Raw genomic sequence first — 72,089 nt, 5'->3', positions numbered from 1 at the left:
GTGGCTGTTACTGTGTATAATATTCTTCTGGTTCTGTTCACTTCACTCAGCATCAGTTCATATAAGTTTTTCCAGGTATTTCTAAAGTCTACTTATTTGTCATTTCTTATACCACAATAATATTCCATTACATTCATATACCACAACTTGTACAGCCATTTCCCAATTGATGAGCATCCCCTTGATTTCCAGTTCCATCCTCTAAGACTAAACTGCAAGAACTACTAATCTTCACAGGTAGAGGGAATTTTTTCTTGGGGATGTCCTTTCATGAATAAAATCCCAAGTATAGATTTTAAAAAATTCTATCATGCTGATTTATCTATAAGCTTCTTTCTTAGTAAGTAACATTACTAGTGTGGTTGGCATCAGTCTGTTCTCAAAATCCTGACAACCCTTGCATCCTCAAATAAAAATAAAGATTCTGACCTTGTGAAGTTGAGGACCAGACATTGCATTCATGATAACCCACTCAAATTCAGAACTCAATGAGATAAGGCCCGATTTGAAAGAGACTATTCATCTAAGCTGCAACAATCTCATAGTTTAGTATTGTTCTCTAGAATTGATTCAAAGGCAGACATTTTTAGTAATTAATATAATGGAAAGATCACCTGTGGACTGAGTCTGTTCTGAGGAGGGTGGAATATGGACTAGAGCAGAGGTATCAACCTCCTATGAATCAGGTTAAAATGTAATTGAAAAATGTTTAGCAAAATAAAAAAAAACCAATACAACAAAGATAATGTGGTTTTCTAAGTCAATACAAGAATTTTTCTATTTGAATTTGACACCACTATACAAATGCTTTTCCTATGGAGTTGGGCGTGAGCCTTGTGACAGTTGTGCTCTGACTCTGCTAAACGTTATGCACAATCAAAGACTCCTTGTTTATATCCCCTGCATATGGTACAATGTGAAGATTACTCCTTTTCTCCCCCAAGCATTATGGAAGATTGGGATCATGCTTTGGGAACCTTTCTTCCACTGCTCAATTTTGGCTTTGAGGAGGGTGGGCACTAAAAGATTACAGCAGCAAAGATCTAGAGCAGAGGTTCTTAGCTTAATTGTGTGTCTTGGACACCTTTGGCAATCTGGTGAAGCCTATGCAACCCTTCTCAGAAAAATGTTTTAAATAATTGGAAGGAATAAAAAAAATTGCTTAGAGATTATAAAGGTGAGGTTTTTTTTTTCCCCATCAAGTTCATGGATTCCTTGAAATCCATCCATGGACTCCTTGGTGTTTGTGGACCCCAAGTTAAGAACCATTGATTGAAAGGTAGAGAAGACCTCATTTTACAGATCTAAGGAGGTTAAGTAACTTGAAAGTCATATAGGTAGAAAGTGTCAGGTGGAATGAGAATATTGGTCCTCAGATTCCAGGGACATTGCACCTTCCACAGTAACGTCCTTCTTCCATATGGATAGCGTCATATTCTATATTCAAATAATACCTGTTCAGGCAAGGAAAGGGATTTTTCTTTTTCTCCAAAAAATTCCCAGCAAGCCTTCTTCTCAATGTAATGTGGGGAAAGGGATTGGTCAACGAGGCCAAAAGGGATAGGTCAAGTCCTTAGAATATATTTGATTTTCTCATTACCTCATGGGTTAACAGAATATGTACAGATATTCTGCCTGGTCCCAGTCTAATATGTGTAACTTTAGAAGCTATGTGTGACTACAGGAGTTAGCAGTATGATGACAATTGACTCTAGAGACAGAACAAATGATTCACCAGACCTCAAATAGAAACAAAGGGACAAACTGAATCTCACTCTCCTTTTCTTACTAGCAGAAAGTGAGGGGAAACCTGCTGTGAGTTTCCAGGTGGGAGAGAACTTCCTATCTCCCACCTGGCTATTAGGTATCCACAAACACTTGGCACTTTTTCTTTGTGTTTATTATTTCTTAATCTCAAGTGAATGAGTGTTCTGAGAATACTCCATCCATATTGTTGGATGAATTCAAGAGATCCATTAGAGCCACCCAGAGGCCTATTAGCAATCAGAGTTAGTAACAGTCCATCAGAGGCTAAGTAGTAGTGGCTACCAGAGTGATAGTGGGCAACACCTGAGATGGGCCTGCAGATAGAAGTGAGAAGAGCTGAGGATCCTGGTGATTTCAGGGTGGTGACATAGAGAAGTTCCAGATGTAAATCATGTAAAAGCACAGATCCTCAGAGCACAGCAGATAAAATGAGAAAAGGACTTCCAGGTCTAAGAGCCAGGAGAGATCCCTTGGCCACATGTTATCTACATAGATGCTTCATTCTCATTGTGGTTTTAGCTTGAACTCACTCTCCCTAAGAATCATGTGTGTGCAAGAAGAGAGTGCTTCACTTGAAATGGAGAAGATTGTTCTTATAATTCCTGTTCCCGCTATACTTTCTTAATAGATCCTTTTGGTAAAAGCTAATGGATTTTAAGTGGTTGGTTGATAACAGGAAAGACACTAATGGAGACTCAGGAGCTATGGTACTTCAGGGTGAATCCCTTCAGGGCTACTCCTAGAAGCCTAAGTGAAGAAGTAGTCAGCTGCCCCACTGGGGATCCCAAACTTGGCCTGTGTGAGTCCAGAGGGTAAAGGAAAAACCTTTCCAAAGTCAGAGAGGTGCTTACTTGCCATGAAAAATAAACTTGGAAATCCTGAAAATGATGCAAGCAACATCCTCAAAAGGCAGTGTTGTGGCAGAAACTTCAGGATCAGAAGACCTGGCTTCTAGTCCTGTCTCTACCATGCATGAGCCATGTGAACTTGGACAATCTTTCTCTGAGCCTCAGTTTCCTCATCTATAAAATGGGCATAGCACCACCTGCTAGCCTGGATCACATGGCTGTTATGAAGATTAAATGAAGAAAGAAAATGTGAAATGACTTTGTAAAATATAAAATGCAGATGTAAGACATTATTAGCCCCACTAAGGTTGCTGTCAGCACTTAGCTAGCTGAGTCAGTGTCAGCAGTTTTCCTTTGGCAAGAGCCAGTATGTCCCTTTTGGCCCTGTCATATTGTCTTGCTGGCTACTGGCTGACCTTCTTACCACGATATTCCAGAGCTTCAGCAAGAAGTCAGGACCTTTTGTCTCAGTGGGACTAGCTTCCCCGCTGATTAATGCCATCTCAACAACAGCTTTGTCAGAGGCAGGGGGAGAAGCAAAAATTCAGAAGCTGTTTTCAGAAAGGCTCATTTATTACTGGAAGACCTAGTCTTCTCCCTTTCAGAACCTTTGTTGTCTTTATTCATATTTGGTTATAAAAGAAAAAAATCCATATTTCTCAAATTATCTAGACTAGAGGCTTTGTGTTAGCAAAATAGAGTAGACCAAGACTGTTAATATGTGGAGCCTAGACAGCTCATCTTCCCTAGTCCCCTTTCTTCCTACCTTTTCAATGCTTTCTCCTTGTCCTCCTCCCCCCAGGCACACACTCTGGTATTGTCATGCATGCTTCTCTTTCATCACAGATTTTTCTGTCAACGTAAGTATAACTGTCTACTCTGGCCCCACCTTCCTGAAGACAAGGTGGGTTACATTTTTCACTCTTCCCCTAGGATTCTCCAGTATCCTTAAGGGAATCTGGGGGTCCATCTAGGTCCCATGATGGTATTCCCTCAATTTTAAGAATCATTCCTTGCATCCGCGTTCCATTTAGCCACTTAGAATCAGGTTAGGTTTTACACAGAAATATTTATTTCAAAAGGTATAATCACAAATATACAAATTTACTCCCCTAACACATGGGAGGTATAATCCCTCTACCCTTTTGCACAGCTTCCGGGTAGGAGGAAGGGATTGAGTTCATAGAGCGGTTCCCAGAGAGCAGAGTCCCAGTTCCAAGTCCAAAACTCACCTTGAAGTCCCAAGCACCCTGGCATTTCAGGGTTTCCATGCCAGGCTGGCTGGCTGCTGTTCCACCTTACCAGTAATCCTGGCTCCAAGCTCTCCATGGTTTAAACTCCAGCTATAACTGAGGAGAATAAATAACACAAAACAGAAAGAGTTCCATTTCTCAGAGATGAAGTAAAAGAGAGGGAGCAGGGGAAGGAAAGTAGTTCACCAGTTCAGTTCATGGCATCCTCACTGTGGATGAATTTGGGTCTTCACCTTCCAGATTCAGCTGACAAGAAAGCTATAGAAAAAAAAGAAGCATAGTGGATAGAGCACTGGGCCTGGAGTCAGGAAAACCTGAGTTCAAATCTGGCCTCTGAGACTAGCTGTGTGACCCTGGGAAAGTCACCTAACTCTGTTTGCCTCTGCCTCCTGATCTGTACGACAAGCTAGAGAAGGAAATGGCAAACCACTCCAGTATCTTTGCCAAGAAAACCCCAGATGAGGTCACAAAGAGTAGGAGATGACTGAGATAATTGAACAAAATCCAATCTAATCTCATTCCAAAAGCTCCTCAAGGGCACCTCCATGTTAGGTGAACTGGGCTTACCCAGACATGCCTGGGTTATATTGGTGGAATTAAATGAGTAACCTCAGGAGGCAATATACTCTACGTCACTGGAAATCTTCCAAACAATCTTCAGTTCTGAAATTCTGCGATGATATCATTGAAGCCTATTCATATTGAGCTGTGACGGAGAGATCCAAGGGTTAGTTTCTCTGATTTCCTTTCCCAATAAAAACAAATTTTCATTGTAATGTCAAGGTGATGTGTTCTGAACCATGCTGTAGGAATACTAGCTTAGTAATCATACAGATGGTTGTTGTTGTGGTTGTGTTCATCCTTTGTTTTTGAAGAAGACCATGACGTCAAAGAAAAGATGCACTTGACTTCGTTTTGCATAAAGGAGGACTTTGCACAGTCACCAGCCTCACTTTCTCCTCCTGAGCCATCTGGATCCAGTGACCAGATATTCATGAAGATGACTGGAGATGGCCCAGGATACAATGGGAGATCTTGACCTTTTAGGCTAAGGCCTTTTCAAGGTACTCACTTAGAGGGAGGTAATGCCCATTCAATGAATAGGCCTCTTTAAGAAGTAGTCAGGGAATGGCCCTTTTAATGAGCAAAGGGAAAAAGAACTAAATCAAGCTGGAAGGGAAAGGGAAACAGATTGATAATCACTCTAAACCAGGAGGGTCCAGAAAACAGTCATTAAGTGGGGCTTGGGCAGGGACCTATTGTTGTCCAGTCTATGGGCTCCAGAGTGCCCTAGGTTTAAAGTTTTGGGAAAGATGAAAGAAAGAAAAAGAAAGGAAGAAAGAAAGGAAGAAAGAAAGGAAGAAAGAAAGAAAGGAAGAAAGAAAGAAAGAAAGAAAGAAAGAAAGAAAGAAAGAAAGAAAGAAAGAAAGAAAGAAGGAAGGAAGGAAGGAAGGAAGGAAGGAAGGAAGGAAGGAAGGAAGGAAGGAAGGAAGGAAGGAAGGAAAAAAAGAAAGAAGAAAGGGAGGGAGGGAGGCAGGGAGAGAGGGAGGGAGGGAGGAAAGGAAAGGACAGAAGGAAGGGAAGGAAGGAAGAAAAGGAAGGAAGAAAAAAGGAAGAGAGAGAGAGATGATGGATTAGAGAGGGGAAAGATGAGGCAAAGAGATTATTGCAATAGTCCACTAAAGACAGAATGTGGGCCTCAAATACAGAGGTCGTATGATATAAATAAAGAGAAGGGGACAAATTTGAGAGTTATGGAGGTAGACTTGACCTTTGCTGGCAACTGAATGAATATGTATGAATATTAAGAGATGGGTATTAAGTAAGGTAAAGTAGAGATTCTAAAGCAAGAAGGCAAACTTCATTTCATAGAGATCACTGATACTCAGTGAGATAAGGACCATGATGAGATAAGGATACCATTATGAGAATATGGTTCCAGAATAATTTCCTTGATTCAAAAGAAACAGTAGAGGTAAAGAGGATGAATGGGCAAGTAGTAAATTAAAAAGATAATGCTGCTTTTCCCCCCAAGATAGTGCCAAAGTCAAAGAAGGGAAGTGTTGACCTTGGAAGACAGAAGCCAAGTCAAAAGCCTTGGGAAAAGGCTTGGGAAAAAGAAGGCATCATTGAAGGGTACGCAAAGAAGACAATCCAACTTCCTCCACCTTCTGGTGACCCAAGACACTTCAGCTTTGGAGATATCCCAAATATCCTCAGAAAAGGTCCCTTAGGAGAAACAAGCTTGAACACTATGCTATTGTTAAGTTTTCCTTGACTGATGAGTCTGCTGTGAAAAAAAGAGAAAACAACCACATGCTTGGTATCCATAGTGGATGTCAAAACCCAACAAACATCAGATCAAGCAGGCTGTAAGAAGCTGTTAGGACATCAGTGTGATCATGGTCAACACACTGATCTGACAGAGAGAAAAAGGCCTATGTCCATTTTGCCCCAGACTACGATGCTTTGGATTTGCCACCTACATCTAAGTAACCTGTTCAACCTATGATAAAAAGTTTTCCAGGAAAAAAAAGATATGCTCATGGGAGGAAATCCAGGACCCAGAGAGGAAAATCATAGTGGAGAGCATTCAGCTGAAGTTCATGAGAAGCAGAGTAGAAGTGATATTGTTACTGGATTATGTTATTGATCACCTAGATAGAAAGAAACAATAGAAGAGGAGCTCAGAAAACAGCTCCCAAGCATGGATGGAAGTGCTAATCAATTATTGGGACATTTTAATGAATGTCTCTCTCTCTCTCTCTCTCTCTCTCTCTCTCTCTCTCTCTCTCTCTCTCTCTCTCTCTCTCTCTCTCTCCCTTTCTCTCTCTCTTTCTGTCTCTTCCCTCCCCCCCTACTATAAGCAGAGGAACTAATACATTCTTAGACTTGTTTTAATTACAATTTAATTTCACAAAAGATGGAAAACCCAAGATAGAAACCATCACTCTGAATAATATTCGCAAAAAAGTTATTCCAAATATGATCCTCAAGGAAGAACTGGCTGTTGAAGTAGAAATGATAAGAATTTTGGAGGGAAGTGATCATTCCATCTTACAGATGGTGATAAAGGAGAGGAAACCTGAACACAATGTAATATACACCATAGATTTTATAAGAGTAGGATTGAAAAGGTTGAAAGGATAAATAGGATCTTATACCCCAAAATTCCATGGGAAATTGGCTTAGGAAGGATTGGAATCTCCCCTTGAAGAAAATGCTAAACACACAAAGAGAATCCATTCTGATGCAGAGGGAAAAGACATTGTCAGATCTTTGTGAACTGATCCAGAGTGAAGTGAACAGAATTAGGAGAGAGTTTATACAATGATGGTACATTATAAAGAAAGGCAGCTTTGAAAGGCAGAACTTTGATGAATGTAATGACACCCTGACTCCAGGGGACTGATGATGAAGCACACCCACCACCTCCCATCAGAGAGGTGACGGATTTAAAATGCAGAATCAGACATACATTACTGGACATGGCCAATGTGGGAATTTGTTTGGTCTGTATTATGCACATTTCTTTTGTGGGTTTTCTTTTTCAGTTTCACTCACTCAGAGGAAAAGTGGGAAGGGAAAGATAATAATTGCCTGTAAAAAATTAAATTTGAAAAAAAGGAAGTTGTCATTTCTGTCTCAGAAATTTCTGGTTTTAGCTCAAGTGCTACCATCTATATAAAACCTTTCCCTTTCTCCCTACCTAGTACTGTCTCCCCCACCTAAATCATCTTGTAATAATTTCACATAAATGTATACTTCATCCTCCTCAAAAGACTATAAGATCCTTGAGGGTGAGGTCTATTTCATTTCTGTCTTTGTATACTCAGAACCTTATGTAGTATCTGGTACACAGTAGATGTTTAATAAACACTTATTGATTGATAAATTAATCAATATAGATGCCAATAGATACAGAAAATTGTTTTAAAAATAAAATGTTTTAAATAATGTTTATAATATATGTTAATAATAATAGAAATGTTTAAAAACACACTCAGAACAAAAAAATAGAAACAAGGAACATGAGAAAATATAATACCTAATTCTTTATATAGATGGAGATTATAGGTGTAGACATATAAGGTCAGGCTTTTTTTAATATGCTGGTTTGTTCTACCAAACTATTTTATTACTTTTCGTATTCTTTGTTATAAGGGATGACTTTTTGGGAGGGAGAGAGTTAGGGTTATATTGGAAAATATAGGTGATGTGAAAACTATATATGCATATTATGAACATGCATAGATACATAAATATATATTTTTTAAAACATGCTCAGAGGGTAGATGCAAGGAAAGGTGCTACAATATAAATACAGAGGTGTGACATGGTCCTCTAAGAATACCATCAGAACAAAGTTTAGGATGAACTGGTATTGGTAAGGAACACTAAGGATATCAAAAGGAGTTGTTTTTTTTTAAGTTATAGCAGAAAAAAGAGAAGGATCAAAGAAAGGCTAGAACCGCTGCTGGGATTGGATAGAATGATAATAAAATAGAAAACTCAGAATTATTCAACTCTCATTTTGCTTCTGTTTTCTTTCCAAGCAAAATAATCTTTAGACTAGAAAAAAAAGAGAAATAATTTTTAACAGGGAATTGAAATCCAAGAAAAATACAGACATGAGAACATTTAGTTGCCTTTATTGAGTTCAGGTCATTAGACCTAAATAAATTACCAAACAGGAAAGGTTTCAAAAATTGATCTAGTGATTGACTGCTTACCTGTCAGCTGTCCAAGGACTGGTGTAACTTGAAATTCAGAGAAATTCATCAGTATGTTGCTCTTATGGTGATGACTGTTTTAGCTAGAGTGGTTCTCAAAGACCATTTTATTAAGAGATTACAAAAAGTTTTTCAAGAGTTTTTCTCAAATGACAGGGCATGAAATTTCAATCATTCATTCATTCAAGAGTCTTTAGAGTCCTTACTATGTGTTCTGAATTATACTAGGTACTGTGACAGAGACAAAATAAACAGAAGTTGCCAACTTTTCTCACTGTCCTTGAAAAGTTCTTGAATTAGTTGTCAAGCACATTATCTGACCTTGCATATTTTTCCACATATTTTCTTCTTAATTTTGATTGGAAAATTTTCTTCTTCTGAGACTACATTTCTACCTTCTTTCTCTTTTTGAAGTTTTACCCAGTGGTCAGCAGGGGCTTTCCAGGGCTATAAAAGCATGAATCCGTTTCACAGTCTGAGACAGAGAAGAGGTTAGAACAGTTTTCCTTAATTTAAAAAAAAAAATGTAACAATTCTTCCATGAGAAAACATTTTTCACTTATAAAGTTAAATGTTTCTTTTTTTTTTTTGCCAGGGCAGACAAAGAGTTAAAAGAAGAACTAGATTAGCGGCACCCAACAACTCACCACTGGCTAAGTGGAGAAAGTGAGTCATCTCTCATTCTTCTGTATCCTCCTCCCTTTTCCCCACCCCAGTAATCCTTCCAGACCAATATAACTACCTAGTCTCCCACTTCCTTCTTAGCTTTCAGTCTCACATCCCTAAGACTGATGGAAGTCACAGACTGCCATCATTGAACAGTTTGGATAGAAGTTTTTATATAGCTATGCTCAAGGATGGAGCTAACTACCAGAAGATGGAATTAGAATAGTTAGAGAAGTATTTTTTCAAATTTCCATGGATAGATAGATAGACAGAGTGAGTGAGCATTTATTAAGCACTTACGATCTGCCAGGCAACGTGCTAAGTACTGGGGCTACAAATCAAGACAATCCCTGCCTTTGTGGGGCTTATATCCTAATGGGATAAGACAATACATAAAGGCAACTGGAACTGGAAATTAGAGTGAGGGAAAGACGAGGAGATAATGAGGCCTGAGCAGTCAAGATAATGCAAAAACTTACTTATCAGAACTGGAGGAACCAGAAGCAGAGTACAAGGTTCTGATGGGAAGAAGGTCATCTGAGTAAAGAAAGCTTGGTGAGAAGATATCCAGGCAGTGGCTTGGAGGTCTGAGAACTGGCAAGATAAGGCAAAAGTCTAGCTTTACTGTTGCAACTGTTATGGAGTAGGCCTGGTTGTTCAATTCAACTCACAAGCGTTTATAAGGCACCTACATTGTTCAAGGTCCTAAGTTGGTATGGCAACCTCTGCCCTCAAGATGCTTATAGCTTCGTAAAGGGTATATTTCAGTAATAATTCCACAATTAAATATAACACAAGATAGACTTTGATAGAGACAGAAGAGAGAGAGCTGGACCAAGCTCTATGGGAAAATTTAAGAAGGAATAGATTGCTGCAGCATTCAGTGAGGCTTTGTGAAAGAGGTGGTATCTCAATGGGGCCTTGCAGAAAGAGAAGAATTTCATAAGGCAGAGTTGAAAAGGGAGAATATCCCAGGCACAGGGATTGGCCTAAGCAAATACAAAGAGGAAGGAAAATGCAGGCTGAGACAAACATTTGGGAGTCTGGTTTGACTGGAACATAGAGACATGAATAGTTGTTTTTCTTACCAATGTTGTTGTCATACAAATTGTTCTTTTGGTTCTGCTTACTTCACTCTATTTTCATTTAGACCAGTGCTGTCAAACTCAAATACAAACAAGGCCACCAATCTGTACATAAGGATCCCAATGGCCCACATATTGACTTAGTTTTAAATGTAATATTATCTATGGTATTCATTTATTTTGTTAAATATTTCCCAATTACATTTTAATCTCCTTCCTGATTGTGGGCCATGTGTTTGACTCCTCTAGTTTAGACTTACCCAAGATTCCCTGCAATTATCTCTTTGGTCATTTCTTACACAACAATAATATTCCATTACTTTAGTATAAAAATATCTTTTCAGTTATTCTCCAATTGGTGGGCACCTCCCTACATTCAGGTCTTTGCTTCTTTGCTTCTCTCTCTCTCTCTCTCTCTCTCTCTCTCTCTCTCTCTCTCTCTCTCTCTCCCCCCCCCCATCCCTTTTTCTTTTAGTCCTCCCTTCAGGATCTGGAAATTTGATCATTTGATTTACTTTCAACAATTCTCTTTCTGGGTAGCTAGGTGGTGCAGTGATAAGAGTACTGAGCCTGGAGTCAGGAAGACTTATCTTCTTGAGTTAAAATGTGGCTTCAGACACTTACTAGCTGTGTGACCCTAGGCAAGTCACTTGACCTCCTTTGCCACAGTTTCCCCATCTATAAAATGAGCTGGAGAAAGAAATGGCAAACCACTCCAGTACCTTTGCCAAGAAAATCCCAAATGGGGTCACAAAGGGTTGGACATGACTGAGAAACAACCGAACAATTGAATAAACAACCGGAGATTTCTCTTCCTAGTTTCATCCCCCTTCTTAACATCACCACCCTCCCACTCGTTTCTCTTTTGAGTTTGATACTTTTCTGTACCAAACTCTCCTTTGTCCAGTTCACACACTGATGCCCAGTCGCTCCCCACACACATTCCTCCATATTTGTATATTTTTCTCACCACAATTATGAGATGTAGAAAGTTCTGCCCACTCCTTCCCTTTTATATCAGTGTGCTCATTTTGTATGTCCTTATCTTTTCCCTGTTAAAACCATCAAAACAGAACCAATTCCCTACTCCTCACTACCATCCCTCCCCACAGCAACCACTACCTGTTTTCCTTATGTAACTCCCTCAACACCCTATGAAGCTATTCGGGGTCTGAAGGGATGAATTTCTTCTCACTCCCATTAGTATATTACCATTATCCCATAAAGCCACTTCAAATTGCTCAAATAAATTTATACCTTTCAGGTTTTTTTCTTAAGTCTTAGGTTTGCATTTCAAAGTTCCTACTTAGCTCTTGTCTTTTAATCAGAAATACTTGAAAGTCCTCTAATACATTAAAGATTTATTTTTCCTCTTGTAAGATTAAAATTAGCTTTGTGAGGTAAGTACTCAAACTCATAGCTGCTACTGTCCAGCACTTCCAAGACTTCAGAGTGGGATTCCAGTCATTAGGAGGCTCTCTTGGAAGAGTCTTCTGCTGTTATAGCTTCTACATAGAGAGCTCTGCAAGCTCTCTGTCACCATTGTCACTGATCACAGTTAGAAACTAGCCTCGTTTGCCTGTACTGGAATTATTTTTGCTGGCTGACATGTTTTGTTTGTAGGCTTTTGGATTAATTTTTGTGCATTTCTGAGATAGAAAAAGTCACTTTTTCCACTATAGTTTCTCATTGGATTTCTTGGATAATTATTCTATCTTGTGCAAATCTGAGGTTTTTTAGAGTAGGTGGTCAGGCAGGGAGCTGAGCCAACTGCCTATCATCAAAAAGCCATCTTGGCCAGAAGTAGGAGATTAATCTCAGGGAAAAGGACTTGTATCTGGAAGGATGGGGAAAGGCTTCCCAAAGAAGATGAAATTTCAGTTAAATTCTAAAGAAAATGGAATGTTGTTTTCAAGGAACAGTAAATAGACCAATATAGCTGAATCATAAAGTTTATGGAGGGGAATAAAGTGTAAGAAGACTAGAATGGCAAGAAGAATCCAGGTTAATGTATTTTTTTTGCTTAATTTGAAGATCTTTCCCATCCATTAATAGGTCCATGTGACCTTAAATCACATGGAAGTTCAAGTCACATGAGTTTGAGTCACATGAAGCCTGTGGTGGGAGGAACTTGCAGAATGGGTGGAACAGGAAGAGGCGGAGCTAAAGCAGAGCTGAGAGGAAGTTGGTCAGACTGGTCAGAGCTGGTAAGGACAGAGAAAGCAGGCAGCAACTAGTGTGAGTGTGAGAACCTGTTTATGATTTTGGTTTAAGGGAGCTGGCTTGTGGGAAGCCTCACAGAGGGAAGGCTTGGGGATGGCAGTGCCTCCTGCATTGTTGTTGTGTATGGATTTCTTTGTTTCTATGATGGATTCAGCTTTCTGGTGTTTGAATAAATGTTTGGTTCTGTCTTCCATGTGGAGAATCTGTTATATTTTGCAGTTCAGAACTGTGCCAGCATATTCATAGCTGCCATGGGCGCTGTGAATATCACGTTGGGGCTGCAGTTATAAAGAGCTATAAATGCCAAAGAGAGGATTTTATATTTGGGCCTGCAGGTAATAGGGAGTCAGTGATGTTTATTAAGTTTTTCCTTTCTTAATAGAGAGAATGGGTGGGGGGGGGGCAGTGGGTTAGAGATAGAAAAGTGAAAGGAGAAGAAGGAGAAGGAGAAGAAGAAAAAGAAGATGAAGAAGAAGGAGGAAGAGGAGAAGGAAGAGGAGAAGGAGGAGGAGGAGAAGGAGGAAGAGGAGAGAAGAAGAAAAAGAAGAAGGAGAAGGAGGAGGAAGAGGAGAAGAAAAAGAAGAAGGAGGAGGAGGAGGAAAAGGAGAAGGAGGAGAAGTTGTTAAAGAATCTTTAAATGTACAGAAGAGAACAGAAGGAAAATAAAATCACAGATAAGCAGGGCAACTTTGAAAGTTATATATTGACTGTAATATATTTATTACATTATATTTTAAAAAGAAAAGCAAGCCACACAATAGAGGTCTACAATTTCACATATTCCTCTTTCTCTGGTCTACTAAGTACCTGTTTGATTTAGCATTTGTTAAGTTGAGCATAAAAACAAAACAAACTTTAAAGAAGAGAAAACATATTCATAGGATCAGTGTCTACCATTCCTTTATTTCTGTTTAAAATGGAATGGAATAATAGAGCCAAATGATTTATAGCGAACATAGCAAATTGTCCAAAGGGTGAATTCCTATTCATTTCATAATTATTTTTGTTTAAAATAGCTAATATTTCTTCTTTTAATGATTCCCTTGTTCATAATTAAATATCGTAATAGCTTATATAATAAATTGTCATCTTATTTTACAAAAAAGAAAAGAAAAAGAATAAAAAGAAGGGAGGAGGGCAGGCTGGGGCCAAGTTGTTAATGACTTTGGAGGTAACTTGGTGATACAGTGCATAGAGTCCTAGACCTGGAGTCAAGAGAGGTCTGAGTTCAAATCTAGCCTCAGAACCATGTTAATTATATGACCTGGGACAAGAGATTTAACTGTCCCAGTTTCCTCATCTATAAAATAGGGATAATAGCACCTATGCCTCATGTTTGTTGTGAAGAGAAAATGAGGTAATATTTGTAAAGAGCTTTGTACACCTTAAAGCACTATAGAAATGTTGGCTATTATTTGATGACCATTAGACATGTTTATATTTTATCCTAATGACAAGAAGACACCCTGGAGATAACTGAGTAGGGGAGTGACCATCAGATCTATACTGAAAGCAAATCATTTTGGCAGCCACATGGAGGATATATTGGAATGGAGAGATAATTGAGGCAGGGATACCAATCAAAAGGGTAATGCAATATTCTAAGTGAGAGAAGATGCAGAAATGAACTGAGGTGATGTTTGTTAGTAGAGAAAGGGGGTCAGATATGAGATGCTATGGAGTTATAAACAGCGTCATATGGTAACTGATTAGCTATGTGAGGTACTGGAGGAAAGAGTTGAGAACAATGCCAAGGTTATGAATCTTAAACCTCAGAGGCTAGAATAACGATGGCATCCCTGATATAAACAGGACAGTAAAGAGGTATGTTTAGAGAAAAACTAATGAATTCCATTTTAGACATGTTAAGTTTTGAGTTGCCTCTAGAACATCCAATTTGAAACGTCCGATAGGCAGTTGATGAGTCTAGACTGGAGTGCAGGAGCAAAATGGGGCCTGGATACGTGGGTGTGGGAATCATTTATTTAGAGGTTTCAAGTAAGGATCTCTACTAGGTCAATGGCAGTGGGAAGACAGAAGAAGGGATGGATGAGGAATTACGACAACTCTGTGTTTTTGTTCTATGAAATTATGTTATGATGAGTGAATTTCAAAGCCAAATGGTGGTAGTGTTGGAAAAGGAAGGGAAACTGGCATTAAAAGAATGATTCAAAATCTCAGAGCTCTAGCACTGTGATAGCTGCCCCAGACAGGGAGGGTGACTAGCTTTCTTGTCTCTGAATCAGAACAGAACCTGGCACATCACTCAAACTCAGTCGGCCTCAACACATCACCCCTTGTTCTCCCTGCTAAGACAAGAGGGGGTGTGAGGACTATTGGACTTCAGACTACCATATAAACAGGTTCTACTGGAAATAATACAAACTAAGCTTAGAAGCCACACTCCTTGCCCTCAAGGAACTTAGACTCTCCAAATGCTATTAAGCAATAAATTTAACATCCTTATAAAACTGCTTGGTTTTTCCATTAAGGAAAGTCATTTGAAGGTGCCTCTATTTAGAAAACCTACTGCCCACTAATTTTAAGTGGACATGTCTCAGATAATTTATTTCCCCATTCAAGTCTACATTCTCATTTGATTACCTCAAGCCAGCTTCCTCACAGATTTATGAGTCAGATCTTCATAACCAGGCAGAATGCAGGAACTGAAACAATTAATTACCTGATAGTTCCTTGGAACCTGGGTTTTCCCTCAGTCTTCCCATAACTGGGATCACAATGAAGTGAGCTCTTTTTTAGTGAAGTTGAGCTTGAGATGTCTCCAGGATATCCAGTTTAGAAAGTCTAACAGACAACTGGTGAATCTGGATTAGAACTTAGGAGAGAAACTGAGCTATTTTAGAGATGAGTGTCATCTGGAAAGAGGCAGATGATGGAGACATGATAATGAAACCTGAGATTTTTTCCCATAACTGGAACCATGATATGATTTCCCATAAGTTAGAGTTGAGACTCAGAAAGATGAGGACCATTACTGAAGACTTTACTATTCTTCAATAAGTTCTCCCAGGGCTACAGATGTGACTCTATCTGCTCCAGACAAGCCACAGTAATGAAGAAAAGATAGCAACTACAGTTCTATAGTACTGCCATGGGTGATAAGGATCCCCAGAGGTAATGAGGACCATCTCCCACTTATAACATGAGGGTGTTGTTGTGTGGTTTGAAAGGAGGCAGAATAGATATCTCTAGTCTCTTCTCACCCCACTCTTGTCCAAAAGTAGAGTATTTCCTGCCAAATGAGGAAGCAGGACGTTGGAATCACTCTGAGAGAGAGAGAGAGAGAGGGAGAGAGGGGGAGAAACCAGGATAGAATTAGACCGATATACCTATCTGCTCCCTTAAATAGTATTAAGTGTAAGGGATGCGATTTTCAGTTTCAGATTAACTTCTGATCACTGTTTCATTATTGAGAGAAGGAGAACTCAAACTTTATATGCAAGGCTCTACTTCCTTCCTTTCAAATGCCAGTTATGAGATGAACACACATAAGAAATAGCAAAGAAACCCATTTATCTGAGTCAATAGCAAAACAGAAATCAAAGTAAGCACATAGGAAAATACATATCATGCAATACAAACTGAAAGAACTCTTCTATGATGAGCGAGACATTTCAGCTCAAACAAGAGAGTCCTAGATCTCACCCAAAGGAATGGTGTAGTCTAGTATAGTAAGCTTGGGATATAGAGATATTACGGAGCTTGCCAGCTCCTCTCATATTGACTTCTTCCCAGAGCCTTTTACTTCATCCTCAAGTGGAATTGGCATGATCCATCTTCTCTCTCAAAGCTGGAAGCCATTAGTGCCCAAAGTCCAAAGAGACTCAGCAACTCAAAGCAAAACTTGAGGAGTATTGAAAGGCTCTTCTTTCTCAACAACTACACTCTGCCCTTCACACGGGCACAGAAGAGAATCCCATAGCAATGAGCTTTGGGATTGAGCTTACACATGATATATGGAAAGAGATACTTGTTCCAAAAATAGTATCTCTTCTCCTGTGAGAAACAAGACCCAGAAAACCGGCTCTGAAATATAATGCTTTCAACACAGTCAGTGGTCCTCTGTCAACTATACACAGCCTTCAGAGGACACACCAAAGGAATGAACAGTATAAGAAGGCAACCTGTGCATGAAGAGCATGTCGTATTTCTTTTCTCTCCTCCCTATTTAGCTGTCAGTCTTTTGTCTATGTATCTACATAGGTATATCATGTAATTCAATTCATTTCAGACAGCATTAACGAGTGCCTACATATCAGGCATGTGTTAGATGCCAGGGGCACAGGAAAAAATCAATTTTTGCTCTCGAGAGCTTTCATTCTCCCAGGAATCAATAACATATGCACAGATAACCATGTTCAAAATATATTCAGAGTAAAAACAAAAGCATTTTCAATTGCGGGGAGGAGTGGAGAACTAACAAGGAAGCTATATCAAGTATATACACTCTGTATGCATGAATTGCCAGGACTAAAGAATTCACCATCTGGTCATTAACCTTCTGGTGATGAACTTACCTACACTGCACTAGTCTTCAGAGCAGATATAAATTATTCTGCTGATTTAGCTTTCAAGAACCCAAGCTTAAAAAAACCCCATTGCATGATGAGGCATTCTTGGGGGAAGATACATATTTTACATACACAAATATTCAGTAATATATGTATGCACATGTATATATGTACATGTGAATGCTTGTATGTCTCTGTATATGAATTTATGTGTTTGTACATAAATGGCAACATTTATTAAGCACTTACTACGTGCAAGGCATTGTGCTGGTAATACAGAGATGAAAAGTGACACAGTCTTTGGATTGAAAATAAAATAGCAATCTAGCAGAAGCTTGAGGGATATACAAGAACAACTATAACAGAGATTCTTAACCATTTCTATGCCATGGAGCTCTTTAGCAGTCTGGAGAAGCCTATAGACCCTTTCTTAGATTGGTGTTTGTAAACGCATAAAATAAAATACTTTGGATTACAAAGTTACCAATTATATTGAAATACAGTTGTCAAAGTATTTTTTTAGAACAAGATCATGGACCCAAGGATAAGAACCCTTGAATTAAAATGAAAGTTGGAGAATAGTTGAGTGTACACTTCAAGAAAAGTCAAAGCAAGAACATAAGAGATTCAAGGAAAGGGGAATGATGGCTGGGATAAATCAATCTGTCGGTCAGTTAGCATTTGTTGATTAAGTGCCCACTATGTGATAGGCACCATACTGAACAATAGAACACAAAGAAAGGTAAAACAAGAGTTCTTGTTCTCAAGGAGCTCACAGTCTAGTGAGAATGACAATATACAAACAGCTATGCACAAACAAAATATAAACAGGATAAATTGGGGTAGTTTCAGAGACAAGGCACTAAGATTAAGGAAACATGGAAAAGACTGATGCAGAAGGTACAACTTTATGGGAAGTTAGAGAAGCTAGGAGGCAGAGATGAGGAGGGAGAGAATTCCAGCCACCTAGGATAGCCAGTGAAAATACCTGGAGTCAGGATATGGATTGTGGTTTTGAGAAACAGCAAGCTCAGTGTCATTGGATCCTAAAGTATCAAATGGGGAGAAAATTATGGAAAAATGGAAAAGTAGGAAGGGATCAGGTAATAAGTGGATTTAAAAGCCCAAGAGGATGTTATGTTCATTCATGGAGGTAATAGCAAGCCCTTGAGGATTATTGAATGGAGGAGTTTATTGAGATGGTCAGATTTGAATTCTGAGAAGACAATTTGACTTTGACAGCTGGACTGGAGTGGGGAGGGACTTGAAGGAGGGAGACCAATCAGAAGGCTACTGCAACATGCTAGGCATGAGATGATGAAAGCCAGCACTAGGGTAGTAGCAGTGTCAGACTTTACAAAGGTAAAATCAATAAGACTTGGCAACAGATTAGTATGGAGGGGTTAGAGAGAATAAGGAATTGAGAATGACACCGAGTTGTAAGACTTGGTGACTGGGAAGATGATGGTACTTTCGACAGTAATACTGAAGTTAGGAAGAGGGAAGTGTTGCCAGTAGGGTAGGGGAAGATGATGAGTTTAGTTTTGGACACGTTTGGTTTAAGATGTCTACATGACATCTGGTTCAAAATGTCTAATAGGTAGTTGGAAATGTGGGACTGAATGTCAGCTGAGAGCTTAGGGATAGGTAACTAGTTTAGAGAATTATCTGCACAGAGATAATGATTGAAACCATGGGAGCCAAGGAAATCACCAAGTGAGAAATAATAGAAGAAGGGGGCTGAGGTACAGCCTTAGGAGACCTTTGAAGGCCAGATCAGAGAACACTTCATGGAAAAGATGATATCCAGGCTAAGCCTTGAGAGAAGAGGATTTCAAGAGGGAGGTATGTGGGTGAGATTCATTCCAGACATATAGCACACAGATGTTAGAGAGGGTCCTGAGGACAGTCCACCTTGGTTGGAGCAAAGTAATATGAAGAAAGTTTGAAAAGCTCTCTTTGTTGTTGCTGCATCCCCTATTAGACTATAATCTGAAGTGCAGAGACTCTCTTGTCTCCATCTTTGTGGCTGTCACAGTACAGTGGACATAGTAGGTACTTGATGAATATTTGTAATTTTTCTTTCTTTATATGTACGCCTTAAGACATTTTTGAAAACACCAAATCTCCCCGAGCATACAGTGAATCTTGGGTACCCTGTCTGCTGAAGGAGGGATACTTCATGGAAAAGTCCGTGGGTAGATGGCAGACAGAAGGCAGACTTGAACAGGAAAATATTATATCGGCATTTTAAGTAACCTTTGGTTTCCCTTTGTAATCCTACGGATTGTATTTTATTTATTTAAAATCATGGGCTTCACCAGAACTAATAAAGACATCCATCACACACACACGCGCACACACACACACACACACACACACACACACACCACACACACACACACCACACACACACACACACACAACACACACACACAACACACACATACACACACAACACACACAGTTAAGAACCTATAATGTTAATTATGTTAAAAGAGAGTTAAAGCTCTTTCCCACTCATTAATTGGTCTGCCCATTAAGGGAAACTTGATTAGGGGAGATTTGTAGGAAGGTCAACATCTTTTGTTAATTGCTAATGAGGGGCTGGTCCTCAAGGGTCTTGATGCCCTGTGGCTCTGAAAAGTGTATGTGTGTGTGTGTATATATATATATACTCTGAGGTTATTTTGGAGCTTACTCATTGGAAGTGTTTGTTTGGTCAGGATTAGACTGTGTGTAACCACTAAGGAGCCCCACCCCACTTTGAAAACTCAGATGTTGGTGCTTCTCTCTCTGGTAATTATGTATTGCTTGTGCTCAGACAGCTGGAAGCCCTATCCATTGTTTTTTATTTCTCTGTTTGGATTTTTTCTGAAGTTCAGGGTGCTGACTTTTTCCCTTGTACTAAGTGAATGATATATGTGCTTAATTTAAGTAGATTGCTGACCCCTCATAAGTTGCTTTCCTTTTAGGAAAGCAAATCTAAGAACCTGTACAGCAGGCCCACCTGTGAATGCCCTGTTCTTGCTGTTACAGAACCACAGCTCTTGAGACATGAAAACCAGTAAGGAAGGCATTCTGACAGCCCTGGTTAGAGGTAAGAAGATCTTGAGCCTTCAATGAGTGCCATAAGGAGATAAAACAATTTGTGATTACTTCAAAATGTTATTCAAAGACTCAAATGAGATGACTTGCATCAGAGGCAGATTTATAAAATAGGGCCCACGTTCATAACAATTCTGCAATCAGAAAGGTAGTTATGAGAAGATCCACGTTTATATCCCCGGCTAGAGAGCAAAACTCCTTAAAAATGGGCTGAGCACAGAGCTCCCAGCTCTGGTCTAGGAAAGCTCTCTTTCTCATGTGGCTTCCATTGAGCCCTCATGCTGCAAACAAACAGATGCTCAACATCATAAGGACACGGTCAACACCAAATGTTTACAAGAAACCAACAAAAGTACTCAGAATAAATTTAAGAAAAACACAAATGACAATAAGGCAAGGCAGGGTCTGCCCATGCTCCTCCCTTGGCTGGCTTGTTTCTCTCAACAACAAAGAGGAGATGTCTACAGTTACACATACCTCCCAGCTTGCCCAAAGAGGAGGTCATCTCTAATGGTCTTACAAAAGGAAACTGCAGATGTGGCAGATAGTAGGTGCTACCCCTTGGTGTGGCTGCCATAGGACAACCAATACCTCTCTCTTCTCTTCCTGAGTCCCCCAAATCTGCTGCTTGTCTCCAAGTATCCAAGTGCTTATCTCTAGTTGGTCTACTCTCCTCTCAAACTGGTAAGAGCTACAATCCCAGGGGATTTTGTGGCCAGGCAGCCCCCTTTTCAGGGGTTTTACATTTGTAAAGCCCTTGGCAAACTAGAAGGCCACATTAAAATTTCATATATCTATAATCTGAGCTCAAAGCCATTTGTATAAGACTTTTCATTGTGGACACTGATTATTAAATTCTCCATTAAAATGCAAGTTCATTGCAATTACAGTTTAAACACACACACACACACACACACACACACTTTGTCCTTGCATCCCCAGTACAGTTCCTGGTACATAGTAAATGTTTAATAAATTCTTGGGATTGATTAGGAATGTCACCTGATGAAATCATTAATTAGGAGAGACTTTCAGCAGAAAGTCAGTGACTAGCTACATTAGGGTGATGGCTGCTGGGAAGGGGCTTACTTCTAGAAGAGAGCTCCTACTAAAAATTAATCTGTGAATTCCATCAACCTAAGGACTCATCTTATGCCAATAAAATGTAAATCTTAAGCCAACCTGCCAATCAGATTGTGCTGTCATGACACAATGATTTTGTGATAATTTAGCATCTTTCCTGTTCAGATAAGAATAGGTAAGGCTTGGGAAAAGTGATGCTACAAAGTGAAATCATTGTTGCTTGGAGCTGGTTACTGCTTTTAAAGGTGCTGACCTAGTGATAGAAGTCACCTCTGCATCTTATTGGGGAAGAAGATTTTGGAACCAAAAATAGAGAGGAACCGAGTCTTCCCAGAGCCACAAAATAATTTCACAAGCAGCTCTCTTCCTCATAAATAAGGGCAGTTAATGCATCAGTTTTTCTAATTGATGCATGCTTATCCTCATTTTTAAGTAAAAGTCATATACATGATCAATGAGATCTCAAAAAATCAGAAGACTTACTGTAAATCTTATACTCACACAAAACTTCATAAATTGGTCCTAAAATCATCATTTGTGAGGAAATACACAAACCCATGTATGCTGCTCACTCCTCCTGGATCCCAACGGAGAAAACATGCAAAGTATTTGAGGTGGGAGGGAGCAGAAAGGGAGAAGAGATCCATCATATTATTTATGTAAAAATTAGTTTGGCTACCTTTTCTTTGTTCAAAGTTGTTTTAAAGAAACAGTTTTTAAACAGTTCTCATCAGTAGCCTAATTACTAACAGCTTCATAAAATCTGAACAGGTTGATAAATTCTGTGTGTGTGTGTACGTGTGTGTGTATGTATTAAAGTATCAAAATACATTATTCCTGAGCCTCCACCAGTGGGGAAAAGAATAGACAGGAGCAGAAATAAGAGAAATATGATCTCTGTAATCCCTGTTTGGATTCAGTTGTTTCATTGGCATCAGTTAAGACAATTTTTTAAAAAGTTGCTATGGTATGATTGATCACTAGATTTTTTAGTCAGGAGATCTGAGTTCAAGTCCTAGCTCTTAGGCTGTGACTGAAAGTTTTATGACCATATCTTAGGGACAATGTCTTACCTAAATTTTGTATCTCTACCAAGAATAATGCTTTGCAAAAAGCAAATATGTAATAAATGTTTGTTGAATTGAACCATCACTTAAATTTTGCTTGACCTTAAGTAACTCATTTCTCTTTTCTTAGCCTCAGTTTTCTCATCAGTAAAATAGAAATACTACCGTTTACCTGAACTACCTCATTGTTGTTATATGGACCAAATGAGAGAATATTTGTAATATTTGTTAATAAATATTTGTAAAGAACTTGAGTGAACCTTAAAGCACTATATAATCTCCCATGAAATCCCTCTTAATTAATTTTCTATTTGGGAAATTCAAACAGATGCTCTGTTTCTCCCATAGATGTGGATCAATCAACCACTCATTATTATATAAATAGCATCAGTGGAAAGAGATTAAAGTCTGTATAACATCCAGCGTCACCTAGGCAAGGTGGAGGCAGGGAGAGAAACAGCTTTATACTTTGTGACTACTGATGGTTGAAAGAAAGGTAAGCCCAACTCTTCATAACTGCATAAGGCACTTACCTAAGTTGGTTCCAGACAGATGCTCATCTGGGATATATGTGGAGAAAAGACCTCCTTGGAGGCAGTAAAGAGAGAAATACTTTTAAGTGAAAGACTGGAGTCCTCTGGGCTGCAAATGTGTAGAGGAGCTGGCTCCATCATGTCTCTTGAATTGCAGTACTTGCCAGAGACAGCTGAGAGAGGACCTCCCCTTGGATGAGATGGGTTTACTCACTATTCACTACATGTGATGTTCTTTTGTGTAACTAGCATTAGAGAGGGGCTAAGTTAGAAAGGGTAAACTTTGGGATCTAGATCAAGGGTCTAGATTTTGTTCTGAATCTCTCATATGTCTAAACCAGAAATATTTGAAGAGTTGCAGGTTGAGCTAGACCTCAAGTGATATCCAGCTTGGTAGAACCTACCAGAGCTGACAATCTGCTAGCTCTGAGTGAGAACCCAGAGGCATGATCATTTAGTATTTAGAGTTAACACACTTGAAATCAGGAGGCCTGGGACTAGATTATACCTCTGATACTTACTAGCTCCCATGACTCCCCTTCTCCCCTTCACCTTCATGTTTCACTGAAAAAAACTGAGACCATTCACCAAGAGGTCCCTCTTTTCCCTCTTCTTCATCTCATATTACCCAGAAGCCTTCTATCACCATATTTTCCTTTACCCATCTCACATGAAGAGGTGGCCCTTCTCCTTGCCAGGACATATGTACAAGAGATTCCATCCTATCATCTCCACTTTGTCACTCATCTTCAATCTCTCCCTGACTACTGGTTGCTTTTCTACAGTCTACAAACCACCCCATTTGTTCCCATTCTCAAAAAAACCCTGGAGATGGATGTGTCCATCCATCTCCTCTTGCTCTATCTCTCTCATCCCTTTTGTGGCTAAACTCTCTGAGAAAACTATAAGCAATCAGTGTCTCCACTTCCTCTCCTCTTACTCTCAGCTCTACAGTATGGCTTCCTACCTCATCTTTCAGCTTGAGAGAAATGATTATTTCTTTCACGTATTAATTAATTGAGTCAGAACTAAGATTTTTAACCTTTTCTACTTCCTCATCCAGAAATCAACCAGTGTGGGAAATCTCTCTCAAAGACTTACCCAGCCAGGACAGCTGAGATCTGATGAAAGGCAGTAAAAGAAATTCTAAGATTAAGCTAATGGGTATATTACTGCTCATTGTGCTTGTTCAGACAGGTCTGGGAAAATGTGGATCCTTTCTTTTGTCAGACAGATGATTTGGAAATTGCTAAGTCTCTTTGACTAAGACTTGGGTCGTCTAAGGCATGTACCCCAAGACCCTCATTGTAGTACAGCCCATCCTCTCACTGTAATATTCATTTCCTCATTAATTGTTAACCAGAGTTGATAGTTACCCTCAGGAATACCCGCTTTTCTAAGAGCATATATACTATAAGCCCACCACTGTGAGGAGTCTTTGGTCTAAGAGAGATGACCAAATGATTATCCTTTTATTAGTAAACATGCTGGCATTATTAACAAAAATGATTAAATTACCCAGAAACTGTGTGTCTCACACTTTTTAAATGTCACCAACTAAACCTGCTCTCTCCAATGATCTCTTGATTGCCAGATCTAATGGCTTTTTCTCAAATTCTCATCCTTCTTGACTTCTCTTCTCCTCTATACTCTCCTCTATCAAGGCTTTTGTTACACTGCTATCACTAACTGAACACTTTTCAGTCTCTGTCGCTGAATCTTCATCCAGTTCATCAACACTAACTGTAGGTGTCCCCTAAGGCTCTGTCCTTGGCCCTCCTCTAGTCTTCTTCCATACTATTTTGCCTTGATATATCATTACCTCATGTGGTTTCAATTAATCACCTCAATGTAGATGTCTCTCTGCTCTATTTATCAGCTCTAACTTATGTCCTGACCTCTAGTCTCACATCTCCAGTTGACTACTGGCCATTTCAAATTAATGTCCTATAGACATCTTAAACTTAACATGTCCAAAACTGCACTCATCATCTCACATCCAAAATCCCCTCTGTCTCCCCTATTCCTGTTGAGGGCACCACCATCTTCCCAATTACTCAGGCTCAAAATCTCAGCATCATCCTCTACTATTCTCTTTCTCTCTCATACACATCCTACCTCATATCTAATATGTTGCCAAGCCCTGTTGATTTTACTTTCATGACATTTGTCATATCTGTCCCTTCCTCTTCTCTGATTCTTCCACTACCAAGGTGCCAGCCTTTATCATCTTACATGTAGACTTATAAAATAGTCTTTTGGTTAGTCTCTCTGTCTTATTTGTCTTTGGCAGTTCACAGTTACTCAGTATCCCCCAGCAACTCTCTGAGACTACATGTCAAAATCAGGAGGAAGAACTGAGGCTGTTAAGGTAAAAGTGAATCAGTCCCTAATTTCAAGAAGCAAGCATTGTTCAATATCAGGTGTTCCCCACAGTGATACAATCACATATCCAGACCTCCACCCCACCCTCAAAAACAGATAGGAGAAAGAGCTCAGATCATATTTTTGAGGCTCAAAATGTGATAAATTATTAAGTGATCTGCTAAATTTGAAACATCATACAAATGTCACTTATTGTCATAACCCAGGCTCATCAGTGTTTGGAAGGGACATTAGAATAGGACTTTATATGAATAAAATGATAAAATGAGTCCCATGACTAGGATAATTCACTAGACATTATTTTCTTTCAGTTTGTTATTCTTTCTAACTTTATTCTCTATCCATTTAAGTGAATAAATCCAGGCTGCTGATCTGTGCTACTACTACTACTACTAAAAAAAAAAAAAAAGACTGCCATCTGGTGGTAACTGCTTCAAGTTACAGACAAATGCGCAGAGTTTCCATTGCTCCTTGGAGAGTTGGCTGGATGGCAGATGGAATTGGCCTTGACATCAGGATGTTGGGGAAGCAGGTGAGGGATTCACTACATACTGAGGGCTTGCATTACAGAAAATAAGCACATCTCTTTTGGACACAGAAATCCTCTCATCCAGACAATGAAATAAAGGACTAAGTCAAAGGAGCATTGATTATGAGCTAGAAGGATAGTGGAGATCATCTCATGTAGCCCTCTCATTTTATAGATAAGGAAACTAAGGTCCAAAGCTCATGTGAGCTGTCCAAAGTTACAGGTAAGGAAACTGGGATTCAAATTGAGGATTTGAAATATGGGAAATTGTATGTAGGAATTTGTAGGTGCCAGGTCCGAGTGTCTATCCCTAACACTAACAATGATTGATGATGATGATGATAAATATAAACAATAGGCTGTGATGTTGCATTTATTTTAATGAAAATAAAGTATCTAGTCAGTTTCACATAACCAGGTTTTTAAGGAAGAGAATCTCAGCAATTTATCCCAACACTTAACACTTGCTTTTTTAAAAAATAGGCCTAATCATTTTGAAACTGTACTTTATATAAACAGCAAAACCAGAACTTTTTTACAATTTAAGAAGTATCAAAACATTCTTAAAAATCCTTTTAGCAGCAAAAAAGTCAATACCATCAGAAATTCTCCTAAACATTCATTTTTTTAAACTAAATTATTAGTAATAACAAAGCCCCCACCTTGGATAGCCAAGTATCTGTATTTTTTTTTAAAAAAAACATTAAATATATACAAAGGAATACAGTGCTTAGCAAGTTCATTTCTTTATACACAGCATGTCTAAAACAACATTACCAGTGGTAGGCAAGCCTAGCAGCTTCCCTATATATGTGGGGAGTTGCAGTCATCCAGACAATATTTTGATTTCAAGTTGCCACAGAGGGCAAGCTCTACAAAAGCATCCTTCGGGCTTTGATCCTCAGGCACCTGGGGCAGTCTGCTGACCTGAAGCATTGTTTATGAAAGCAAGCTTTGCAATCTGTAAATATGAGAGAAAATCATCAATAGATTGGATGTGAGATTTCCTCTGTTGTTCTTAAGGAAACCAAAAAAATATACCGAAAAAATCACTGAAATATATTTCCTACCCCGATGACAACATGATACTCAAATGGTCCAGGAAAAGGAGGTCCAGAAGAGCAGGGGAACATGCCCCCAAATTACATTTGAGGGCAAAGAGCAATGAGAAGATCCCAAAGGAGCACCCAAGATAAGTCTAGGATAAATGGAGAATCTGGCCCAAGATCCCTCCTATAAAAGAATCCTTCGAGTCATTAAGGAGAAGTTTAGGTGAAGCATAAACTACTTCCCCTTTGTTAAAACTTAGTCCTAAAAGAGGGCTGATCCCAGAAGATACCAGAAGCTACTACTTGTGTTTTTTCAACCTCATGTAAATCCTATGGATCTACTGCATTCCAAAACAATCTGACCCACATTTAACCCAAATATTTTATTTCCTACAGCCCAACACAAAAATGCAAACTCCAAAATCACAGTTTTACATTTTACAGAAATCCCTGTTGTTCATTTGAAGCAACAACTATGTGTTCAAAGATACCTGGGCATCTTTTGCATGTTGTCGTCTGGAATGGGAAGATGACAGCTGCGCTCTGACAAAATTCACAAATGAACCCCTTTCCTTGACATAGCTGGAAAAGAAGGACTCAGTGAGCTACCATTCTCATTTCCAATGCTATTTTGACATCTAGAAACAATGGAGTTATTCACTGGTCTCACCATGAGGAAGATTGACAAAGATCATTTTTAAAACAGCCTATTTTTCTCTTCTCTGGGGGTAAATAACCTGACCATTAAAAGAAATGGATCTACTTTTCCCAAGGAGACAGGCAATGGGATATCATGAAAACAACCTTGGCTTTGGAGTCAGAAGACTTATCTTCAAGTCTTTTCCATCACTTTCTACCAATGTAGTGCTGGGCAAGTCATTTTACCTGCATCCATTTTCCCCGTCTTTAAAATGACGAGGTCAGTTTCAATGACCTCTTAAGTCTCTTGTAGCTCAAAATCTATAATCCATAAGCACAAGATGGCTTAAGGAGTTAGACAAGCACTTTTTTTTTTTGGCAAGAATATTTCCCTAGTTGGGCAGAGAAGCTTTTCAATTTACATACTTATGGAATCTCCTGATGTTTTTTATCTGTAGTTGGCTTAACTTTAGTCAGCCTCACCCAAACAAATACTCAGAATTTCCAAGCTACATTTTCCAAGTAAAAGAAAAACTTTCAAAATAAAGACATTGCTGATGAAATCAAAACCATACAGGAAGAGGAAGAGCCACATTTCATCCCCACCAGTACATTTGGACTTATCCCAAAAGTACTTTCAGTAAACCTACAAGAAAAGGAGCTTATGTCCTAAAACTTTTATTCAATTCCAAAAAAAAACCCCAACAAAAACAGTTCTTTACTACCTGTTCAATAGCCAACAGAACGTTAAAGATAAAATAATTATAGCAGGATAAAGACTTATCCCAGGACTATTTCTATCTGAATTCTGTTTAAATAATTAAAGATAAGAAAAATGATATTAGCAATACCAAATAGCTAAGATTTGCATCCTAGAATTTGCAAAAACAATACAAACACAGTCTCATCTGAGACTCACAGCAACACTGTGAGGAAGATTCTACAGGTAGAATTATACCCATTTCACAGATGAGGAAAATAAGTCTCAGAGATGCCAAGTAACTTTATGGTATCAAGAAACATAGTAAGTGTGAAGGGTAGCATTTGAACCAAGATCTCCCTAACTCCAAGTCATTTTTTTGTCCACATCCCATACTGCCTCTCCTGTGGGAGGGAAGGTTAAAGCCCTATGCTCTTAGGCTAGACTGCCATGGAGTTCTGAGTATTTGCCCAAGCCCATACAGATCTTTGTAAGTGGAGGTGGGTTTCCTTACTTCACAGCTGTCCACATGAACAAGGGAGGCTTTCAAAAGTACCCTCAGAACAGCAGCCAATTGTCCCTTTTTGATCTGGACGAGGTCATCCAGAGAGAACAGGTGGAGTTCATTTGTCAAGTGTTCTGGCACCTGCTCAAAATCTTTTAATATCCTAGTGGGAACAGGGAGGAGAGAATTTCAGGTCATTTTACAAATAGGTTTAGTTTTCTACATAATAAAAAGCAGAGAAAAATCCTACTTTTTCTTGAACTGCTATGACTCACCCTTCAAATTGCCTAACATAAATAGAGACTCAGGCAGACAGTAGAGAGAATTGATTCTGTGTAAAGAGAGAGAGACACAAGCAGAGAGACATAGAGACGCAAAGAAAGACTGAGAGACAAGACACAGAGAGATAGTGACAAGACACCCAGAAGCAGAGACAAGACATAAAAAGGCAGAGACGAGAGACAGGCAAGACACAAAGACAGTGACACAGAGACAGTGACCAGAGACAGAAGCAGAGACAAGAAGCAGAGACACAAGACAGAGAGGTAGAGACAAGAGATGGGCAAGACAGAGAGAAACAGAGACAAAACCAGAAAGGCAGAGAAAAAGAGGGAGAACCAGAGACAGACACAAAGAAACTGAAACATCACAAAAGTTTATTGTTCAAGGTTTGCTTTAAAAAAGTATTACTCAGATAAAAATACTGACCCTCAAATTTGATGCACAGACTTAACAACAATGAAAGCATTCCAGCAAATTAATTCAAATATTTCTGCCAAAGAAAAAGGTCAAAAAGAAAAGACAATGTGTGGTCCAATTGCAAAACGGAATTTGCATACTAATCTCTAAATTCGCTTTGGTGACCCACATTGTTTATCTGGTTGAGAAGTCAGCAGAGCTAAAGGAAGCATTTAAGAGTGGTGAGTAAGGCTAGCCTATCCCTCCAAGAAGGACAAACCAAAATGGAAGCAGGAGCTGGTAAAAAGAAGGATATTCTACCCACAAGTCAATCTTGCCAAAACATTGATGTGGACACTTAAGGAAAGAAGCTGAGAAATCCTCCCTATGAGGCACACACTAAAGAAAAATGCTTCCTATAACAATTTTCATATCTAGTTTAATAGAAGCAGTGAAAAAAAATCCTCTGAGCTACCTTTTTACCTTTTCCTCACCCTGTTCTCCTACATATACCCTGTGCTTCCAGTAGCTAGTTGGCACAGTGGACAGAGTACTGAGTCCAGAATCAGGAAGACCTGAAATCAAGTATGACCTCAAATATTTACTAGCTGTGTGACTCTGGGCAACTCATTTAACCTCTATTTGCCTTAGTTTCCTCAACTGTAAAATAGGGATAGTAACAACAACCTACTTCACCGATATTGTGAGACTCAAATGAGATATTTGTGAAGCGCTTATAGTAGGTGTTATATAAATGCTTCTTGCTGCCACCAGCCCCCCACCATACACATACTTTCAGCCAAACTAGACTGAATATATTCAGTATCCCCTAAAATGCTGTACTTTTCCACCTCTGAACCTTTGCTATTCCCTATACCTAGAATACCTTTATCCCATGTCCACCATTAAAATCTTCCCCATTAAAATCTAATTCAAAAACCATCCCCCTCCATGAAACCTTTTCTGATTATCTACATTTGGGAGAGATCTTTTCCTTTTAAGTGGTACTCACTATACCACATCTATATCTATCTATACACACACACACACACGTACAAACATTGAGAGAGAGAGAGAGAGAGAGAGAGAGAGAGAGAGAGAGAGAGAGAGAGAGAGAGAGAGAGAGATCTATTATGCACTTACCAAATTCTATTTTGCATCATCCTTATTTAGGTTCAATGTCTTATCTCTCCCTACTAGATGGGAACATGGGAACCTTTTGGAGAGTAAGCCCTTTCTATCTGTTCCCTCAACCCTTGAACTCTACATAGTACCCTGGTGGTCATTTCAATGTTTTTTGAAAAAATAATTAAAATTTTTTATATAAAAAACAAACAAAAAGAATGAATCAATAAATAGATTGGCTGGAAGGAGATGTAAGGGCAGCTAGGGCAGGAACCAGCTATTAAGTCTCCACTTCACATTCCTGAGGAGATTCTACTCAAAATAGTACCTTTCAGCAAATCTGCAGGTCTTTAACAGCTTCTTAATCTGAATAAGCTTCTCTTGGATTTCCTAAAATCCAAAACAAGGAAAGCATTATTACTCAAATGGTAGTGGGGGGAAGTCACACACTGTAAGAGCATACTGAAAGAACTACACTTTAAAAGTCAACCCTGACGCTTCCCTGCCTACCTAAACATATTCATTTTTTCATATTCGGCTAGTTGACACAGAGGACAGTTCAATACATGCTTCGGTCCCTTAGTAGCTATGTGACCCTGAACAGATCGCTTGATTTTTCTCAGTCTTAGTTTCCTCATCTGTAAAATGGGGAGAATAACCCCCACTTTACAGGGCTGCCATGTGGATCAAAAGAGTTAACATATTTCCAAACCTTAAAGTGCCATGTAAACATTAGCTATTATTATAGTCAGAAGCAGTGTCAATTCAGTAAACATTTATTAAGTACCTACTGTGTGCAAAGGACTGGGGAAATAAAAATAATAACAGTCCCTGACCCCAAAGAACATACATTTTACTAGAGGAATACAACTTATGAAGAAATATCATTAGACGACAAGTGGGGTGGAGTTATGGGTCTGGGGGTGAGGGGCTGGGTTTTATAGAGGAGGTGGCACCGGACCTGAGTCTTGACAAAAGACAAGGATTCTGGAAGTTTATTCCAGGCATGGAAGACAGACTTTATGGAGCTAGAAAATGGATCACTGGGTTTGAGAAACAGTTCAGTATATATAATTTTTATTTATATAACACCACGTGCTAGGCACTGTGTCAAGATCTTTACAATTATTTTCTCATTTGATCCTCACAGAAACCCTGGGAGGCTATTATAATTCTCATTTTACAGATAAGGAAACTAAAGTAAACCAAGGTGACTTGCCCAAGATCACACAGCTAAGTTAAATGTCTGAGCCCTGAAGTGGAGCTCAGTTCTCTTCTTGACTCCAGGCTGGGTATTCTACCTATTTGGCTGGATTAAAGTACAGAAAGCAAGTTATATAAAATAAGGCTGAAAACATAGGGATACTGAATACCTTAAATGCCAGGCTAAGGAATTTGCATCTTGTTCTGAAACCAGTGGGGAACTACTTAAACCTTAAGTGGTTAAGCACAGCCTTTTGACCGAGTCCAAGTTTTACAGAACAAATCCTTTTATTAAGGGGATTTCTTCTGTGAAGCTTGGTTTCACTCAAAGGGCCACACTTGAAGACCTAGAGGGTCACCTGTGACTGGTGGATTCCTCAGCCCTGATAAGGTTGCTGAGTTGGGGGGGACAACATAGGCAGCCCTCTACATAATGGAGATTGCTTTGACAGCTCTGCAGGATACCGATGATGTTGGAAGCAGGAAGCCTCCTTAGGAGGCTATTGTAGTAGGCCAAGGGAAAGGAGACAAAGGTTTGAACTAGGGTGGTTAACTTCAGGAGTGGAGAGAAAGGAATGGAAGTGAGACATTCCATGATGTCACAGAAGCAAAAGAAAATGGAAGACCTAAAACCACTGTGCTTGGCTTTGGAAGGTTTCAGCACCTTTCAAAGGTCCATTTTCCTATCCACAAGCTTACCCTGACTCGATCCAATTCCTTGGCTTTGCCATATATGTTTTGACTGATGTACAACACATTGAACAAGGGTCGATGCCATATGCTGTCCAGGAGGTGCTTGGAAAATTTGCTGACATAGTGTTTGCGGAAATCCCAATTCATGAGGATTCGGGCAGGGATATAAGATTCTGTATAACTATGGCAGCAGTCACAGAAATACTTCCCCAGGTAGTCACAATAGCGAAGTTTCTTACGGTACTCTGAAATAGACATACATAAGGGTAAGCTGAGGCTCAGAGGGGAAATAGCATGATATAGAAGAAAGAACGCTGAGTTTGGAGTTGGAAGCTGTGAAGCTTATAAATTATGTAGCTCTAGGTAAGTCACTTTACATAGGTCTCAGTTTTTTTATCTTTATTATCAGATAAAATGAGATAATAATAGTAACAACAGCTAACATTTATACAGCACTTACAATGCACCAGGCAGGGTGCTAAACACTTTTAAATGACTATTTGATTTTCACAACAACCCTGGGATGTAGATGTTATTGTTATCCCTATTATGTAGATGAGGAAACTGAGGCAAACAGAAATTAAGTGATTTGTCCAGGGTCACACATCTACTGAGTTTCTGAGGACTGATTTGAACTCAAGTCCTAACACTAGGACCAGGGATCTTTCTATCCACTGTGCCTGCTAGCTTTAAAATTATAAATCAATGCACAAACCAAGACTATTCCAATGATAATAACTCTCAAAATCTTCATTCTTCTTAAACTGTTACTAAATGTCCAAAGATTTACAGAGCCAGCAAAGGAGGTTTTCCATGCATTTAAGGCTGTTTCTTGGACTCGGTAAGACTATAATCCAGGCTGATAGTGGAGAAAGTAAAGGGCTGGACACAGCCTTAAGACATTGAGAGAAAGCAGCTCTCACACAGGGAGGAACATTCTGATCCATGCTTCCAGCAAGGCAAAAAAAAAAAAAAAATTACAATTGGGTCACCAAGAGTTGGACACTATTGAATCGACTGAAAAAAGTATAACAAGATTAGAAAACTAGGAAGAACTCAGGTTGAGAAGAGCTTTAAATTTGATTTGGAGTTAACAGGGAGCCACTACAGTTTACTGAGTTGGGGAGAGGGAGGAGTCAGACTTAAGCATTAGGAAAACCACATTGGCAGTCATGTGAAGGATGGATTGGATTGGGAAGAGTAGTTCAAGGGAGAGGTAATAAGCGTCTATACAAGAGTGGTGGCTGTGTGAGGAAAGGAGAAATGTTTCGAAGGTATTGGACATGAGGGGCGAGTCAGGACAGCCAAACTTGCCACTGGAAAGCCTCACTCTTTTCAGTGGGGAAGTGGGGGACCACTGGTGAAACATAACAACCTACACTGCCCAAGAGGCCCAAAAGTCTTCCTTCGTATCTTACAATGTCCCTCCCTTACTCAAGCTATTTTGTTGTTGTTCAGTCATTTCAGTCGTATCTGACTTTTCATGACCTCATTTGGGGTTTTCTTGGTGAAAATATTGCCATTTCCTCCTCCAGCTCATTTTATAGATGAGGAAACTGAGGCAAACAGGGTTAAGTGACTTGCTCAGGGTCACACAGCTAGCATCTGAGGCCAGATTAGAACTCAGAGAGATGTGTCTTCCTGACTTCAGGCCCACTTCTCTAAACCACTGTGCCATATAACTGCTATTACTCAAGCTATAGTGATGCTTAGTTGTCTCTAGGATAAATAAACATGAAAATAAATAAAGACTGACCTCTCCTGTTTGATTTTTAAAGATCTTAATAATATAACTTTAAACTGCCTCTCCAGGCATCATATATTGCTGTCTCTACTGGACTCCTGAAAGGCCAAAGTTGTCTTTTGGCCTTTCCTCATACTTGACACTTTATCCTGTCTCCTTGACTTTGTACTAGTTGTCCTCCAGTTCCTGGAATTTAATACCACCTCCCTTCCACTTCAAAGAATTTCTTACTTCCTTCAAGACTCAACTCAAGCTCTGCATCCTCCATGAAGACTTTCTGGTTCCCTCAACTGCAAGAGCATTCCTTCCCTCACTAACTTGTTTACACTGGGACATGTTTCCTCCAATAGAATATGAGCCAGCATTGTCTGAAGCACAGTGTTGTCTGATTGAATGTGTGATATATTTTTCCTTAGTTATATTTCCTTGTAGCCAGAGAGTTCTAATTGAAGGGATGGTGGTATGAGAGAAGGGAAAGAGGAGTGGATTGGAGTCACTGAAAAGGTTCAGTCTTTTTTTTTTAAAGGAAGGATCAATATAGCATTTTTAAAGGCCAAGAGAACATTCAAGATAACCCAGGAAGCATCATAGAGCAGGCAGTTTTTTTCTTCTAGAACCCCTTCATTTTCTTTAAACCCTAACTACCACCCCATCATCGCCCTCAGGTTGTTCCTTGCCTTGCCTGTGGATGGAACCTACATTCTTAACCAACGTCCCATGAACCAGACCTCTAAGAAAACTTGAGCAAACTTGCATCTCATTCCTTCAGGACAAGCTAAGTGACTGGTTAGTTAATTTGATCCACTAATTAATTAATGGATTAAGGCGACATTAGGGCCTTGTGCTTCCCCACTAACTCCCAATCAGCTGGGTTTGACTCTTGGTTCTGCTAATTACTATATGAAGCTTGGAAATGGCTTTACTTCTTTAGGTCTCATTTTGCTCATCTATAATATGAGGAAGCCAAAATAGATAATCTCTAAAAGTATCTCTCAGCTAAAAATCCTATGGTCTAGACAGGGATTTTAAATGTTAAAGCGATAGCCAATTAAATGAGAATATCAGATACAACAAGTCCTAAGGGGGCCTGGAAGCCATTTTGTGCTCATCCCATCATACATACCACAAAGACAGTTGTCTAATTAAATAGATAACATATAATAACATTATTATTATGTTACATAATTTATAATTTTATGATTATATTATATAATTTATAATTATATATAATTGTGTTGTTATATGATATATCATATATACATATATATGTAAATACATGTATGTGTATATATGTATATATATAATATATATGAATAGCTAATATCTATATAGCACTTATTACAGGCCAGCCACTGCACTAAGGACTTTATAATTATTATCTCACTTGGACATCACAACAAATCTGGGAGTGAGGTGCTATTATCATCCCTATTTTACAGTTGAGGAAACTGAGTCAAGCAAACTGAGTCAAGCAGAGATGAAGTGACTTGCAAGTTAAGCATATGAGGTCACATTTGAACTCAGGTCTTCTTGACTCCAGGCCCAGTGCTCTATCCACTGTGCCACCTAGCTGCCCCAAGGTTTAAGGTAGATACAGGCCTGTTTGTTAGCATGAAAATGCTGCCAGGATTATTATTTACATATGTGAATGACATGGAGAAGGGAAAATGTAGATACATCACTACACTAAGTCTAGTGGATTTAGAGCATAGGAGGAGAACAAAGAAAAAAAGGTCTCCCTTACAAAATTTCTACGCAAAAAACAGTATTTATTATATAAAAAAAAAAATCCTGGAGAACCCCAACTGCAGCTTATTGTGGTTTTTCGCAATTAATTCTGAATTAATCAGTTAATTATGCCAAACCAGACTTACTCTGTTCTATTGGTGTTCCACAGCCAGCACAGAAAAAGTTTTGGGCAGAAACCATAAAATCCCTCCTATGACATAGAAAAAAAACAGTTAAATTTGATGAGAATAGGATAAAAAATAAAAGTGACCATATTGATGGTTGAGATGATTTTGTCTTTGAAAGAAGAAATAAAAGAAGAGATTGGATGTAGTAAAGGCATTTGTATGTCCTGGCCAAGATTTGAAACATTGCCCTACTGAAAATACTTGACCAGCAACAACCAGAGACTTTCTGAAATGCTTGTAAATTGACTTATCACAAGAATAAATATCTGCAGAGACCAGAGACTAGAATCTGCCAACACTGAAAAAGTTCACCATTGTAAGATGTGATACTACAAAGTATCTAGTGCCCTAGAAGTTGGTGTAACTCAATTATGAAACTACCATAGATCTCTTTTAAGAAACTTCTCAATATATAAAGGACCATATTAAGTAATGGCAGAAATAAAAAATAAGGTTCATCATTCAGTGACTACATTTCAAGAGAACTCAGCAATAACATGCATATATATACACACATGCAAAAAATATGCACATGAAATGTTTATACAAAGATACTCAATGAGGCAAAAAGGTACAACATTGCCAGGGTAGGATCATCGTGTTTTATTGAGCTGTGTCTGACACTGAATTATCCGAAATGTAATCTATAGTTCTGGGTGTGTTGTAAAGCTTATCTAAGGTTAGGGTCCAACTTCTGACAGAAATGGCCCCCATAAAAATATAGTGTTCTTCCTCAGCCCCATGTTCCTCCCCTTCCTTTAGAGAAGACCTACCTTTAGATCCTATAGACAGTCATTCAGTCTCCAGATATATATATATATATATATAATTCACTCCTACATAAGAATTGCCTCAAAGAGAGGAAAAAGGGGAGGCTGGACCATCCTGAGCCTCTTCATAGAACCTTGGAGTTGGAAGAAGGCACCTCAGAGGTCAACTAGTCCAACACTTCCTTGAAAAGGGGTTCCCTTTCCAACATAATTATTGGCAGGTGGTCATTCAATTTTTGCTTAAAGACTTCAGGTGAGGGAAAATACACTACCTCCAGAAGAAGCCCATGCCATCTTTGCATAGCTCTAATTGTTAGGAAGTTTTTCCTAAAACCACTCACAAATTGGCCTCTTTCAAGCTTCTACCCACTGCTCCTAGTTTATCCTTCTGGGACCAAGCAGAATGTCTGTCTTTCTTACATGTAAGAGTTCATCAAATACCCAAACATAGTTCTTATTAACCTTCCTCTCCTTAAGTCTTTTTTCCCCCAAGCTGTTTCCCCATTCCTTCATCATCCTGGTACAACCTCCCAAGACAGTCTCCTAAATTGTGGCACCCAGAACCAAACAAAATCCAATTGTAGTCTGATCACAGTAGGGTACAAAAGGAGTAAAATGAGTCTGGTCAAGAGTAACACCTTATCTTTCCATTTTCTCCATATGAATGCTTCAAAATTAAGTGAAGACTAATGTGGCAGAGAAACCCTTTCATTTTTCTGTTCAGTTGGAAATCAAAAGTCTTACGATAAATAGGACAGCAACAAGTCATTTCAGCTTAAAAAAACTAAAACTAAAACTAAACACTTCAATATCTCTTTTTCATATGACTAGTTTCCAAGAATTCCCAACTTGCTAAATATTGGTTGGTAAAAATGGAAGGAGAATTAAGAGGTGAAGAGATCAACTCAACTTACTTGAGTGGTGGATGAATATTAAATATTATTTCAAATTTGGGTGGAGTCCAGTCTTTAGACCGTCTAATCCTGGACTTAAACTTTATCTCCTTGGCCACATCCAAACTAGACTCAAACTCTTTTAGAAGACTGTCTTCATTTACAGCCTGAGAAACACAGAAGAGAGAGACTTTAGTATCAACTTAAATTACAGTTTAGCAGGAAATTTTGTGCAACAAATGGAAATTCACTTTGTTGGCAAAAATTCTGTATATTTTCCCAACAAAAATATTTTGCCTTTGGAAGTAAAGTAGTATTAGTAAGCATTTGTTCAAATGGTTACTATGTACCAAGAACTGGGCTAGGCTCTGGACAAAGATAAAAGTGAATAAGCTCAAATATATCTAAAGTCTCCTGCAAAGATCCCCTCTAATGGAGAGGGTCAAGTGCTTCAATTTTTCTCTCCTTCCTTGACACTATCACAGCCTGGAATTCTCCTCCCTTGGTATTTTTAGATATTTTGTTTTCTTACACATGACATCACCTGAGAAAGTAATTTTCACCTGAAATACTTTTATAAAGAATAGAAGCACTCAAGGTGTTAGAAAGCTTTCAAGGAAAAGTCAATTTATTTTGGCCCAGATACTTACTACTGACCCATCTGCCTGGAGAGAGCCTGCCAGGTGAAAGTCAACTTCTGCCAACCTAGAACGCCTGCAGAAAGCTCGGTATAGGTCCTTTGCTATCAGTTCAGCTGAGTTGAAGCCCGGCTCATCAATACATCTGAAAGTCAGATAAACAAAGATCCAAACTATATTAATTTGCTAGGTATGAACACCAGATCATGGTTGCAGACCTAGTTGAGACCTTAGTGATCATCTAGTATATCCCTTCTCATTTTCCAGATGGGGAAACTAAGGCTCAGAATGGTTAAGTAATTTGTCCAAAATCATACAAGAGATAAATGGCAGACAACATTTGAACTCAGGTCTTCTGATTCTAAATTCAGCACTCCAACTATACCAAGCTTCCTCTCTACCCTACCCTGTTGCCAGATGTATTGGCTTCCTCTCTATTTTCCAGATTCTCTTGTTTTCCCTTCTAAATTTGTCAAGGAAATAGAAGTGAAAAATCACAGTATATCAACCCAAGGCAACTTGTTAGAATGTCTTTTAGTTTAATTTGACCATGGCTGCTATTTACTGTGAAATTTCACCATTCCCCAAATTAGAAACCATATACTCAGGGTGCCTCACCCCTAAGGCAGAATCCCTGTTATCCCACTTTGCTGAACTCAGCCCATGCTGCTGAAGGCTGAATATTCAGGTTTTCCTTTGCAAAGACTAATGAACAGTGCCCCATAAATAAGAGAGTTACCTTTTGTTCATGTCATAAAAACATTTACAGGTTTCTGTGATTTTGTTAAAGTCTTCAAGTTCTTTAGAAAGACAAGAAAAAGAAATATTAGATTCATGCAAACACAGACCTTATTAAAGGGATGTCAAACTAACTCCCTCAGACTTCACACCGGGAATTGATGCTCTTCAACCAAAGAAGCCAAGTCATTCTACATCCCTGGACATTAGGTTTCTCTTCAATTCTTCTTTTTACAAAAGTAGAGATAACTCCCAGGACAGTGTTTTAAAGAATAACTACACAAAAAATAGTCACTTCAGTACCTGGGAGATATCTATATCTATATGTGTGTATGTAGCGATGCATATGAATATACGTATAGATACATACATGTATAAAGGCATATATATATATATGCGTAGAGAAGTATATATAAGCATATGGACACTTACATATGTGTATATATACATATATGTGCATGTAGAGCTATAGACGTATATGCAAATACATATATACATATACACACAGAGTGGGGCTGTAAATTAGTCCAACTATTCTGGAAAATAATTTGAATTATAGTAAGAAAGGAACTAGAATGCCCATAATCATTGACCCAATGCTAGGCATGGATGCCCAAGGAAGTCACTGGTGAAAAGGAACACTCCAAGTACTCTGAAATATTTCTAGCACCCCTTTTTGTGGTAGCAAAGAACTGGAAACAAATAAATGCTTGTCATTTAGGGAATGGCGAAATAAATTGTAGTACATGAATGTTATGGAATATTATTGTGCTGTAAGAAACAGTGAATATGATGAATATGAAGGAAGCATGGAGAAACTTACATGACTACAACAATGTGAGTGTAAAGAATAACTACCATAAAACAACTGAAAAGGAATGCTGTGAAATGAAGAACAAGCTTGACACTCCCCCAAAACAGAGAAGACCCTTCCCCACCCATGCTCTTTATAGTGGTCTTAGTCCATGGATGTGGCAGATTTTTTTTAATGTTGATTGATTTTACTAATTTTTTTCTTTTTTTTTCCATTTTTTAACTTTTTAAAAAATATTCTTTGTTATAAGAGACAGAGCTGGGATAGGCTAGAGGAAGAAATTAAGAGGGAAATTAAAGTGACATAAAAACAAAATTTATCATTAAAATCTATTTTTAAGAAAGAAATTATAATCACTAGAACAGATACTTCTCCCTTCTTTGCAGAGGTCAGAGACTATAGATATGGAATATGACATGTCTGATATAGTGATTAGATGTTCTAAATTGGGGGTTGGGTGGGGGAAGGATCCCTCTTTTTTTATAAATTGTTGTCACAAGGGATAGCTCTCCGGAAGATGGTGGGGGAATGGCTATGTTGAGAAATGTCAGTGATGTAAAAACAAGAGATATCAATAACCATTTAATAAAAGAAAAAGTTTTTTTAATCCACAACTGAAATTTGTCATAATTACTGTAATACCTTACACAGAAAGGAAGTGTCAGTGAACAAAATGAGTTTATTTTTCCTACGCTGATCACTAGAATGAAAATCTGCTTTTCCTTGCCCTTTCCACAGGTACAAATGGTATCCACAAAGAATCAAAGTCTTAGAATCACTGACATTTTAGAGCTGTTAGAGGCTTAATCATCTAATCTAACCCACTCACTTCACAGATGAGAACACTGAGGCAGAGAAGCAAATTGATTGACCTAAGTTCCTGTAGTCAGGATAACAATCCCTTGGTCTCTTCCCAAACACATTGGTACAAACATACGATATGAATTCAGATCTTACCCACAATGACAAAATCATCAGAATCACAGTCACAGAGCTCCTCCAGGCCATTTTGATGAATAGATGTTTCAGCTACTGCGTTTCCTTGTACTGCAGAACAACCTAGAAAGGGGTGGCCAAAGGATTTTACTAAGCTTTAAGGGATGAGGGAAAAGGTGACATTCCTCTAAGCTCTTGACAAGACAAAAATAGGCAAGAGAATAGATTTTACTTAAGTATTAGAAAACAAAACAAATAACTAAGGCTTTAGGGCTAATTTAGGCCTAAATAAAGTTGTCTCTGGTAGCTACAGAAAGATGAATTAGGCATAAAGACCGAAAGATAAATAAGGCACAATCAATGAGATTTAAGGGGCTTACACAAGGGAGAAAAAGCATGTACCACAAATAAGGATATACATGGCCGGAATGTGTAACATTCCCTACGAGAAATGCAAAGAGCTACAGAAACTTTGAGGAGATAACAAAAAAAATCACAGGATTGGGGGGAGGCAGAAAAACTTAGTGGAGAAGACAACATCTGAGTAAGATCTTCAAGGACAAGGGAGATTTCAACAGGTGAATAAGAGGGCAAATGGAAAACCCTTTTAGAAAGGTCCTACTTGAGCAAAAGGTCCACAGATGGGCAACTTCCAGCTTGTTTAGAAAATAGATAGCAATCTAATTTTTAATATTAGAATATCTGGAAAGGTAAACTGAAGCCAGAGTGGGGACAGTCAGGGACACTAGACTTTTTCACCCAGAATTAGGGTTGGAGATAGAGAAACTAAGTCATGAAAGGGATTGAGTATTAGACTTGGAGTCAGGAAGACCTGAGTTTAGAGCGGTCTCAGCTTCTTATCAGGTATGTGATGTAGTTCAAAATACTTAATCTCTATCTAACTCAGTTTTCTTATCGGTAAAATGATGAGGATGATAGCACCTACCTCCCCATGTTGTTGTGAGGATCAAATGAAATAATTTCTATAAAATGCCTTGCAAATCTTTAAAAACCACATAAATGCTAATTATTAATAATACTATGGTAAAATGTGATTGAAGTGGTAATGAGAGGAAGGTTAATTTGGCAGAAGCAAGAAGAATGGACTTCTGACAGGAAAGATTAGAGGTTAGGACAGAAATTAGAATAACTCACATGAGAATTAATTAGCACAAGGTACAAGATGAGAATAGTCAGAATATAAAGGAAGAAATGAATTTGGCACAGTTGTAAAGAAAGAATCAAAACAATTTGATGATTGACTGAATATAGAGGGCAAAGGAATGGGAGGAAGCAAAGATGATTGTGAGGTTTTGAGTCCGACTGACTGAAAGAAAGGTTGAGAATTAACAAAAATAGTGACGTCAAAAGGAGAGGAAAGTTTGGGAGAGAATCAGATAAATTTGCTCTTAGATGAGGTGAATCTGACTAGGGTGGCTAAAAGACAACTGGGTAGAAATTGATTCTTTGTACTTATATCCTCAGTGCCTAACACACAGATGATTAATTAATATTTGTTGATTTATTGACAGAGTGATAGACCTGAGGTCAGGAAAGATCTAGACTTCATTCCTTCCTGACATTATTAATTATGTGACGATATTCAGGTCACTTAAAAGCTCTGAGCCACAGTTTCTTCTTTTATACAGTGAGGCTGATACTGTGACTTGCACAGAGTCATAGTCAGTAGGATTTGAACTCAGGTCTTGCTGGCTCCAAGATCATCTCTCTATCCACTACATCGGCTGCCTTTCTTAAGTAAGATATTGCACAAAAAATACTTTGCAAACTTTAAAGGATCATGTAAATGTTAGTTGTTAATATAATTAATAATAATATATATGATCCTAGAGCTTGGGGGAAAAGATTGAGGCTGTATAGTTTGGGGAATAAACTACAAAAAAAATGACCATTGAAGCTGTGGTAGTAGATGAGATTGCCAAGGAAAAGAGTAGTAATAGTAATAATTGTAGTAATTAAGGGAATAATAAATAATTTCTAATTGGAATGGGCAGCAAGGTGGCACAGTAGATAGAGTGCCAGAAAGACATCTTCCTGAATTCAAATCTGGCACTTACTAGCTGTATGACCCTGAGCAAATCATTTAACCCTATTTGCCTCCATGTCCTCATTTGTAAAATGAATTGGAGAAGGAAACAGCAAGCCACTCCAGTATCTCTGCCAAGAAAACCCCAAGTGGGGACACCAAGAGTGAGACTTGACTAAAATGATCTAATATAGCAATAAAATCAATGAGAATGCTAACTTTGGAAGTGTGAGTATGTGCTCAACTGCTAACTGGGAACCACAAATTTCATGCCTCAAAGGTTAGTGTTAATTTCTATCACATGGTGATACTTCCCATTTAGTTTAACTTGGGTTTATTCCTATTAAATAGTGTAACAGGATATATGCCAGTGTGTAAGGTTAAACAATGAAGCACACAGCAGGGAATGAGAAGGAGGAGAGGATTTTTTCCAATAACATGGGAGTAAAGATATTAAAAAAAACCTAACTGAATTTATCCACGTCAAGCTGGGTTGATCTACGTAGGTATTTTTAAAGAGAGGAGCCTGGCCACCCACAGCAAAGAAAGAGGTGGCCGGTTCTCTGACAGTCGGAGAGCACTTGGTGCACTCGGCCAGTCTTCAAATTCTCCTTGGTGTGTGTTGGGTGGCACTCAGCACAGCTGGGGATGAGCAGTCTTCCCACAGCTTCAGAGTTGAATTGGTCTAGGTGGACAGTATAGTTTTAATACTAAGGTACACAAAGTATTTTCCTCCCAACAATTCGGTGAGGTAGGAGGGATCTATTATTCCCATTTGACAGCTGCAGATAATGAAACTGAACCTAGCGACATTATACAATGTACAGTAGGGTCAAAATCTGGGTTTTTATAGTTGATATGTATATGGAGTTTTATAAAGTGTTTTTACATATATTATTTCATTTGATTCTCACACCAACCCTGGGAAGTTGGTATCTTTTTACAGAGGAGGAAACTGAGGTTTAAAGAGATTAAGTGATTTCTCCATTAAGTGATTTTTACTTCAGAAGCAGGAAGTAAACGCAGTTCTCTGCCACCTGAATCCAGAGTTTTTTGCCTGTGACACTGCCTGGCACTTCTAAACGTACTTCATAAATGCTTGTGGACTGACTGCTTCTAAAAGCAGCTGGGGATAAATCTTTGAGGAACAACTATGCTTATAGGACTGAGGGAAGAAAAGGAGTCACTGGGGACAGAGAAGGCAAGTAAGAGAGGTAATGGGAGAATCCCAGTGGCCAAAGGAGAAAAGAATTTCAAGAAAGAAGGAGGTGTCAGCAGTTTGATATGCTGCAGAGAAGTCAAAGATGAGCATGGAGAGAAAGCCACTGGGTTTGACAAATTAGATTGTTGTTGGTAATTTTTTTTTGAGGCAATCAGGGTTAAATGACCTGCCCAGGGTCACACAGCTCATCAGTATCTGAGGCCAGATTTGAACTCACATCCTCCTGATTCCATGGCGGGTTGCTCTATCCACTGAGGTTACTGGTGTTTTCAAAAGAATCATTTCTGTACACTGACACAGACAAAAGCCAGCTGTCAAAGGGTTAAGAAGCAAATTTGGGTGATAAAGAAGCACACGCAGCCAGTTCTGAGAAATTTTATGGATTTAAAAATATATTGCAGAAGAAATGAGTCATTAAGGACTCCCACCCTCTGCCAACTTGCCTTCATAGCCACTGTCAGATGATGTAGCAGATGAAGATTTTTGCTCTTCAGGTATATAAAAGCCCCTCTCAAAGTCAGTTTGATCGTTTCCAAGGGAGCCACTCATTTCCCATCCGTTTCCCCTCTCTCCTGGCTGCTGATTCAGGAGATTATACTTCATTGTCTCCATTGCAGATATGATAATATCTGCAGCATAAAAATGAGCATTCTCCTGCAGAAAAGCACAGAAAAGCTTAAATACTCACACCTTAACCACATGTACTAATTGAAGGGGACAGAGCCTTAAAAAAAATTCCAAACAGGTATATTTAACTAGGGTCAAATAACTGAATATAACTCTGAGCTTATTCAAAATAAGTTTGTTACTATAGTGCTGCTCTGATGCCACATCCTGGCAAAGAGACAACCCTGGGTTGCCACAGGTTATGGCATCAGAGCCCAAGGTCCACACAGGCTTTAAGTACAGTCCCACTAGGGGACTGTGTCTGTTGTCTGAGTCCAGCCTACCTAAATTTTGAGAAGCTCATCATTGGAGATTTGACCAGTGGATGATGCCTAGGTTCTTGCTGGTATTGTACGTGGAGCAAGGGTAGAAGGTGAGGGGGACATAGAAATGTGTGAAAACCATCTACAAAGACATAGATATGGTAGTAATCTACATCAATGAACAGAGTACCCATACTGATGAAATCAATGACCTTTGAAATATTCCATTACTCAACTGAGTCATTGACCATGGAGTTTAAAAATATGGTGTTTTAAGGATTCAGAGAATGGATGCATATGACCCAAAATGTATTTCTAGAACTTAAGCCCCATATAAAGTTAACCAGTAAAAGGCAGATCCGGAGAGTCAAGAAATGGAGATTCTTTTCACCTTTTCTACATCAGCAGGAAGCATCAATGTCTCTGGTGAGAAACTATTCAGAGGAAGGGTTTTTCTGCTGGCTGGGATGGTACCTGCCAACATAAAGTTAGAAACATCTGCTTAGATTTTTTCCAGGGAGAGATTTGAAGATACTGTTCAAGCTAGTCTGCTTTAGAATCAGTTTTGCAATTTGTAATTCAGCAAAACCAACCAACACGTGTGTGTGACAGTATATGCACTATTCTAAAGCCATACAGGGGAGGGAAGAATGTTTTCTCAACTCTGTTCCAAGGCCAAACTTGGTAAAAAAAAGAAAATCCTTTTAGTAATGGCTACTGATTATAAAACTGCTTTAATACAATTACTCTATTGGAAAGAAAGCCATATATAGCTTTTCCCTGGCCTAAAACAAGAAAAGCCTGGAGAAAATACATTTTGTTGACTACAGCACTGTGTTCTTGACATTAAAAGCTTTAGGAACTAAAATTACAATTATGAGTAAAGTCAGTGGCCACAAATGTAACACACTGTTTTATTTCTATCATATGATTTCCCAAGCTGGCTGTGCTTAAGTAAGCATTTTAAGCTCCTCAACAAGAGATCTATGATTTTCATGTGAGAACCATTTACTTGTGGGGCCCACGACTGGGAAAGGGGAGATAAGAGAGAAGGAAGCATGTATGGGAGGGCAGAGTTTACTCAGTGCAGGCCAAATGATGCCCTCTCTCCACTGCTCTGCCATACCAAAGACACAGGATGTAAGCAGAGATACAGAAATGACTTAACTCAGGTACATCATTAATAAGGAAACAGGAGTTAGGTATTTGTAGCTTCTCATGGTTTTTCAATAGAAATTTGGCTCTCTTAGCACAGTGCTATAATATTTCAGTTGCTGGGGATGACATGCATTATTCTTTTTATCTCCCTGCCCCATCATCACCCAGATAAGAAGGAAGTCCTTACAGTTATCATGGGACATGGAATAGAAAATTACAGTCACTCATGTAGTGTCCTCAGATCTCTAGCAGGCAAAAAAGAGAAAATTGTCAAGGCTGGTCCTTGCATGGTAGAAAGGAGCTGGGAGATTATCTGTAAACATGGGGGGGGGGGGGCGGAGCATGTGGTGGCTAATACAGGGCTTTAACAAGGATCCTTAGGCTTTTGCTAGATAAGAAAAGAGCTCTTTCCAGATAGAAATTTCTCAGTTGAGGGACAAGTGAGCTATAGGTTGATTTAAAAATCACCCAAAGAAATTTGAAATCAACCTTTCACTCGAAAAGGAAGAAACCTCAGAAGTCACCTACTAAGTGTCAGAGTCAGTATCCAAATTTGAAGCCAAGTTCAGCATTCCACATTCAGTGCTATTTTTAACCCACTGCACATTTTATAAGCTAGACAGACTGAAAGAAAGAATTCCTTCCATTTCATCACGTGAGGAAGGAGACTTGTTCTATCTCTTTCCTTCTCCTTAATGTACAGTGATAAGCTTGCATTTTTGTTAGAGATCAGTCATCATCTGATGACCACCAAAGTCAACCTTCAATACTGAAAAAATTCAAGGCAGATGAGAAAAGATTTAATAAATAATGCCAGAAGGCTCAGTTAATCATGAGCCAACCGCCAATACCTGCAGAACTGGCTGCTTCCTCTATTTTACAAATCAAACACATCTTTATATGCCAGTCTGGTATGACAGCTATACCACACGTCACAAATATCGCAAATAAACTGCATTCACTGTGGTTCAAGGGAATTTTCCCTGCTTCCTTATTTCAGGTTTTAGGATTGTTTTAAATCAAATAAGAAAAAAACATTTGAAAAGAGGCCCTTGTGAATGAAGGCTCGAAAACAATGATATTGATTTTTAAAAAAAAGGAAATCAGTGATACAAAGAAATTTCCCACACATACAAAAATAGCTGGATATAAAGTAGACACCCATGAACTGGAGAATGGCTAAACAAATTGTACATGAATATCCTACTACTCTGTTGTAATGTCATCTTATTCTGATGAAAGAAATAATAAATAGTGTGAAAACAGAGAAGCATCAAATGACTTATATATGAACCGAGCCAGAGCAAAGTAAGTAAAACCAAGAAAATGATATATATGCCATGACTACAACAATGTACACAGAGCGACCAGAAAACAATCAAAAATAACTATTGCAAAGAACAAGTGTGTCCACAAAGAGGAGACACAAGAGGACACTTTCCTTTTAGCAGAACTAGGGGAATCCACAAATGTGGAACATTACATGTACTGTCAGTTTGGGGGGGGGGTATTAATTGGTTTCATTGAGTTTTCTTTTTTTTCTTTGTTATATAGTATGATTCTCTAGAGGGGAAGGAAATGTCAAAACAAAATATGTCAATAAAATGCATTTTAGAAAGCATACAAGAACATGTATATTCACATGACTTTTATCCTCTTTAACAAAAAATAAGAATAACAGTGATAATGAAGGCAGTTCTCAGCTTTGCACATCACTTTACAATTGTCAGTCACCTGAGGAGCTTATTCATTTATTCTGCTAATGCATCAACTGCTTAGAAACACTGCTCAAGACATTCATAACTCCTCCTTTGGAAATGGCTTCATAATCTTTGGTGTTGGCAGTGAACAAAGCCAATCTTGGGTCAACAATGAGTTTTGATTGTAAAGAAATAAGGCAAATTCTCTCAAATAGGCAATAAAAAAGATTTAAAGGCAGTTCCAAAAGAAGTCAACTGGAATAATTAGAGGACCAGCAGAATAAGTGTAAAGCCTTCCTATAGAATTCTTTGAAGAGTAATGCTCACCTAGGCTCAGAATTTGGATGCATTTCTGTTAAAAAAAATCTGTATCATTAATGTGTCACATCTCATCTATAGAGATTAATGGATTAGGAAGATGGATATATTTTGCATTTATTTCTTTGCATGGCATTCTCCCTAGTTCCCCCATGAATTTCTTAACAATAAGATTTCATTTTTCATCTTTGCCTTTGTATCCCTGGAGCCTAGAACAGTATCAGAAACGCTGACTGAACTGAATTGAATTTTCACACTTGGATCACTAGGGTGACATCTACATTTCACTGTCTAGAAGTTTTCTGACAAATACGTTCTACTCCCCTTTCACAAACAAATCTAACTAGATATTATACTCCTTGAAGAGAAGTCTTATATTTTATACATTTTTTAATGCCTCCACAGTGCCTGGCATAGTGCTTAGATAATTGAAGGTTAAAAGGCAACAAGGTATAAGAGATTGAATGCTGGATATGGGTTTAAATCTAGCCTCTGACATTTAATAACTTTGTGGTCATGAACAAGTGTTTTAACTTCTCTCAATTTCCTTATCTGTAAAATAGGGAGAATAATATTTGTAATAACCTACCTCACAGGGTTGTTAAAGGGCTCAAATAAGATAATATACATAAAGGGGTTTTTTTTAATTTTAATGTGCCATAAAAAATAAGCAGGGACATACACACATACATATATGTCATATAGACATGAGAACTAAATATGCATATATAAAGGTACATATGGAGCAATATAGATGTATGGAGTGTAATACACACATATATGTACATATACATACATTTATATGGATATCTGCTCTAGACAGACATATAGTCATTGGGATAGTATGTCTATATATGTGTGTATATATAATATGGCGGTATATAGATATATTTATATATATATATGCTTTGAAAACTTAAAAGACATTTGGGACAGTGCGTGTGTGTGTGTGCGTGTGTGTGTGTGTGTGTGTGCATGTGCGTGTGCGTGTGTGTGTGCTTTTTCTTTCTTGCCAAATGTCTGATTCCTTTGGTGCAGGGAGGTTCTTAGTGAGGAACTTCCTCTTCTAGGACAGATGAATACCATTCTGCAATTTATAATCTTAGAACGAGGTTCTTAATCTGAGGTCCCTGAAATTTTTAACATTTTGTTAACTTCATGTCAATAGAATTAGTTTCCTTTGTAATTCTATGTAACCTAGTTTACACAGCTTCACTAAGACTGCCAAAGGGGTCCATGATACAAAAATACTTTAAAAGTCTCTTCTTAATGACCTAGGGGCACCAAGAAATGGGTTGTCCAGGGTCATGGAGATGTCAGAGGCTGGATTCAGACCCAGAGGCCTCTATGAGTCTTTCAGCTATTATTACTCAATAAATCTCTTTCTTACCTTTGTGTTGCTTGTGTTTGGATTCTCAACACTTAACATAGTACCTGGCACATAGCAAATGCTTGTTAATTAACTGATCCTCTGGGTCTTTAAAAGGTGAATTAGTAGAAAGGTATAATGTTAATTATGTCAATGAGAGTTAAAGATCTTCCCTACCCATTAATGGGCTGCCCATTAAGGGAAGTTTGATTAGGGGAGATTTGTTTTGTAGGAAGGCCCACACCTTTTATTTATTTCTAATGAGGCACTGGTACTCAAGGGTTGTGATGCCCTCTGGCTCTGAAAAGAGTATATATATTCTAAGGGGAAGTTTTGTTTTGGGGCTTATTTTTTGGAAGAAGATTGATGTGCCAGATGAGACTCTGGGTAGCCACTAAGGAACCCCTCTCCCCCCTTGAAAACCCAGATGTTGGTGCTTCTCTCTTTGGCAATGATATATGTATCGTCTGTGGTCAGACATTGGAAGCCCTGTCTGTTGGTCTTTCTGTTTGCAATTTCTGTTTGTGTTTTCTCTGAAGTTCAGGGTGCTGACTTTTTCCCCTAAACTAAATGAATGATATATATGCTTGATTAAAGTAAGATTGTTTACCCCTTTTAAGGTTACTTTCCTTTTAGAAAAGTAGTTCTAAGAATCTGTGCAGCAGACCCTCCTGTGTATGCCAGGTCCTTGCTGATACAAATGGCTGTTACTTCAGCACAAAAATCAGTGTTTTTGCCATAGAACAAAAAAGGGAGAGAGTTTGACTTTCATTGGTTGTCCACCCAAGAAGAAGACCCAAAAGTTGCTAAATGAGCTAATAATTTGTTTTTTAGCCAAAAGGAAAAATCAGTCACCTTATCTCCTGGTATGAAATCTCCATTTTAACTACTATGCAATCATTTTATATATATATATATATGTGTGTGTGTGTGTGTATTCTGTTTATACTTGTATGTAAGTGCCTTAAAAGCAGGGAATTTCGCTGTCTTGTTTTGCTTTGTTTTCTTTCTTTACGCCTTATACCTAGGACAACACCAGGCACACAGTAGGCACTTAGTAATTGATTTATTATAAACAGCAAGGCAAGAACTAGATGGCTCAATGGGTAGAGCATTGGGCTTGGAATCAGGGATACCTGAGTTCAAATCCAGCCTCACACACTAGCTGTGTGACCCTGAGCAAGTTGTTTAATCTCTGTTTGCCTTAATCTACCAGAGAAGGAAATGACAAACCACTCCAATATCTTTGCCAAGAAAATTCTATGCACAGTATGGTACCACAGGGTAATGAAGAGTTAGACACAATTAAATGACCAAAAAACAACAAAAGCCAAGATTTAGATATAAGCAAGGAAAATCATTTAAGTGAACAGATATAATTAGCCAACAATACCTTCTTCAGAAAGAGTCATCTGCTCGAGGGGCCTTTGGGAAACACTGCCGTTCACAGGAAATGGGGAGGGGGCCGGAATTTCAGACCTTGTTAAGACGGCTGATGGAGACAGGCTCTCTGGAAGCATGACATGCTGTTCTGATGAAGACAGAGACAAGTGTGTATCCATTTCTTCTGAACAAGTGTGGGAGCTGCCCTCTGTAGCAGTACTATCTCCCAGTAACAGGGTTACTGTGAGGGAGTCCCCAGGAGGAGTAGACGAACATCCCAAGGGAAAGGGTCTGTGGCTGGTTATGAAATGGGCCTTGTTGTTCTCACATAATGGCACAGGAGTGGACGAATCTGGTAACTGCAACTGTCCTTCTGCAGGTACTGAACACTGTGGTAAGTTAATCCAAGCAGCCTTGTGCCGCATGGACTTAATATCAATTTGTCTAAGAGGAAGAGCAGTGTTAGACTGGCCAAGTGCCTCCTCTGTAGACTCATCATTACTCCATTTCCAAGAATCCATTGGAGACTCTTGCTGTCCAGCAGTTTGGGCCACCATCTTTCCAGGCCTGGAGGGTGGTTTCAGTGCAGACAACTTCAAAACAGACAAGAGGATTTCTCTGATGGTATCCATACCATTTGGAGGGGGCCTTGTACTCCCCTCATGTCCAGCTATTACTGGCCTGGAGAGTTGATCTGTAGAAAGAGATATTGGGCTTCTGAGAGACATTACAGGTAAACATCAAACACATTTGAATTGTGCTTTTAAAAGGCATCTATTCCAAATCTAGAATTTCTACCTTAAAATGAAAGCTCATTCTTGTTTGTCCTCAGTCACCTAGCACATAACAGGCACACAGTAGATGCCTTAACAAATGTTTATTGATTGATTTCTTGATTTATAAGTCTGAATACACTCTGCAGTGTAGTGAAAAGAAGCCTAGATTTGGTGTCAAAGGACAAAGTAGTATTCCAACTCTACTACTTATTATCTGTGTGACCTTGGATAAGTCACTTAACTTCATTGGACTTTTGGTTTTTTGAATGAAGAGACTGTACGGTTATGTTGGTCTTTTCTAGCTCTAATCCTCTGGCAACCAAGCTTGCTGAAAAAGATTTTAGCTTTAGAAGCAAGAGGTAGGTGAAAGCAAAAAAAATGTGACTGTTACAGAAGTGTTTTGTATGACTACACATGTACAACCTACATCGAATTGCTAGCCTTCTCATTAAGGGTGGTTGGGGAAGAAGGAAGGGAGAGAATTTGGAACTTAAAGTTTTAAAAATGAATGTTAAAATGTAACTGGGGAAAAATAAAATAAATTTTTTAAAAAGATAGATGAAAGGTAGAAACAAAAACCTGCGTGCTGATACAGTGAAAAATCCTTAGCCCTACCTTTATCCCAAAGCAATCTTGACTGCCCATTCCCTTCAAAGCCCATTTTTATATACCACAAGAAAATACAAACCAGGACGCAGAGGTTACTACTCTTTAACATACCTCTGATCCAAGCCAAGGCCTTTGCTCTATTTACTGGAAGAGATTGACTTAAAATAAAGCCATGAACTTGTACCTCCCATTTCCTTTTCAGTAAAATGGGGCCACGACTGACTTCTTGGCATATGAGAGTAAAGATCACATTTGAAAGAGCTTAGTCAGACATAAAAATTGCTGTTATATCCAAATTTTGTTTCAAAACTTTACAACACTACAAGGATTGTGTTGAATTATTTTTTTGGTTTATTTAACAGGTGTGGTGAAAAAAAACTACAGAGGGGAGTTAGGGGATCGAGGTGTAAGTCCCTCTGGGAGTTACTGGCTGTGTGACCAAGGGCAAGCCACTCTACCTTTGAAACTCAGTCTCTTGATCTAGAAAATAGGTAATAATCCCTGACTCCCCTACCTATAATATATACCTATATTTTATGTATATACCTATATAACATATACCTACCTATAATATACCTATAATCAGGAATATAGTGAAATAGAAACTTGAGGTAGTAAAATGAAAATGGGCAGCTAAGTGGCACAGGGCTTCCTGAAGTTAGGCCCAGAGCTCCACCTGCTGTGACATTGCCCAACAGCCCCAAAATGGCTGTATTCCTTCAGCTATAACTATTTTTAAACAAAATGAGATATTATTAATAAAATCTATCCTTTGTTTTCTGCTGATATTCTGAGATGGCAAGCGTTTTAAAGGCACTTTTCTTTTTTTTTTCCCCCTCATAAAAGAATTGTATAATTCTAAAGTTGAAGGGGACCCTCATAGATCATCTTGCCCAACTCGTATCTCAGCAAAAATAACCCTCTCCTAAAAGAGCAATTCTGGGTTCTGGATGCCATGGCCCATGTCTGTAATGGTCTTCCTATCCTCAGTTCTCATTTCAGCTATAGGTTCCATCCCTAGGGCAAGAATATCAACAAAGTCCTCATCGCTTTAATTTGACCTTGATTCTTAATAATGGGAAGTCAGAGTCAGGAATAACATAGCACGGTGGAGATGAGTTCAGAAAAGTCTTGGGTTGGAAGCTGTCTCAAGACAAGTTAATGAGAATGACTGCTAATTGGATGGGCATCTATGGACACATCTGTTATAGAGTGTCCTTGATTCATCAGAGTTCACTCTATCCTTGTCCACAAAGTAGTGCGGATATTGGCTATCAGCAGGAAAGTGGAAAAAGCCCTACTACTAAGGGCCGGCATTCAGTGTATAGTAGTATTCATTTAAATTAATACAGATAGAGGGTAAAGGACATAAGACCATAACTATATATATAACTAAGTTATATAACTAAGATTATAACTAAGTTTAAATTGCCAGTGTTCTATTGTTTAAATTAAAAAAATGTTTCATTAACTCAGAGAGAATTGTTCCAATGTTCTGCTTCTAATGAACACCCATCAGCACCTCCAAATACACAGAAATAAGGACAAGAACTATAGAAAAGAGATTTTTGTGGCACCAGACAATTCTACTCTAAGTCAGATTGCTTTAAAGTAAACTTAGCCTTCATTAGCAGACCAACTTATTCAGGCTCCAAAAGATGGAGAGCCTCCTTTTCTCCTCTCCTTCCCTCTCTCTCTCCCTCCCTCCCTCTTCCTGTCTCTTCCTGTCTCTTTCTCTCTCTCTCCCTCTCTCTTCATCCCTCTCTCTTCTCTTTCCCTCTCTCTCTTGCTCTTTCTCTCTTTCATACACATACACACACACACAAGAAGCACATGAGTTTGCCCTTCCTAGACTGGTCAGAGATGTGTTACCTACAGCCTACCTCTGAGATGATTCTTATTAATGGAATGAAGTGCTGACTTCATCATTCTGAGGATCTGATCAATATATCAGACCTTGAACACATATACCCAGTAGACACTGGATGCTGGTAACAATCACTGGTGCCATTTAGAGAGGATGTCCTAAGGGTAGGGTTTACTTTCACAGGTACTTCTTCACCTGGCTCAAATTACCTTTACCAGGCCCCAGTTTCCACATGCATACCATGAAATAGTTGCACTAGATGATCTCTAAGTTTCCTTTCAACTCTAAATCCTATGATCCCAACATTTAAGGTCATAACCATATTGTTGGTTTATCGATTTTCTTAAATCTTATACTGGGAAAGGGGCTAGGCAGAGCCAAAAAGCTTTAAGTACTGCAAAGATGAATGAGCAAGATCCTCTATAAATCCATTTGGGGGAATGGTTGGGTTTTTTTTGCTGTCACTCAAGACTTGCTTCCAAGGACTTTCTTGAAGCTAGCTCTCCCTCCTTTCTATTTTTCCATTCTGAAAAATATGATAACACCAGTAGATCAATAGTGTCTATTTGTTGTTGTTGTTTCATTTATGTCTGATTCCCAGTCTGCTTCGCTAAACCATATATCCTGCCTTTATGCTTGGGAACATTAATTTAAACATCTTATGTGCATTCATCCTTTGTTGCCGAAGAAGACCATGCCATCAGAGAAATAATGACATGACTTGCACTTGACTTTGTATTGAGTGAGGGAGGGCAACTTAAACATCACCTTCTTCTCAAATATTTTTCCCTCCTAATTAACCACCCCTCCCAAGTGAGATCAGAGGAACACCCAAATTGGATTAAAAGGTTGTTGGTTGGATTAAGAGGTTGTTGTTCAGTCATTTTTCAGTAGTGTTTGACTCTGTGATCCCATTTGGGATTTTCTTGGCAAAGATACTGGAGTGGTCTGCATTTTCTTCCCCATCTCATTTAACAGATGAGAAAACTGAGGCTAATTGGGTTAAATGACTTGTTCAGGGTGTTTGAAGTCAGATTTGAACTCAGGAAGATGAGTATTCCTGACTCCAGGACCAGCGATCACTGTTCCACATAACTTTCCTGATAATTGTTTAACTAATTACTAATAGACCTGCCATAATAATTTGATTTCACTTGCTGATCTAAATTCAGCCAAGTTCAAATATAACACTGGGGAAGAAAGGCTAAGTCAAGGGAGTGGGTTCTGCAAGGCTTTTCTTATTGTCAAAACAGCCCATATAAACAGGAGCTTTGCCAGAGCTGGCCAAAGGCTACATCCTCTAATCCAGCTACTAGATACTTGCCAGAGTTCAACTTCACTGTGGGTTGGGTAGATACTGTTGCTACCTAGGAAACCAGGAACATTTACCATGAAATACAATGTATCATTTCTTTGTTGGTGTCTCAATCCACCAACTATAACGTCCAAAAGGATAGGAACCATGTCTCATTTAAACTTCCTGTGTGTGTCCCCCACCAGCACCCAGCATTGTTCTCTACCCACAGTAGGTATTGAACACATGCGTATTATACTGGGCTGTACTATAATTATTTATAGCCATTGTGTCTCCACTCTACATCTTTGGCTGTGTCCGGCTTCAAACTCCAAGAATCAAGACACCCCTCCCAGGATACACTCATCACCTCTAAACTCACCACCATCCTTGACTGACACCACCTCCCTGGACCTCATCTCCCCTCTTGTTGGAGGACTGGAGGGCGCAATACTAGATTCCTGCCAATGTCTTTCTGACTCACTTCACATTTCCTGCACTGCCTAGTATCAACACTAACAAGATGCCTCTCCCAGGATAAGCTCATCATTTTAAACTCACTACCATGACAGCTCAAGCCTTGACACCACTTCCCTTAGCCTTCCTGCCATTCTGATTGGAGGGCTGGAAGGTACAATACCAAATTCCTTTCAATGCTTTCCTTTTTAGAGGGAAGAAACTGGACTTAGCTCATTGCACTCTGCATCTGTTGCTCTGTCTGATTTCAACTCCACAGAGCAAGATCCCCCCACGCTGGGTACCCCCTGGTTTCCCCACCCTGTTTCCTGCCTCCCTTTGCATGCTGTCCTCCCTGTAAACCCCCTCCATTCAACTGTAACCTCCTTGAGGGCAAAGACTGTCTTTTTTATTAATTATATTCCTGGTGCTTAGCATAGTTCCTAGCACCATAGTAGGTACTGAATAATGTTTATTTTACTGGAGTCCTAAAAACATTGGAACAAGACAGTTGAGAATAAGATCTCAGAACCACTCATGTGCATTATATTTGCCCAATTATAGACAATGTAAAAGAAAAGCTATTCTCTAGTTTTGTAAAAATTAAAATAAATTTTACATCACCCATGTTCACAAGTCCACTGCTCAAACCCCGGCCCCCAAACCCAGCTACTAATACCCAAGACTCCTCAATGCTGCCCTGTTTGCTAGACCAGTTCTCTCTTCCAGATTCACCTTATTTCCCAAAACAGGCTATAAAGGAAGCACAATACTACAGAATGGTTTAAACAAGAGTCAGATCATTTTACCCTCCATTTTACCCTACCCTGGGCAACAAGAGAGAACCAAGTCCTAGAATTCTGGCTTAAATTTGCATTTGCTTTCTCCTCCTGGGAATACATAGCTAGTAGAGATCTGGTAGGAGATTCTCCAAGACCATCAATTACTTATCTTCATTATAAGAGGATATTATCTCCTGGGGTGGGCAGCATTGAGCACTGTACATGGAGTCAAAAGACTCATCTTCCTGAGTTCAAATCCAGCCTCAGACACTGACTAGTTATGTGACCTGGCAAATCACTTAACCTTGTTTTCCTCAGTTTCCTCATCTGTAAAAATGAACTAGAGAAGGAAATGGCAAACCATTCCAGTATTTTTGCCATGAAAACCCCAAAAGGGTTCATGAAAAGTTGGACATGGCTGAAAACCCCTGAGTAACAACAAAAACCTTTCTGGGAGCTCCCTATATTAATAAGATCACAGGTGAGGGCTTTATATACAAATCCATTTGTCTGCTGGCCAAGAGTAGCTTAACTAAGCTGAAAGCAATAAAGTCACCAAAGAACTGACCACCAGGGGACTATTTTTAGCCAAAGCTGCTCCCTAAACCCATCTACTAAGACAAGAGGGCTTTCATCTGGTGTTAGTGAGAGGATCTACATATATTGATATAATTACTAACTCCTGATGTAAATATCATGACCAGTAATATCAGAGCTGACAGGAAATAGGACTTGCTGTCTCGGGGTGCCCAGCAAGGACTGGATACATCACAGTATTTTAGGTAATAGAAAGGATGGCATCCTCAATAGTATCAGAAGTCACAACCTAAAAAGACTATTGACTCCAGCGAACTGGGTAGAAATACTATCATTTGGGAAAAACCCTTAAAACCCCCAAATAATATTCTTCCCCTTTAAACTGCCCCCAAAGGCAGCAGCAGTCACTTGGTATACCTTCTCACACTTTGCATAAGGTTGTCACACTTTACAAAATATTACACTATTTGTTCCCAAAACATAAACCCTAGGAAGGAAATAACGTTAACTTGGCTAAGACAATGACTAGGCACTGTTCTCTTCAGTTCTGAAGTGGCCTTTATTTCAACAGTCTGCTGTCAGAGGGGTGATGAAGAAAGCCAGAAGACAGGAACAGGAGTAACCATGAAAAGGCAGGGGGAGATCCAGAAATTGCTAAGATTAGTTAACATGTGGCCAGCATTTGAACAAAAGTTGTCATACATCCAAGTGTCATACAGCAAAACAAAACCTTAAATATTTTCCAGAGAGACATAGAATGAAAAATTAATCTTTTATCTTCATATCTTCATTTTAGGTTCAACTTTATACAGAGCAGTACATAATAGTCAAATACACAGGTCCCAAACTTTTAGAAGATACCTAACACAGTATTGCTGTAGAAAGTGACCAAGCAACTGATTAAGTATATAACAAATTCAAAAAATAATCAGACTCCCTATCTACTTTGTATGCAAGGACAAACGTTCTTGAGTTGAAAAGGTTGCTTGAGTTTCATTTGTGGATGAGGTGTGACAGGACAAAGCTGTCACTTCCTTCAATTAGTTCAGTAAGGCAAGAGAGATAATCTGGGATTTCAGGAACTCATTGGATGCTGAAAGAATGCCCATTGTTGGGATGTGAAGGAAGCTGTTGTGGGTGTAAAGCACAGTATAGGAGAAGACACAGAAAACATAGTATCTAAAGATAATAGCTGAGATTGATACAGTTCTTAATGGTTTGCAAATTACTTCAGTCCTTAAAATAACTCTGCAAGGTTAGGTACAATTGTTTTATGGATGAAGAAACAAAGGTTCAGAGAAGTTAAGTGACTTCCCACAGTCACACAGCTAGTAAGGATCAGAGATATGACTCACATACTCTACCGCCTCCATATCCAGTTCTCTTTCTCTTAAACTACACTGCCTCAAGAAGCAATGGAATGACCAAATGAAGGGTGAAATGGAATAAATGGATGAAGCAAAGAAAACAGGCAAGATAGGAGAAGTAAAGATGTCTACGATATGTTAGCAGAGATGTCTGAAATAGAAAGTGGAACAGGCAATGAAGAGACAGGTTCAATAACGTAAGGGAAAGGGGTTTTTTTGGTTTGTTTTTAAATTTTAAAAATGTGGAAGAGAGAGTTAAAAGTTAAGATAAAATATATGAGGAAAATCCAAGATAGTTATTTCTTTTCTTCCCCCACCCTGCCCCAGGCATTTGGGATTAGGTGACTTGGCCAGGGTCATACAGCTAGAAAGGGTCAAGTGTCTGAAGCCTGATTTGAACTCAGATCCTCCTAACTCCAGGGCCAGTGCTCTATCCACTATATCAACTAACTGCCCTGATATTAAGTTATTTCTACAACCAAGAGTGATCCATTCAGAAGTCTTTCAAGCCCCTTCCAATTTTTAAAAGACAGTGATAGTTTTCTTCCCCAGCATGGCATTAGAATGACAACAACACTGAAAACTTGATGAGTTCACTGATATCATTACATACAGTGTTCTCTTTTTTTTTTTATTTAACTTTTAACATTTATTTTCACACAATTTTGGGTTACAAATTTTCTCCCCTTTTATCCCCTCCCCCCCCCAGACCCAAGCTTTCTGATTGCCCCTGTGACCTATCTGCTCTCTCCTCTATCCTCCCTCCCTGCCCTTGTCTCCGTCTTCTCTTTTGTCCTGTAGGGCCGGATAGCTTTCTTGACCCCTTAACCACACAGTGTTCTCTTAACCACCAGTAAGTAAAGTATGAATGAAGCTGCAAATTTCAAAAACTGGTTAAGAGCCTCAGAATAGACATCATCTTCTAAAGAGAGGGGGACAAAAGTTTGCCTTTTCCTAACTAAATGGAGCATTCATAGGCTGGACTGAAAGCTTTAGGTTCATGGGACTAATCATGGGAAGAGGAGGGAAATAAGCATTTATATAGTACTTACTATGCACCAGACACCATGCTCAGTTACAAATATTACGTCATTTGTTCCTCACAAAAACCCTGTGAAATACATGTTATTATTACCTCCATTTTACAATTGAGGTAACTGAGGTAGGCAGAGTTAAGTGATTTGCCCAGGGTCATACAACTAGAAAATATCTGGAGTCAGATTTGAACATGGGTAAATTGGAAGTTTCATACCTGAGTGAAGGGAGACTTGAGGCACGGGAACAAGACAGCTAGTCCTTGGTGAGGTGTGAGATGGAGGAATATGTCCTGAAGTCCCCAATTCCACAAGTTTGCTTTGGTTTATCAACTGTAAGGATAGGAAATTGAAAACAGAATGAGAGATAGATGGATGGATAGATAGATGATTAGATAGATAGATAGATAGATAGATAGATAGATAGATAGACAGATAAACAGAAGAGACTATAACCCACAATCTGTAGTTCTGTAGAACTTGGAGAAAAATTACAAAAAAAGCTATCAAAGAATACATAGTTATTTAGGATATCATAACTAGGATAGTTCTTTAGAGCTAGAAGGGATCCCAGGGATGGAAGCCCAGGAAGATGAAGGGAACTGTATCACATAGAACACTCAGTGTTGTTTTAACATTGCTGTTTTTATTAAACCCAAAGACACCATAATAAAGTAATGCTTTACTGTGGCTATAACTGAGTAAACTAGCCTTTGAGAAGAGGCCAGGCAATTAATAAAAACCTCAATATACTCTGAATTTCAGAAGTGTAAATTCGTGTTCAAATAACATTTTGTTTCCTCAGGAAATACAAACTGTTAATGAGCATTTCAGAAGGAAAAACAAGAAATTCAATTTTCTCATTCACTGTATCAGTCTGGACTAAGGTGAGAACAGCAGGAATTTGCGTAGGACTCCTGAAACAAAGCTTGTTTGAACGCACAGGTTCCTATTAGATAAAGTTATACTTAATTTATTCCTGTTCAGGGCATACAGATAACTCAGGTTGCCAATAAGAGAATTTGGAACACAGACAATGTGCATTGATCTTGAACAAAAGTTAATTGATGTTCTGGGTAGAAAGAGACATTGAGTGTTTTGTACAGTAAATTTGTTGAAATTTTATGGCCGCCCTTTAAGTTTTGAGAAGTGGAAATCAGCTGGGTGGAGGTGTTCTCTTCATCACCTTCATGCATGGTATGTTCCTAGTGTGGTAATGGACTACAACTAGCAACGAAAAAAATTGTGTTTTTGTAGTTCCTTTCTCAGCTTCAAGTTCCTCATCTGAAGAATGAGGATGACAATCTCTTCCTTATGAATCTACCTCACAGGGTGGCTGTGAGGAAAGCATTTTGAAAATTTTAAGTTATTTTTCACACCTGGTACAACTTTCTCCAGAATATTTTCAGTAGCATTTTTATATTTATGAGATGCAAATACTTAAAAAAACTACGTTGATGTCTTTTGTTCTGCTATGACCTTCATCTCAAAAATGACCACTTCCCTACACAATAAGCCACTCCTTTTTTCCTACAGACATGGGGGAACAAAGCAGTTCAGCAAACCATGCAACCTGTCAACTGTATTTGATGTTACGTGTAAATTCTGTATCCAGAATCTCACTTCTGCAAAGAAGGAAGGGAAATGAATTTTCTTGAGTCTTGAGGATAGGTTGGAAGCTCTTTTCATCTAACTTAGTTACAAAAAAAAGAAGTTAACCGTCAAAATACAGACCACTACCTTAGAGAGGCTAGGCTTAGCAGGGAGGGAAGGGGCAGCGCTTTAGGACTATAAGGACATCAAGGTCCTCTAGCATTATTTCCCTTTCTACCCTTATTACTTTCTCTTATCTCTAACCAATACAATGTGATGAAGAATATACCAGAAACCTATCAAGATGCCTTCCAAATTACAAAAAAAAAAAAAAAAAGGCACTAAATTTCTTAGCTCATTAGTGGCAATGACAAAGAGGTGGAGGGAAGTGAGAGCAAAAACTCTAAATGAGAAAAACAAACCCTAAAAATCTTAATATTATAGGCAGACTTTTTAAATAGGATTTTACTCTGATCAAAAAAAAACTTGTTTTACTTGAGCATCATAGAAGAAGGACATCCTGAATTAAATAATTATTTGTTACTAAAGTTTCATGAGTTTTCTTTATAAGAGCAGGGTTCGTAATGCAAAGCTGTCCTATTAGTAAAATAATGTTCCTTTCTGAAGTCTGAGTACAACAGATGGGGAGGAGAGAAAAATGCAACCTGTTAAGCACATATTCCAAACATTTCTTCTAACTGCCTACAAGAATTTCATAAGATCAAGCCTGGCATAACCTTAGATGAAAATGACAGTGTAACTCAAACAAGCTGAGAGTCAAATTATATATTTGCTGGGATGGGACAGGGAACTATCCCTATCAACCAGAAAATTTTAAAAAATGGGAATTTCCTCTATACCAGTTAGATTTAGAAGATGATTTATAAATGAAGAGAAGAGAAAGAAAAAAAATGCTTTACATACACTTGGAGGTCTCACTTGGTTTGTGACTTGACTGTAGGTTGCTAGTGGTAATGACTGAAGAGAAGACATACTGGGAAAGTCTTGATTTTTCCCCTCTTTACCACCTGAAAGCAATTAGATAGAATATGATACCAGTGGGTGATTTTCAAGTCAAGTCAACAAGCATTTATTAAGCTCTTACTATGTGCCAGGCATTTTGCTAAATGCTGAGAATGCAAAGAGGGGAGAGACAGTCAGGAGATCACAGTCTAAAAAGAGAGACAGCATGGGAACAACCATAAACAAACAAAAGATCTATGGAATAAATTGGGAAGACTCCCAAAGGAGGGCAACAGCATTGTTTTGAACTTTTCTTGCCATCATTTTCTGAAATCTAAATTTCATCTCTCTTAACAAGATTGGAGCTAAGAGTAAAATATTATTTAAAATAAGCATATTTATATTATCCTTTCAAAATCATTAATAAATAGTCAAGCACATCATTGACAGAACTGATTCTGTCTGTTCATTTTTACAATTTTCCCTTTTTCCCATCTGAAATATTCTTTTTGAAAAGATATTATTCTAAAGAGACACTAACTCACAAAACATCAATTTCAAGTTTCATTGAGTAGAGCTAGCAATAGTAAATAGTCCAGTTATAAAAGCACTTGGGTATTAATTCAGAAACATTTAATATCTGAAAGTTACTTATGCTTATAGCTTCTATTTATTATAGCATTATGAGTTTTGCAATGAACTCTATGTATATTCTCATTTCAGCATCACAATGGCTCTTTGAGATTGATATTCTTATTCCCTTTTTACAGATGAGGAAACTGAGGCTCAGCAAGGTTAAGTGACTTGCCACACAGCAAGTGTCAGAGGTGGGATTCAAACCCAGTACTGTCCATTATTCCACTCGCCCCAAGGAGGAATCAAATAGAACATAGAAGCTCAAATGATAGAGGTCAGAGATTCAAAGAAAGACACCACAACTCAGAAAAACCTGGGTATTATTTCCCTACCCCTTGATTGATATCCGTCCATTATCTTTGGGGAAATATCTTTCATTAAAATGGGAAACCATTCTTCAGGAAGCTTATACAAGTGCTGGAGAGAAAAGGTCGATGCTCTTAATACTAATCTGGCAGGGAGGTAGGTAGTGAGGCTCACATTGCTATATAATGCCAGTTAAATTATTCTATATATTATTATCCTACAGTTCCTAGACCTCTAGTCTAGTGATAGCTTCATTCCTTGAGCCTTCTACTGCACTCCTGCTGAGGTCAATGTCTATACTGTAACACATGAGTGTGTTAGTAAATGTTTAGGCTCTCTGGAAAAACAAAAATGTATGCACATTCTTTCAAGTTTAATCTGCATTATTAATTCTAGACAGTCATCAAACAATTGAGCCCTGATTTGTAGCAATTGCCAATTTCTGAGGTGTGAATACTCACAGTGGAAATTCATCCACCAGTTCTTATAAGCTAGTTAGAGCTAGCTCCAGCATATACCTGTCATTAATTACCCTTTCACAGTATGTCTTCCTGGAAGTAGTACAAGCATCACTACCATCCTCCTCATTTTAGATGAAAAAACTGAAAGCTCAGAGAGATTTGGTGATTAGCTACAAAGCACCCCAGCTTAGAATCAAACATAGATCTTCTGTCTGCAAGTTCAGGAAATCTTTTTCCTACACCCTGTGCCTCTTTAAAAACCCTTAAATGATTTCCAGATAAAAACAGTCATTACAAATAAACCACATAAGCTCACTAGCTGTTAAGTATAAAGTGAGAATTTTTTATGGGGTTTGCCTTCTGAAATTCAGTGTAAGTCACATGTGATAAAATGAAACTTTCCTATGTTGTAGGTATAGAATCTATTTCAGATCCATAAGAGCTTGCTCACCCATCCATATTGCTGCTACCTGTCTATGGCATATAACACTACCTCAGATGGGTAAGAAAGTTTTGTCCCCACATAATAGGATGTGCTTTTTAAAAAATTTTACTTTCCAACCATCCTTTCTCACAAAAAATAATCTAAAGGAAATTCTTCATTCTTCTATGCTCTGTCTCTGATGTTCCTTCCCCTACAACTATTTACACTATGAGAAAATGAGAACTCCAACCTATTTTGGAAGGCCAATGAGGAAGCAAATAGGTATATTACTAAATAAAACAAAATACCTCTCCACCTCTCAGGACTCATCACAACTGTATTGAACAACCCCAATGGGTGCATGGAATTAATCAAATAGAAATAAACCAAAAGAAAACAATCTCTGAGTCAGGAAGGTAACATTCTAAGATTTATGCAGGTACAATATATACAAGTGGGATTCATTAACATAAGACTGGATATGTGATGCTTCTTGAGCAGATAGCCACCACAAGCAGTGCCACCCTTGTATTACGGGGTCAGGATACTGATGGGGTGGGTGGGACATGGGGAATACTACCAGACCAATTCACTATCATTGTGAGCAATGAAACAGTGGTTTAGACCTAGGACAGCAGGGGTTAACTCATTCCTCCCCAGTTCTACCAATACCCTGGCCCACATCACACCCTCAATACCCTAAGAGCATTGGACCTTCTGTTAACTTACAAAAACGATCACCAGTTCCTGCACGCAGGAAAATGATTCATAAGAAAATAAAATGGCAGTTTGTATATTTCGAAAACAGCTGACCCTGAGTGAGTGTTAAACATTTTAGTAGGAGGTTGAAGGACTCTTCTCTGAATTTCTTATAAAAGAAGCTAAATTATCTTTTACCTGGAATGTATTATATTTGATCCTGCCAGTCTGGGGGGGGGGGGGGGAGAAGAGAGAGCAACAGTTGGAAAAGGGGAAGAGAGAACAGATTAGAGAGGAATGTTTCACATTTAATTAAATTTTATATTTTTTTTACTTTATATATCTATTATTTTATTTATAACACCACCATTCAAGTAGGAACAATATTCCTGTCCCCATCTGAGAGTTTTTGGGGGAAAAGATTTTTATCAACATTGAACAGATGAAGAAAGAGGCCAAGTTTCTTTAACTTTCAGTCTCTGGATTCTCAGATCAGGTATTTGCCTTTACCCCTTGTAAGGTCCCTCCCAACTCTGAAATTTTGTGAATGTTTCTGTTATAATGACAACAGTGCAAAACACTGTACAACTTTTTTTTTTCTTTTAGGGGTCCTAAATCCTTACAGGTTAAGTAACCAGTAGGTTTGATTCCCCATCCTCTCTGGTGACATACTCAACTAATCCCTCAACTTATCCAGAAGCTGTCATACAATTTTGAAAGGAGAATAAGCCCAAGTCAGGTAGTCTTAGAGGGAAAAGTTTGATTTGACCTAGGGATCTCTCCTGGCAGCCACATTGGAGTGAAAAAGAGAGAGGGAGGAAATTCCAAATAAAATGTAATACTTCTGGGCTGCTTCACTACAAACCCTGGTCAGGATCTTCTTTCCTGCAATGCAACCAGCCCAGACATATCCATTTGTTATACATCTGGGCTGAAGAAATAACCACGGGAATCCACTCCACTAGTAGCTGCTATGTTACAGGACAACTTTTTTTGCTGTCTTGGGGGATTTCTACACCACGTGACGCTTCCCCATTCACATGCTTCACTTTTTCAATATGTTTTTGAGTTTAGGAGAAAGGAGAGAAATGCAGAGATGGAAAGAGAGGGAACCTAGAACTGCACACATAGTACGCTGTCGATAGTTGCTGAAATAAATGTCCTTTGCCTTGAAGAATATATATATATATATGCATATATATATATACGTATATATGTATATATACGTATATATATATTTTCGTTCCAATGCACCATTCCAACCCAGGAGCGCTGTCCACACATAATTTGCCTAGATATCTGTTTTCCCAGATCCTCATGGCAGCTCTGCTGCTTTGTGACCTGGGACAAGTCACGAGCCCTAGAAGGAAGACCCTGGTCTCCAGTCCGTGAAACGAGAGGATTGGCTCAGATAACCTCTAGTCTTGTCCAACTCCACGAACTCGTGATCTTGTGGAGCCTGTCGCTTATTTCTCACTCACGGTTAAATAACTGATCCTTTTGACACCTACCCTGGGGCTGCCGCCTCTGCTCTCACTCACCCTCACCCACCCTCCTCCTCTGAAAAAGCCCCTCGGTGCCCACCTCTGCCTCCGCACATCCTCTAAAAAACTCTCTACTCCTCCCAGGCTGTTCCCAGGACAGACCTTGGGGACTACGGTCCTACCTGGCAGAGGTGAACCCCGCTCCTAGCGCCGGGTCCTAGGGGCCGGGAAAGGTCAAGGAGAAGAACTCTGCTGCAGGGAAAGGCAGAAGCAGAGAGCCGCGACAGAGGGAAGCGGAGAGGGCGGAGCTGAGGCGATCTTCTCCCCAGCAGCGGCGGAACTCATAGCCTCGGGGCACCCACTGACCCCCCACGTTTGCCACTTTTACTGCGCGGAACAAACTTCTCTGCCAGGTTCCTGTTCCATCACGATCCCGTCTAGAGAATAGGGTGCAACTCCAGGTTCCTCTGAGCTCGGGGTAGAGCTACCTAACGGTGCTGGGTGTGTCCAGGTAAGGGGCGGTGCTGCAGGTCAGGGACAGCCCCCTCTACTAGATTACGCTAAAGTGTAACAGCCACCTAAATTAATCTCCACTTCCTACACTTAATATCTCAGTGAGATGAGGGAAGCCCCTTAGCATCCTTTGAGCCTCTGTTTCCTGACCTATAAAATTATCTATAACAATTGCAATATACTATAACAATATACTTACCTACAACAACTGCACTAGCTGAAGGACTTGTACGTAAAGTGTTTTAAAATACGTTTAAAATACACGTTTTATCCACTGAAAGAAGAGTAACCCTTAATAGCTGATTGGAGACAGTTATTTTTTGCTCTACCATTTGCTCTACCCCACTTTAACAGCGAAATCGGGATTCAGGCTGACCAGACATGAATTCTGTCCTTTAAGACCTTCTTTATCTCCATAGCTTTTCCCTCTCTGAATATTCAGTACTTAATGAGCACATTAATGATAGCATGGATCATGGATCTGAGTAGTAAAAAGGCTTTTAGGATTTAGAAGTACTTCATATAAATGATGGGGAAGTCTCCTCTGAGCCTCCTTTCTCTTCTTTAAAATTCGGGAGTTTTACCTCTTAAAGGTAAATTCAGCTGTAGAGCTAGGATTACTCTATAATTCTGAGCATTCCTCTATTTACACCTATCCCTAGTGGAATGGTAAACTCCTTTGATGGCAGACACTAGGTCATTTATTTTCACTCATTCATTCATTCATGTATTCATTCAACAGGAACTTAATAAGCATCTGCACCAAGGAAGAGAAAGACAAAAAGGAAAACATTTTCTGCCCTCAAGGAGCTAACATTCTATGTCCTATTTAAACTATATATATATATATATATATTTAAAGCACTGTCATGGCAGAGTGGACAGATTCACAGAGTCTATGAGTTAGGATGACTTGAATTAAAGTTCTGCCTCTCACATATTGGCCATGGGACCCAGTACATGCCATTGAAATGATCTCAGACAACTCTAAGACTATGAGTTGCAAGGCATTTGCTGATCTACACTGAAAGATGAAATTCATCCCAGATCTCAACCCAACAGAACATTCTTTAGTTCAGTGCTTAATAACAGTGACTGGTATCTAAGTGCTTAATAAATGCTTGTGGATTGACTGAATAAATTATCCCAGTTAGTCCTCCACCACAGCCTGGTGAAGAAGGTTGAGCAAGCATTATAATTCCTGTTTTACAGATCAGGAAACTGAGGTTCAGTTATAAAGTGATTGGTCCCAGGATCACACCATGTAACTATGTAGATTTGAAGTCCAAGTCAACTACCTATATATAACTCCTATGCTTTTACCACACACACACACACACACACACACACACACACACACACACACACTCTCCAAATTGAATAGAACTTTAATGACCTCCTAGTTCAAAACCTATCTGAATAGTTTACTTCTAGCTAACTTGATTAAATTACATACAGCCCAGTATTTTTCTCTCATGAAAACAGATTTCAAATGTCATAAAAACACACATGAAAATCCAGTGAAGGGCAGGGGCCAGATCCTCATCCTCTCTGGCATCTGAAGCTGCAGAAAGATTTGACCACCAAAATCTGAAGACCAGGAGTCCACAGAAGTTTTTCATGCCCAGTAGGAAGGTCATTGGAGTAGAAAAGAAAATTCCAGGGAAGTTACTAAATGAAATCACATTTACAAACATACTGCTGTATTTCCAAGATCTGAAGCAATCCTTAACTATTTGGGGGACATGAACCCCTTGGCAGTTTAAAGTCTATGAACTCTTTCTCAAAATAATGTTTTTAAATCAATAAATTACATAGGATTACACATTGAAATACAGTTATCAAAAAATTTTAAAACAACAGCAACAATTTCGAATATACCAAATCTGATAAGGGCAGATTTGCTCTTATCAACCTTAGGTTCATTATCCCTAAAAAACAAAAAAAAACAAACCCTTGTTAGTTTCCATAAAAGTCTTGTTTTTGTTTTTTCTTTTTTAAGTGGAGAAGGTTATGAATCAAGGTCACCAGAACCTTTGACACATAAAAGACATCACAGAAGTAATAGCATTGTCAAGTAACTTACCACTTCAGTCCAGAATGGCTTAGGTCCAAATGCCTATTAAAGCACAGAGAGAGCCTCATTGTGATCAGGGCAGGTTCTGGAGAGGAATAAAAGTGAATCAGCTGCCAAGACCAGACTCTGTGCCAACTTCACAGAAAGCTAGTCTGTAAGTGAGAATGAGTAAGCCAGCAGCAGAGCTGTGACCTGTGGTCGAACTTGGATGACAGAGTCAGCAACTGGGAAATCAATGAGTGCAAAAAAACTGAAAACAAAACGGGAAGGAAGTGAGCACAAGAGAGCAAGTGAGGCTAGAGGAAAGTGCAGAAGGAGGGTACACACGTTATAAGGCCAGAGAGGAATCATTGCAATGCCCAGGCTGTGGCCAAATGAGAAGCCAGGGCGTGGCCCTAGAGAGAGGAAGAACATAAGCATTTATGTCATTGAAAAGAGCAAAGTTTCATTCAGCTTTCAACTTTCTCTGCCCTTTCTGCCTGCCTGCCTATGAACCTCTGGACATCAAAGGAGTCAGGTTCAAATGCCAGCCCTATGGGTTACATGGTTCCGTGGTTAGAGTCCCATACCTGGAGTCAGAAAGATCTGAGTTCAAATGTGCCCTTAGTAGCTGTGACCCTAGGAAGTCATTTAAATTCCCTCTGCCTTAGTTTCCACAGTTGTAAAATAAGGATAATAATAATAATATCTACCCCAGAGTTGTTGTGAGGATCAAACGAGGTAATATTTGTAAAGTGCTTGGCACACAGTAGGAGTTTAATAAATGCTTATTCCTTTTTCTCCACTTGTCACCTGTGCAGGCAAGTCACTATACTCTCTGTTGATTATTTCCAATTTACCTTGTGTACAGTTTGTATGGTGTCTCCCCTGTAGACCGTGTACTCCTTGAGAAACGGTACTACCTTTTGCCTCTTTCTGTATCTCTTCCTCTTAGTACAGTTCTTGGCACATAGAAGGCATTTAATAAAAAATGCTTGATGACTGACTTTCTGGGTCTCAGTTCTACCATCTAAGAATGAGTTGGGTTAAATGATCTCTAAGGTCTCTAACTCTGTCGTCCTAAACCTCCAATCAAGATGGTATTTACTCTGATTCCCTAAAGGGAATCAATCTACATGGTGACAGGCCCAGCAAAAGGCGATTTGGTTGGGAAGTATGGAAAGGGTTTCTCCATGTGGGCAGCCTCATTGTCCCATAAGTGAGCAAAACGATGATTGCTCTGTTGCACTTTAGAATGACAGGGCAAAGCTGAGAAACTGATGTACCTAAAAGGCTAAGAAGTTCAGCTAAGGAAATAATAGTACAGTGCAAAGAGCCCTAAGTTAGAAGTTGTAGAATCAAATCCTTGCTTTACTAGGTGACTGCCTGTCTCTGGGTCTCCTGAATTTATTCATCAGCAAAACAAGAGGGTTGAGCTAGAAGATCTTTTAAATTCCATGATTCTTTTCCTGGCTTTGCCCCTAGGTATATGACCTCTCAAGGTCTCAGTTTCCTCCATTGTAAATGGAGGGGACTGGGCAAAATAATCTCTAAAGTGTCCCTTTGCCCTCTAAGCCTGTGATATTTTGTAAGCATCCAAGATACCTTTGTAGTAGAAGGCTTGCATTATGGGTACTTTTAATGAATTTCATAGGGGAAAAAAGTTTGTGGATCCTCGAGGAAACCTTACTGAATTCCAAGTCTACTAAGGATACCTGACTGGGTCTTCTCCGTGCAAACACCAGTTACCTAGGCTCAATCTTTTTAGCACAGAAAAGATGATATAGAATGACAAGCGCTGCTGCTCTGACATAAAAAATGAGCTTTGCTAGTCTTTCCTCTTTCCATGAGTTGGCTTCTGTCTGATCTTCTCTAAGGACATCCTTGGCAGGACTATTTAAGGCAGATATTATTCCTTTTCTGTCCCTAATTTTTTTTGGTAATGATTGAAGTATATCGCATGACAAATTTTAGCTTCCATCTAGGAAAGGAGTCATGCCTCAGAGGCATCTAGAAGCTTGTGGTGATGCATAGTTGTTTGTCCTGAAAGCTTCAAGCTAGCTTCAGATGTTCGGCGTCACTGCTTTGTGCCATGAACAGAAAAGAAAAATCACTTTAGTAATGAAGAGTGAATCAGTGACAATATTGCCTCCAAAGGCAACCAGCCTATTAGCTTCCTCTTGAGAAACCCCTTCAAAATTCTGCTTAAAACAAAAATTCCATTATCCAATGAAAAGTAGCTCATATAATGAAAGAAACTGAGTAAAGAGAGACATATGGTGTGGGGAGGCAGTATGAGATGGTGGAATAAACACTATAGTGAGTGTCAAGAGACATGAAGTTCTGGAGGCAACCTAGGTGGTACAGTGGATGAAGGGTTGGGCCTGGAGTCAGAAAGAGCTCAGATCAGATCTAACCTCAGATACTTACTAGCTGTGTGACCTTGGGCAAGTTACTTAACTTTTGTTTGACTCATTTTCCTCAACTGTAAATGGGGATAATAACAGTGCCTAACTTATAGAATTGTTTTGAGAATAAAATGAGTTATTTGTAAATCATCTGGCACATATGTAAATGCTAGCAATTATTAGTACGACTTTTATAGATGAGGAAAACAAGATTCTCCCCAAAATATTTTTAACAAGCTTTGACAAACACAAGATAGCATCTAGAAAGGCAAAAAGAAAAGGAAAGAAAAAAATTGAAATATATCAGTGACCCAAATGTATAACATCAATAGGACAGATTCTGTTGAGATGTTAAAACAGTGTTATTGGAATGGTCAATCCAAAATAATAAATATAAAAACCCTCAAAATAACACACAGGCTGTGGTATATGCCATTAAATGATGTACTGACTTTTTAACTTAAAAACTTAACCCTTATCAAATGAAATATTTAAATGTTAAATATTTAAAATGTAAATAAATATAGTCAATATTTAAATTTTCAGACAAGAAGACAGCAAAAAAGACTGAAATGGTTCAATAAAGGTTAAGAGTGAGTTGGAGGGGCAGTTAGGTGGAATAGTAGATAGAGTCTACCCCTGTCCCAATGAGGAAGACCTGAGTTCAAATCCGACCTCAGACATTTACTAGCTGTGTGACTCTTAACCCTGATTACTTCACATACCTGCCTCCCCCCACTCCAAAAAATAAGAATGAATGTGGAAGTGGAAATCAGGAGACTTAGGTTCCAGTTATACTTGGCCCCTCGGGCAGCCAGGTGGTACAGTGGATAGACCTGCAGGCC

At 38.9% G+C, this 72,089-nt stretch overlaps 1 protein-coding gene across 1 annotated transcript; it reads right to left on the bottom strand.

Moving 5' to 3' along the window:
• Nucleotides 1–26,172: 26,172 nt before the first annotated feature.
• Nucleotides 26,173–66,747, bottom strand: RUBCNL (rubicon like autophagy enhancer). The gene is made up of 16 exons (XM_072610580.1): nt 66,450–66,747; nt 62,219–62,322; nt 59,920–60,034; nt 50,990–51,673; nt 45,443–45,525; nt 44,566–44,776; nt 40,875–40,976; nt 39,105–39,165; nt 38,378–38,510; nt 37,749–37,894; nt 36,023–36,087; nt 32,411–32,649; nt 30,837–30,898; nt 28,715–28,868; nt 27,353–27,443; nt 26,173–26,773 (listed from the first exon to the last, which is right to left on the bottom strand). Exons 2-16 carry the CDS (start codon nt 62,285–62,287, stop codon nt 26,685–26,687), a joined length of 2,304 nt encoding a protein of 767 aa, XP_072466681.1. The 5' UTR covers nt 62,288–62,322; nt 66,450–66,747; the 3' UTR covers nt 26,173–26,684.
• Nucleotides 66,748–72,089: the final 5,342 nt, after the last annotated feature.

This window comes from Notamacropus eugenii, chromosome 5 (genome assembly GCF_028372415.1).
Source record: "Notamacropus eugenii isolate mMacEug1 chromosome 5, mMacEug1.pri_v2, whole genome shotgun sequence".
NCBI classification, from domain to species: domain Eukaryota; kingdom Metazoa; phylum Chordata; class Mammalia; order Diprotodontia; family Macropodidae; genus Notamacropus; species Notamacropus eugenii.
This window is presented reverse-complemented; position numbering and strand designations above follow the sequence as displayed.

Coding starts and splice junctions, on each gene's coding strand:
- RUBCNL (XM_072610580.1), bottom strand. CDS start 62,287: ATGTCTTCTCTTCAGTCATTACCACTAGCAACCTACAGTCAAGTCACA. Junction 38,511..39,104: donor TTTTATGACATGAACAAAAG/GTAACTCTCTTA, acceptor TCTGACTTTCAG/ATGTATTGATGAGCCGGGCT. Junction 36,088..37,748: donor AATATTCATCCACCACTCAA/GTAAGTTGAGTT, acceptor TCTATGTCATAG/GAGGGATTTTATGGTTTCTG.